This window comes from Panicum hallii, chromosome 2, assembly GCF_002211085.1.
Source record: "Panicum hallii strain FIL2 chromosome 2, PHallii_v3.1, whole genome shotgun sequence".
NCBI classification, from domain to species: domain Eukaryota; kingdom Viridiplantae; phylum Streptophyta; class Magnoliopsida; order Poales; family Poaceae; genus Panicum; species Panicum hallii.
The window spans coordinates 50,491,685-50,558,151 of NC_038043.1; the positions used below are offsets into that span (position 1 = coordinate 50,491,685).

General features: G+C 48.7%; 11 protein-coding genes across 15 annotated transcripts; 6 read left to right on the top strand and 5 right to left on the bottom strand.

Moving 5' to 3' along the window:
• Positions 1 to 2,404: 2,404 nt before the first annotated feature.
• On the top strand, positions 2,405 to 3,790 carry LOC112883362 (probable carboxylesterase 2). The gene has a single exon (XM_025948653.1). The coding sequence runs from the start codon at positions 2,423 to 2,425 to the stop codon at positions 3,689 to 3,691; it is 1,269 nt and encodes a 422-aa protein (XP_025804438.1). The 5' UTR covers positions 2,405 to 2,422; the 3' UTR covers positions 3,692 to 3,790.
• Positions 3,791 to 4,827: 1,037 nt separating this feature from the next.
• LOC112881522 (protein C2-DOMAIN ABA-RELATED 5-like) lies at positions 4,828 to 7,102 on the top strand. Its single transcript, XM_025946255.1, has 3 exons — positions 4,828 to 5,281; positions 6,343 to 6,438; positions 6,567 to 7,102. The coding sequence occupies exons 1-3, from the start codon at positions 5,165 to 5,167 to the stop codon at positions 6,852 to 6,854; spliced, it is 501 nt and encodes a 166-aa protein (XP_025802040.1). The 5' UTR covers positions 4,828 to 5,164; the 3' UTR covers positions 6,855 to 7,102.
• Positions 7,103 to 7,288: 186 nt separating this feature from the next.
• LOC112881521 (receptor-like protein 4) lies at positions 7,289 to 13,321 on the bottom strand. Of its 2 annotated transcripts, none has more exons than XM_025946254.1 (9): positions 12,835 to 13,321; positions 11,032 to 12,090; positions 10,652 to 10,799; positions 9,808 to 9,879; positions 8,996 to 9,067; positions 8,333 to 8,404; positions 8,152 to 8,229; positions 7,771 to 7,974; positions 7,289 to 7,680 (listed from the first exon to the last, which is right to left on the bottom strand). In XM_025946254.1, the coding sequence occupies exons 1-9, from the start codon at positions 12,929 to 12,931 to the stop codon at positions 7,602 to 7,604; spliced, it is 1,881 nt and encodes a 626-aa protein (XP_025802039.1). In that variant the 5' UTR covers positions 12,932 to 13,321; the 3' UTR covers positions 7,289 to 7,601. The 2 variants fall into 2 exon arrangements, with proteins under 2 accessions (XP_025802039.1, XP_025802038.1); XM_025946253.1 differs by having other exon boundaries at positions 7,771 to 7,955; positions 12,835 to 13,317.
• A 1,177-nt stretch (positions 13,322 to 14,498) lies between these two features.
• On the bottom strand, positions 14,499 to 20,574 carry LOC112881940 (transmembrane E3 ubiquitin-protein ligase FLY2-like). Of its 2 annotated transcripts, none has more exons than XR_003226558.1 (15): positions 20,011 to 20,570; positions 19,394 to 19,463; positions 18,201 to 18,328; positions 17,809 to 17,924; positions 17,638 to 17,698; positions 17,374 to 17,437; positions 17,217 to 17,294; positions 16,900 to 17,057; positions 16,751 to 16,810; positions 16,560 to 16,653; positions 16,253 to 16,420; positions 15,427 to 15,755; positions 15,089 to 15,205; positions 14,857 to 15,013; positions 14,499 to 14,776 (listed from the first exon to the last, which is right to left on the bottom strand). XR_003226558.1 is itself a non-coding variant. In XM_025946873.1 (15 exons), the coding sequence occupies exons 1-14, from the start codon at positions 20,182 to 20,184 to the stop codon at positions 14,912 to 14,914; spliced, it is 1,719 nt and encodes a 572-aa protein (XP_025802658.1). In that variant the 5' UTR covers positions 20,185 to 20,574; the 3' UTR covers positions 14,499 to 14,776; positions 14,880 to 14,911. The 2 variants fall into 2 exon arrangements, 1 of the variants encoding a protein (XP_025802658.1); XM_025946873.1 differs by having other exon boundaries at positions 14,880 to 15,013; positions 20,011 to 20,574.
• A 4,065-nt stretch (positions 20,575 to 24,639) lies between these two features.
• LOC112881219 lies at positions 24,640 to 25,965 on the top strand. The gene is made up of 2 exons (XM_025945900.1): positions 24,640 to 24,860; positions 24,930 to 25,965. Exons 1-2 carry the CDS (start codon positions 24,640 to 24,642, stop codon positions 25,963 to 25,965), a joined length of 1,257 nt encoding a protein of 418 aa, XP_025801685.1.
• A 427-nt stretch (positions 25,966 to 26,392) lies between these two features.
• Positions 26,393 to 28,671, bottom strand: LOC112881220. The gene is made up of 3 exons (XM_025945901.1): positions 28,418 to 28,671; positions 27,118 to 27,748; positions 26,393 to 27,016 (listed from the first exon to the last, which is right to left on the bottom strand). Exons 1-3 carry the CDS (start codon positions 28,669 to 28,671, stop codon positions 26,393 to 26,395), a joined length of 1,509 nt encoding a protein of 502 aa, XP_025801686.1.
• Positions 28,672 to 29,396: 725 nt separating this feature from the next.
• Positions 29,397 to 38,110, bottom strand: LOC112882197 (protein DETOXIFICATION 19-like). The gene is made up of 5 exons (XM_025947192.1): positions 37,543 to 38,110; positions 30,478 to 31,022; positions 30,283 to 30,369; positions 30,129 to 30,185; positions 29,397 to 30,029 (listed from the first exon to the last, which is right to left on the bottom strand). The coding sequence occupies exons 1-5, from the start codon at positions 38,080 to 38,082 to the stop codon at positions 29,543 to 29,545; spliced, it is 1,716 nt and encodes a 571-aa protein (XP_025802977.1). The 5' UTR covers positions 38,083 to 38,110; the 3' UTR covers positions 29,397 to 29,542.
• Positions 38,111 to 43,651: 5,541 nt separating this feature from the next.
• On the bottom strand, positions 43,652 to 45,422 carry LOC112883086 (anthocyanidin 3-O-glucosyltransferase 2-like). Its single transcript, XM_025948313.1, has one exon. The coding sequence runs from the start codon at positions 45,322 to 45,324 to the stop codon at positions 43,873 to 43,875; it is 1,452 nt and encodes a 483-aa protein (XP_025804098.1). The 5' UTR covers positions 45,325 to 45,422; the 3' UTR covers positions 43,652 to 43,872.
• Positions 45,423 to 48,377: 2,955 nt separating this feature from the next.
• LOC112883085 (anthocyanidin 3-O-glucosyltransferase 2-like) lies at positions 48,378 to 50,242 on the top strand. Its single transcript, XM_025948312.1, has one exon. It carries the CDS (start codon positions 48,567 to 48,569, stop codon positions 50,019 to 50,021), a length of 1,455 nt encoding a protein of 484 aa, XP_025804097.1. The 5' UTR covers positions 48,378 to 48,566; the 3' UTR covers positions 50,022 to 50,242.
• Positions 50,243 to 51,553: 1,311 nt separating this feature from the next.
• LOC112880514 (UDP-glycosyltransferase 71K1-like) lies at positions 51,554 to 56,678 on the top strand. Of its 3 annotated transcripts, none has more exons than XR_003226350.1 (3): positions 51,554 to 53,164; positions 54,649 to 55,543; positions 56,297 to 56,678. XR_003226350.1 is itself a non-coding variant. In XM_025945159.1 (2 exons), the coding sequence occupies exons 1-2, from the start codon at positions 51,757 to 51,759 to the stop codon at positions 53,431 to 53,433; spliced, it is 1,422 nt and encodes a 473-aa protein (XP_025800944.1). In that variant the 5' UTR covers positions 51,556 to 51,756; the 3' UTR covers positions 53,434 to 53,849. The 3 variants fall into 3 exon arrangements, 1 of the variants encoding a protein (XP_025800944.1); XR_003226349.1 differs by having other exon boundaries at positions 56,340 to 56,678; XM_025945159.1 differs by lacking the exons at positions 54,649 to 55,543; positions 56,297 to 56,678 and adding an exon at positions 53,420 to 53,849 and having other exon boundaries at positions 51,556 to 53,164.
• Positions 56,679 to 57,944: 1,266 nt separating this feature from the next.
• On the top strand, positions 57,945 to 59,872 carry LOC112880515 (UDP-glycosyltransferase 91B1-like). Its single transcript, XM_025945160.1, has 2 exons — positions 57,945 to 58,726; positions 58,857 to 59,872. Exons 1-2 carry the CDS (start codon positions 58,292 to 58,294, stop codon positions 59,733 to 59,735), a joined length of 1,314 nt encoding a protein of 437 aa, XP_025800945.1. The 5' UTR covers positions 57,945 to 58,291; the 3' UTR covers positions 59,736 to 59,872.
• Positions 59,873 to 66,467: the final 6,595 nt, after the last annotated feature.

The window sequence follows — 66,467 nt, forward strand, 5'->3', positions numbered from 1 at the left end:
CGGCGCCGTCCTCGCCGAGATCCCGCGCGGCGCCGCCACCTCCCGTGCAGCCACCCGATGAGGCCGCTCCCCCACCGTGCCCGGACGCCCCTGATGCTGGACCTGACTCTCGGGGTCCTTATCCGCGGCGTCCGTAGCAGCCACCCCTGCGGCGAGAGAGAGGAGGCGACGCAGCGGCGCCGGTGGTGGCCAGCGGAGGTCCGGCACTGCGCGGTCCTCGGTAGCTCCTCATCTCACCTCTACAGCTCCGGCACTGCACGATTCGCTGGTGAGTTTGCCGCCCTGGCTTCTCCCTCTTCTTCCTCCTGCAGCTGCCGCTTCTTGAGCCCGCGCACCTCCGACACTGTCGCGGCGTGGGTCGGGGAGGAGCAGCGGAGGCCGAGCGAGACGAGCTCCGTGGACCGCCGCACCGCCCAAGCGACGCGTCTGATTGGGGAATGAGCAGCGGAGGTGGAGTGATTGCGGCGAGATTGGCGCGTGAGTCGGGGAAGGAGCAGCGATTTCGCGCGAGATGGCGGCGTGGCTCGGGGAGGAGCAGCGGAGGCCGAACTATCACAGCGTGGGTCGGGGAGGAGCAGCGGAGGCCGAGCTCTCCGGGACGGAGCTGGAGTGATAAGGGCAAAAGTGGTAAATGTTTTTTTCCATAAGTCACGACGTCAAATATTTAGACACTTTTTGAAATGAACTACGGCGTCATCCTTTTACGGGATGGAGAGAGTATCATACAAGGCCTGTACAGCTGGATCATTGAAGTTCTTATTATCAAGTTGTGAAATTTTATTATATATAACAAAGACGTACTAATGCATGGATACTTAATCCTCCATTATTGGCCTCCAACGGTGTACGTTTTGCTTGACTTCGCGGTGTAAACATGCAGACCTCACGCGACGCAACATAGTACCATCAAACTTGCACAATTTGCCAGCTAAAATATGCTGCTGTTGTGGCTCTGAAGGTATGATGCTGGTTTTTATGATCAGCTGAAGCTCCCTGGCACACATGTGGCTTGTTTAATTTCTTTTCTGAACTACCGAGAAACCTTGCATGTTCTCTGATGAACTGATGATTATCCATCTGGCCACCCAGTGGTGTAGCTTTGTGCTGTAAACGTGGACACTTAACGCCACGCACAATCCCTAGGCAATTTGCTTATTAAAATATTACTATTTTTTTTCTTGATTTGCTAGTGTATCCTGCCTGCACCCTCCATCCCAAATTTTCAAATTATTAGTCGTTTTAGCTTCTCTAAATGTATAGATTTTGCTATGTATACAGATATACGTCATGTCTACATGCATAGTAAAATTTGTATATCTAGAAAAGTTAAAATGACTAATAATTAGAAGGAAGTACTAATTAGTTGACTCTTCCTTTTTTTTCCCGGACTCTACTGAAGAAATTGTTTGTTCCTCTCCGAGTAGAAGTTTGCATTAGTTGAAACTGATGTCATGTGCAACTGCACACCTAATGAACAAAACCTGCCTACATATCTATATCTATTTTTAAAGCATATAAAATTTTCACCTAAATTTTTGGTTGGTCCGCCCTGTGTCATTGATAGATGAGCTTTAGTCCATCCCGTATACAAGTCGGACCAACCCTCCTCCGTCCACGACTTGATCATGTAGATCACTACGAATTAATGTATGGACAACTATACGTATCCGATATTTACACTAACTCTATCCGTAGTAACGTACGGACATATTAACGTACGGGCATATTTACCTAGTATGACATATGTATAGAGCAAGGATTCGGCACCCTCTAAACACAACCCGAAATGTTTCGTTAAGGCCAAAAACCATCTGACGAAATAGGAAAAGCCATGAGGGACATTTTTTTAATCGAGACAGGAGCCAACACGGAAGATGACATGCCGTGTTAGCTGTTAGGTTTGATACGGTGACGTTTCAGAAGATTATTCCCGTCGACCACACTTTTCTCATGTGTCAATAAACATTAGCATACAACTACATATGTATATATAAGAATAGCTTTTCTACGGTACTTCAAAATGATCTTGGAACTAGGAGGTAATAGTTCACCCATAATTATTATTTTTAAAAAGAAAAGGATAAATTAGCAAGAGATTACCTTTTTTTTTTGGATTTTACTCCAAATCTTTTAAAAAAAATTCTAGCGTGACATGCATAGTTGTTGTATTGCTTTTTCTAAAAAAAATTAGCACGATATTCTTACTAGCGTGACATACTTGTTTGCCTGTTCGTTGTCTTGTTTTTAATTCTCTAGCGTGACATGGTTGGTTGTTGGTAGAGTAATGTTTGAATAAAAAATAAAACGTGACATGCTGTAACATGACACGAACGCATATATAAGAAACTTCTGCAGAGCCAAAATGGTGGAAGTAAACCTAGCTTGAGCAGAGTCAAGTGCTCGAGCACACATACAGCAGCCCATGGCCACGCAAACAATCATCAATAGTGCTCCGGCTACTAGGAATGCTGAGTCTGAGATCGTCGATGACATGCGCCCGTTCCTGCGCACCTACAAATCCGGCCGCGTCGAGCGGCTCATGCCCGACACCTTCGTGCCGGCGTCCGAGGATCCGGGGGACACCGGCGTGGCAACCAGGGACGTCGTCATCGACCCCGCCACCGGCGTGTCGGCGCGCCTCTTCCTCAGCGTCGGCGCGGTCGCGGCGGGCAGGAGGCTCCCGCTCGTCATCTACTTCCATGGCGGCGCCTTCTGCACCGGGAGTGCCTTCTCCGAGCTGTTCCACCGCTACGCCGCCTCCCTCTCGGCGCGCGCGGGAGTGCTCGTCGTCTCCGTGGAGTACCGGCTGGCGCCGGAGCACCCCATCCCCGCGGCCTACGAGGACGCGTGGGTGGCGCTCCGGTGGGCGGCCTCCCGCTCCGACCCTTGGCTCGCCTTCCATGCCGACCCCAACCCCACGCGCATGTTCCTCGCCGGCGAGAGCGCCGGCGCGAACATCGCGCACAGCATGGCGGCGCGTGTGGCCGCCGACGGTGAGGACATCCACATCGAGGGCATGGTCCTCCTGCAGCCCTTCTTCTGGGGCACCGAGCGGCTGCCGGCCGAAACGGACCGCCACGACGGGCCGGTGTTCTCGCCGGAGTTAGTGGACACCCTCTGGCCGTTCCTGACGGCCGGCGCTGCTGGCAACGACGACCCTCGCATCAGCCCGCCGGCCGGGCAGGTCGCGTCGCTGCCGTGCCGGCGCGTGCTGGTCGGCGTCGCCGCGAAGGACGTGGTGCGGGACCGCGGGTGCCGGTACGCGGCGTGGCTGCGTCGCGGCGACAGGTGCCGCGAGGTGACGCTCGTGGAGTCCAAGGGCAAGGACCACGGGTTCCACCTATACCGGCCGGAGTGCGCCAGCGCCGTGGCGCTCATGGACCGCGTCGCCGAGTTCATCAACGGGTGGGCGCCGTCGGTCATCGCCGACGCCGAAACGGAGCGTTTGCATGCGCGGGAGGGCACGAGCAAGACGGGCAGGGCCGCGTCTGGTGACGGACCAGATATGGAAGTCAGCGACAGCCCAGGGCTGAAGGCACGGAATGCTTTGGCAGCTAAACGCCCAACGCCGCCGGCGGCGGCAGCAAGTTTTCAACTAGAGATCGGCCTAGCCAGTTCTAGTGAGATGATCCAAAGGCGCCCATTTGCTCCAGCAGATCTAGGAACCGCTGTGGCTAAGAGTCGCCTGTAGCGCTCATGGCCATCGCATTCTAAACCTTTTAGAGCTTGTGTCATGTTGGTTACGAATTGTTAAACTGTATGTATCAGTTCATTGTATAATTATTGTGAAATAAAACTAGGAATTATTAGTAGTTTGTGTTGATGTCTTAAGTTAAACTGTATGTTTTCTTTTAAAAAAAGGAGCCTTGGTTTATTACTCAGAGGTAAAGTTACATTCCCGAACAATAATAATTTTTCTGATGCGTGCAAACACAAAACCGCCTAATGTCCAGATCGTCTTGCCAGCAGGGCAAGCTCTAGTCATAGGCTGGCACCGCTCTCTCTTCGTATGAACTACTACAATCTCCGGTAGCCTCCGTCGAGCTTCTACAGCTTCGTTAAAATAAGAGTAAAATGCATGGCCGACCCTCGAACTTGTCTTGGAGTGTTATACCGGTTCCTAAACTCCCAAACTGCATATTTAAATTTACAAACTTGCTAATTATTATATAGGAGGTCCAAATCTCCATAGTTTCCATCAAATGTGTCCAAGTGGCAGGCTGATTAGACGACGATGTGGACATGACATGTGGGCCCTCAGCCTCGGTGAGAAGGAGGAGAGGAGATGGAGCTGGGGAGAGAGAAGATGGAGAGAATATAAGTGGACCTGATTATGTGGGCTCCACATATCAGGTCCATTTCAATACCAGTCAGCACTCATGTGATTTAATTTAATACCAAATATCTGTGATTTGGATCTCGTATAATACAATTAGCAAGTTTGGGAATCTGAATGTGTATTTTGGGAGTTTGAGGACCAGCATGATATTCTGAGCCAAGTTCGAGGACCGGAGGTGCATTTTACTATGAAAATAATTTATAACAAAAGAGTATCAATATTTATGACGTACACCTACGAAAATATATTCCATGGTTCTTACGCAAGTCTAATCTTATCTTCTATCAGCACGTGTCAGTCTCCCACAGGATAATTTTCAGCAGCAACGAACTCCATTATTGTTTTTCTTTTTTTTTCTCTGGCGATCAGTTTATCAGCCGGCGGTCAACAACTGGCGATGGCGAGGTGCCGCAGGTCGCGCCTCCTTCAGACGCTGCTACTTCGTAGTTCGTACTTGGCAAGAAAGATTTGCCACAGGAAACGGATGGACCAGGTAGAAGCGGAGTAGAGACGGTCGTTGGGGAGCCCCAGCCCCAGGCCCAGGCCCCAGCATGTACGCATGCGCGGGCACGCGCGCCCAGCCGACCGCTCCCCGCCCTTGCCGTCCAGCCCTGCATCCCGGCCTTTCCTTCCCCAAGCTCGCGCTGGCCAAACCGAGCCTGGTGCCTGGCGGTCGTCTCCGGGTTTAGTTTTATCTCCGGTGTTGCCGCCGCGCCTGTCGTCGTCCTCCGCTAGCTGGCGGTCGGGCTAGCTTCTCCTCCGCCCTTAGCTGCTTGCTCTTGTTGCCGTGACCAGAGAGATCGAGGGAGCTAGGGAGATCGATCGATGGAGTGCCTGCTCGGGCTGCTCAAGGTGCGGGTGGTGCGAGGGGTGCACCTGGCCATCTGCGACCCCCTCACCCACAGCAGCGACCCCTACGTCGTCCTCCGCCTCGGCCAGCAGGTAAACCGCCGCCTCCGATCCTGCTCCGATTCCGACCATGCTGTCCCTCGCCCGATCCCTAGCTTCGTCTCCCTCTCGATCTTGCTATGTATGGCCTACACCAAGCCATCTCGTTGCAGTTGAATTGCCATTTGCCAATTCCACCTCGTAGCATTTGACCACAACAAAAGAAGGAAGCAAGGAAAGGTGAGAGGCTCGTTTAGAATCAGAGTTTGGGGAGTTCATCATCAGGCAGGATGTCTCCCACGAGATGGGCGGCAGAGGGAGCCAGGCCATGCTAAGGCTAGGGTTACGAGCAAGAGGGGAGGAGGCAGCAAGGGCGCGCGGTGCTAACAGCCAGTCGTGGAAAAGGAGATAGTGGGGATACAGTGCCGTAAGCAGCAAGGAGGAACAAGAATGTGTATTGCTCGATTATGCAATCAGGGGCTTTTATTTATGTTGTGACATAATGTTTATCTAGTTTGATTTGATGCCATTTTAGTGATAATAATGCGAAGCCGTCAGTTTCCTCTGTTTGGAATGGATTTTAGATTTTTAGGGGCTTGCCCTTCCTGGTGGACTTTGTCAAAACACGTGGCAAAAGCACACAGGATATAAGAAAACTTTACTTATTTTTGTACCTATATTTTTCCTTCTTAGTATACATGCATAGATCAAACCTGTCCCCTGCGAACTAAAGAAAAACCTTTCCAGGAAAAGCTAGATCTCGTCTGAGTGTTTTTGAGATCCCCAAAATTTGAATTTTGCTCTCTTAAATTGTGCCAAAATTTGTCCTTAGCCAAGGAAAATTCAAGTGTTTTATAGCCTACCAATACCTATTTTTTGTACCTTAGCTACAGTCAGTTTATATGGAAATTAAGGTTAATTACTATGAGCCTGATCGACTGGTTCCACTGATTTCACTGCCCAGCAAAGAATTATTTTTTTCAACTCTTGTTTTTTTTATAACCCGCGAAAGTTTATGTGTACTTCTCTATTCTTAAGGATCTCTTGCATTGCCACCTTTTGCATCTTAGTCCTTTAACATGTTACGTGGGAATTTGTTTCCATATATTGCGCAGAAAGTGAAGTCAAGTATAAAATATCACACAATCAACCCGGAATGGAACGAGGAGCTCACCCTATCCATCACAAACATGATGCACCCGGTCAAGATTGTAAGTTCATCACCATCATCTCCATGAACAAATAAAATGCAGCAGCAGCCTTCAGCTTTTTCCAGGCCGCCACTGTACCCCTGATGAGAGGTCGAACTCCTCGCCTCTGGCGCTTTGGTTGACGTCAGGAACTCTTCGACCATGACACGTTCACCAAGGACGACAGCATGGGCGACGCCGAGTTCTGCATCCTGGACTTCGTGGAGATCGCCAAGCGGGACCTGAGCGACGTCCCCGACGGCACGGTGATGAAGACGATCCACCCGGAGAAGGCCAACTGCTTCGCCGCCGAGAGCCACATCACGTGGAAGGACGGCAAGGTATCCCAGGACATCGTGCTCAGGCTCAGGAACACCGAGACCGGCGAGCTCGTCCTGCACCTGCACTGGGTCAACATCCCGGGCGTCGCGCGGTGAACCCTCCGGTGGGACGGCGACGCCTGCCCAGCTGGTTTTACATATGAAAAAAAAGTAATGTAAATGTTGCTCCGTCTACTACGAGGTACCCAAAATAAGCAAACATCCTGAGGAGATCATGGATGTGTAATTCGTAAGGTACTCGGAAGGATTATGCTACTGGGAGCAATGCTCTGTTTTCAGTTTGGTTCCGCATAATTTCCGCCGTTTCTCGATCCACAGAGATATATGTTGTGAAGGCATGTCAATTTCATACTGCAGTAATGTGCCTTATTGACCATGTTGGCACAATTCCATTTATCAGTAGGTACCATGTACAGCAGCAGCAAAAAATGCTTCAACAAAAACTGAAAATTCAGGTTTGGCCAACCGCAGCGGTCTTGCTCCTGATAAAAAAAAAACAGTTTTTGCAGAACTTCGGATCAATCAATCAGTACAGAACTGACAATAAGCATGATTGAAAAATGGAGGAGAATTCAACGGATGTAGTCGTAACAGCAAATAGGATGAAGTGGGTAATTTCTCTCATCTGATACCTCTCCTGGACTAAGTTTTGGAGTGTAAAAAAATACTAGTATATACAACATTCATGACCTAGCTAGTATGTACAATTGTCTTTCAAACCTGCAAGGGAGCATAAGAACAGAAGAATGGACCCAAACCAAGTCACTGTTGCAGTGTTTCTGTCTGTCACCTAGCTAGGAAAGCAAATGTGGCGAGCTTTCATTGTTGCTGCTTCGAGAGCTTTCAGACGGGCGCTGATGCTTTGTCATTTGCACATCCCGGGTGAACTGGGTCCTTGATTTTGCGTAAGGAGCTTCCCTTGCTGCAATGAATGTCAGTAAAGTCGGTTTATTACAGCCCAAATCTTTGTAGATCATTGCTTTAAGGTCATATCACTGTTCACATTTCTTACCTGCAGCTAATTTTTGGGCGCGGAGAATGTTCTGCCGTCTTTTCCACCAGCACGCTGCAAACACGACTAGAAACAGAATAGCTAAAAGCATCCCGAAAGCCATGCCGATTTTTGCAGCCACGGATAGATGAGGGCCACATTCTCGTAACCCAGGAATTCCACACAGTCCAGCGTTGTCGGTGAAGCTGCAATTTTGTTGCAGAACTATCAAGTTACCTTACCAATCAAGTTAGTATTCAAGTAAATGATAACTCAGGTATGTGTACAAGATGGTACAAATGATGTTATGCATGAGAAAAATTTGGCAGCTTGTACACAATCATGTACAGTGAGAACCTTCAAAGGGGTAGGTATTTTATTTCAAATTGAATGCTTTCTTACTTAAATCTAGCTCTGTGCAGAGGCCTTCCTCCTAAATTGGCTGGAACCCTTCCTGACAGACGATTGCCATTCAGATTCCTGCATATGAGAAATTCTTTTAGAATTTAGATTTAGAGGAAGGAAATCACAATTTTGAAATGCCAATCCAGAACTGAGTAACATGCATAACTAATCCACTCACAATATCTGCAGCGACATCAGCTGGCCAAGGCTCTCTGGAATAGATCCATTAAGCTCATTGTATGACAGATCCCTGTGAAGATAGTTACAAAAGTCAGTTTCATACGAAACCAATTATTTGATCTAAGTGATAAAAAAAATTGTTCCAGCAAATTTGAAAGAAAAGGTATCGGAAATGGCAGCAACATGAGCTGAATTCCAGTTGAACCAGTATTTAGTTTTCTACTTGTAATACGCCACAACTCGCAAGATGCAAAAAAAAGAAATGGCAGTAACATGAGCTGAATTCCGGGCCTGCTGGCAGCTAATAAGCAGCCTGAAAAGTCACAATAAATAAATAATCATGAAGTACAGGGGTCACTGGCAATTCTAATTTGATGATGCAAGATGTATTAACTGCAATCATCTTTTCTGATGTCCTGTATCCTACTGTTACTTTGCATGCGAATATTTCTGCCAACAAAATAAATTTGCCCTACAACCCACCTATTCAAGATCAATTAGCATCATACATCAAACAGCTGGAAACACAATGAATATGGAAATATCATTAACAAATGCTTCATACTCTTCATTTCACCAGAACGGCATATTATGGCTTAGACTGTCCAAGAAAGAACATAAATATCAGACACTGAACTACACAGCAGTAAAGTGCACTTACAGTACTTGCAGAGCAGAGATAGTACCAACAGAGGTTGGAATGTTCCCCTTTATGCTATTGCCGCTCAAGTTTCTGTTGACCAAGATAGGCAGTTACTTCTGTCAGATTAAACAGAAATGCTAGTACATTCTGATGACAGTAAGGAACATGGTAACTCCATTTAGGGTTTAGGTTTGATGGACCATAATCCAACCATTTTTCACATTTTAAAAATTTTAGCCTTCATCTAATGGAAAGAGTTTGCAGGGTTTTTTTACTACCAAAATATGAAACAAGAATCAGTCATATAGTTAAAATTATTGTAAGTATGTTAAATAACTCAACAAAATTAGTTGATTTCCATGCATGTGCATAATAACATCATCTCGGATTTTCTGTATTGCCCTTCAAATCTATTTTCAGATGCCATAGAGGAAATAGAAAACGGCATTACATTGCTTATTGATGCTTCAACACAATTCCAGCGGTCCTCTATGTGGCATGGTTTATTGTAATACACGCATTAACAAACAACTGCAGAGAGTATTCTTAATATGTGACCTTCATCCTACCAGTTGATACAAGAGTAGTTGAGAAAATCACCCCCCCCCCCCCCCCCCCCCACACACACAAAGTGCAACAGCTATGTTTTTCAAAAGCTAAACCAATGATGTTTGGGTCCAATGCCATAGTGTTTCATCCACCAACCAATTTAACAAAAAGTCTGTCGATGGAAGGCAGAAAATATACTTGAAAGATAGCAAAAATTGTTTCTTCAAAGAAGGTTTTCAAGTGGTCATATCTTCATGTCAGTGTTGTACAAAAAGACTCACATGCTTTGCAGATGTTGCAGCTTAGATATGTCACCAGGTATAACCCCTCTTAAACCTTGGTTGTCAAGACCTCTGCATATTCAAGGAGCAGTGTTAAATACTTGCAGCAAAAAGTATATCAGTTACCACTGATGCAAAATGCATATAGAAAATAAAAATGTTCTGGTTAAGCCTCTAAAATATGACAATTCAACAGCTAAGAAAAAATCATGAAAATCCAAATGATTAAACAATCCTATAGAAGAACTTAAATTGTTCAAATCAACTAGTATCTCTGATCAGTCCTGCAGGATGTCACATGGGATGACATTGCAAATAATAAAGGCAGTATTTTGAATGCATAATACAACAAAAAGGTGCCAATATTTGTAATGCCTGGAGTCACTAGAATTCTTACTTCAAGTTCTCTTAAAAAATACCTTAGGACTCAAATATAGGGTGTCTCAGTTGGTGTCAGCTCAAGGAAAAATTGGGCATTCAGTTAAAGATTAGTATGCTCATTTGCTCAAACTTTGCAATCTATTCTTGGTGCTGAGCTTTTTCTGTTTGTTGGGCTTGGCAATCAAGTTCGGGAATCAGTTTAATCTTGCACACACCTCTGTATAATGTGAAGTCACTAGAATGCATCTAACACATATAACTTTTCTGCTTGAACTAAATAAGATGATAGTATCTGTATAACAGCACATCGCTTGACGTTATATGAAAAAAAAAAAGTAGTGAATAGGTTTTCTCAGTTCCCCAAATGATAAAAAAAAAACAGAATCTGTTACGAGATTTCTAACAAACTAGTCATAAAAATATCGATATTTGTGTCATGGACCCGCATGATTTAGAGACGTACAATCCATCAATAATCCAATTCCCTTTGGTGCTGTCAAACTGGCAGTCAACTCCACTCCATGGATGCTGCTGTGGAACACAGGGGTCACCATTCCAGCCAAATCGAAGAGGAAGACCAAGTGAACCCTTCAATGTGCGCAATGCACTCACTGTAGGTCATTGAAAACAAAAAGATTTATACATGATAATCATTATAGCAACATGTTACTTATTAAGTTCAATAAAATCTATGTATATCCAAATGGTCTTTTAACCTTCTCAATTTTCAATGTTAGATGATCCTCTGCAAGATTCCGAATAGAAGACTAGAAACAATCACTATCAAGTTTTGTAGTGCTAGAAACAACAGGCAAGTGAGTTTGGAGGGTATTAAACAACAACCTTCTTGAGGCAAAGTCTTCTTTTCAGCTGGTATTACCTCAAACACCTCAATGGCACTAATAATGGCACGGGTTCCTTTCACAGGTTGTAAGATGATTTTTAGTGTTGTCCCACTGACAGCTACAGTTTTATTCAGAACAAGTGCAGTAAAACGCTCTCCTGTCATCCGGATTATATCAACATCCTTAAATGCAGTGTCTCCATTGATGAGTACATCAAATACTCTTTGCTCTTCTGCAGTCACACCATTATCAATCTCTGCAAAGTGAAGCCATACGGAATAGTTCTTGTTTGGTGTAACATCCATTTCGAAGGACAAGCTCGGTTGCCTATCAGTGCCCACAATAGCTGATTGGTATAGGCTTTGAGGGTAAAAATTCGGAGCAAGCAATGTCTCTGCTATAACATTCTCGGTTGATATAGACTGATCATCAGAACTGGATGATAAAGTTTGTAATCCTAACCAGAATCTGTCCCCACCCCAACGGATACCACGCAGATCTTCATCAAAAGCAGGCTTTCCAGAGCCACATTTCAACCTTTTGGCTGTTCTAAGTACTGTCCCCTTTCCCAATGAAGGGCTGAAGTTATAGGAATTATCATCAATTTGGAGAACTTCAATAGAAAGAATAGATGGATCACCATGACCTGTGCTGTGGAAGCAAACTGATAAGCTAGAATCCTGAACAAAAACCAAAGCTTCTGCAAATGTCTTCTCATCATCGCTGCTCCAGCCCAAAAGCAAAGAACTGAATAGGGTGGCCTCAACAGAAACATCAAAAATTGGCTCGCTGTCAAGACTAGGATTATCCAGTAAGCCAAAGAAAAGCCTGACTTGATAGTGCCCATTGGGAACGTTGTTGATGTCGTAGCAATTCTCAGGGCCATCAGATAGTGGGAAATAACGAAGTGTTTTCAGCGGAGGGATGATAAAGCTCGGGCGAGTGGCATTTGCAAACCTGCCTCCGGTATAACCAAAATCTCTGTACCACAATGTGTTTGTAGGCGACGTTCGGACATCATCAAAACTTCCACAGCTTATACGGATGGTAAATGGTTCTGAAAATAAGCATTCATTTAAAATCCTAAGACAGAGAAATTGAACCAACCAACTGGTGTAAATCGCTGTACCGTGTGAGTTAGATAGACAGAGCAAGTGTTCCTTTGAATTAGGAATGTCTAGTAAACTGAAGGGAAGGGTTTGCAAGTTTGCTTTTCTTCATCCGTACTTAGTTTCACATGCGGACATGCCCCCTTCCTATTTAGTCCTAGCTTGAGCAAGCTTTATCTTAAAGATGGGAAAATTAGCAAATGTATGCAGATGTCAGCAAGAAAGGGCAAAAACTAATATCAAGTTCCTCAAAATGGATAAGACTCAGTTCTTCATCTCGTCAACGGCCCAAAATGCAAGAAAGCGGAGGTGATGCTCAGCACAGAAATGGACCTAGAGCTAAACATAGATGTATATTCTGGGAAAGTTTCAGGGCTGGGACCAAAGAACAACTTATTTGGTCCCGATTGCAACACTAGACCAAAACTCGAACAATTGGGGCGAACTTTTTCCTTTTTTATGCTAGGAATTGGAGGAATCTAGCACTGCCGGATTTCGAGATAAGAAGAAAGAAGAAAGAAAGCAAAATAAACACAAAAATTGACTGGAAAGTTCTAGATTTCGCTACGGATGCAATACATCAGCACGGCCATAAATGCAAGAACTTGGCAGCCACTATGCCGCATTTAGCAAGATTTCAACAGGGGAACAAAAGCTCAATCTAGGTGGAAGCAAGGAGCAAGAAAGTTCACCTTTGCTTGCCGCAAGAACACCAAGAAAAGCCGGCCACACGGAGATGGCCAGCAGCCGCAGCCGCAGCTGCAGCACAGCAGGAGATCTCTGCCGCATTGCGCCTCCGTCCCCCTCCTCCTCTTCTTCTTCTCCTCTCTCTCTCTCACTCACTCTTTCACTAACTCTCAAAGTACGAGCCTTTTCCTTTGCCTTTGGAGCAGATGAGATTTCCCTTCAGAGCACGCTGAAATCTGCACGAACTTCCGGTAGAACTTGTATCCCCGTACAAACCGAGAGAAATTCCGTGCTTCTTTCAGCCGCGCCTTGCTCCTGTTTCTCTCCACCGGTGAAGGCCTAAAGGATCGAAATGGGCTGTGTGGATTTGAGAGCAGAGCAGGAATGAGTAGAGCAATGGCGATTAGACGGAGCTTAGTAATGTTGCTTTTATGACAGGAGTAATGGCGATTGAGGAGAGGAGTTGATGCGGTCACTGGATTTATTTTCCCCCCTTTTATTTGGCTTGGGCACAGCCGCACAGGGGTTCTAGTGGAGCAGCTCACGTTGTCCCTGGATCTTGATGACGACTCACGAGCCACCACCCCGAGGATTTGAAAAGAATTGCACGGATTCTCCTGGGTGTGAGAATGAATGTCTAGCCCAGATTTTCAAAATAGAAAAATAGGCAAGATGCCACGGACAACGGAAGTGCGAGGAACGTGGCTCAGGATTCAAGCTAGACCGGTAGTCCCTGAATAATTTTACCGGAGTTTGACGGGAATTGTAGGCCACCTTCTGCAGAAAGTTTTGTGTTCCAAATAGTAAAAAAAAACTTTTGCATTCTTTACTAAAATAAATGAGTTAAATGGCCGAATCTAGCCGGACGCCGAAGCTGCCAAAGCTGGTTTTGGTGGGTCACGTGCTAACAGAGGACGGCGGGAACAACCTAGCAAGGAGCTGAGGGCTGAGCTGACGGGTCGGCAGCGGCAACGCGGATCACGTCACGTGCGAGGGCGCCGCAGCACAAGCCCGAAGGAGAACGAGAACGAGAACGAGAACGAGCACGGCGGGCGCCGGGCGGAGATGACGAGACGAGCGGCTGAGCTCGGAGGGAAACCGCGTCGTCCCGGCCAGCTCCGCTCCCGGCTCCCGCTCGCGGTTGCGCGGCAAGGGACCACCACCGACCGGCGTCGCTCGAGGTCGCGGGTGGTTGGCTGTGCCGGCCGGCAATGACGCCGGCATGTGCGCGGCGCGGCCCCAACAGCCGGCCGTTGCGGCGCGTTACGCGAGCCCGAATCTGACGCTGGGTAGTGCAGTGTCGTGCGCCTCACGACTTCTCGAAGGACAGGCTGCCGAAATTGTGGTGCGGCGCCAGTTTGGCATTTCAATGATGTCATGAGAGGAAACAAATGCTTACGGATGCGCCAGTGCCTCCTGGAAGCAAAACCATTGCAAACGAGCAAACACAAGGTTTGCAGGATCGTACACGAAACACTCAGCCTCAATTTCCCATTCAACCAACCAACCAGCTGCTGAACTGCTCTTCGCTTCGCATATCTCGAACCTGAAAACGTCACGATCGGACGAACAAGATCTGCCAGGGACAGAAGAATGAGTCCCATGACACCGACTGAAACAGACCTTGCTCATGACGCCGAATGTACCCACCACATCCAGCAAGGCAGCAACAGTGAAGAACGCATCACATCTTGAACCCTTTTCACATTGTTAACACCCTTTGTACAACGCTCAAACCAAAATGCAGGACTGAAATACTGGTAGCAGGCAAGCCATGCCACAGTGAAAACCGCATGGGCGGCAAAGGACGAATTCTTCTTGGGACGCTTGACACAATAGTTTGTACAACACAAGACCGCTTGAAGTCAATAGCATAAAACTTTTCTACAGTTATGCCGATAGCTTTCATGCAGTTCCAGCCTCGCCTTATTGTACCTCAGTTTCCACCTATAAACATAAACATACCCAATCAAAATTGAGGACACGGAAACTAATGTTCTGGGAAAAGGTACAGGATGACATAATACCTTGTATAAGCTGAGCTACCTACTTCTTGTTAACTATATGGTACAAAGCCCTCATCTAAGCTGGCGGTAGGGAGCGCCTGCAAGTTGGGCACTCCATCTTGATGTCCATCCATCGTTGTAAACAGCCTGAGTGGAATATATGCTCACAAGGTGCCACCTACAGGAGGGAGGACAGTGAGTGCCCTGTAATAGCTGTCTGCAAAGTCAAATGCCAGAAATATTGCACAGTTACCATGTATTCACTTGTTCTTTGCGTAAGATCGATTGTAGTCATGCAAATAACACAATCAATGGGCTGATTCGTGCTATCCTCGACCTTCCTGTGGTAGCAGTATTTCTCAGGCAGGATCTGAAATAGAGTAGAAAGTGGACACATCAGATTAATCACTAAAAACTGATACTAATAAAGCATGCCGAGTATCTTATAAGGGACAGCTTAACAGTGAAACATAAAGAGTGGCAACTAAAACATCTTCTGAAGGAAGGAAATTAGCTAAAGAATGACAACTCAAATACATTTAGGATGAAACAGAATAGAATACATGTGTCATGGTAACATGACATATTTACCTGGCGAGGAATAAAGCAGCGAGAACCAAGATAGTGCTGAAGCAAAAGCACTGCTGCTTGGATACCCATGAATGCCGTAACAGCTATGCACCATTTCTTGTCGGGCTCAATGCGCATGAAGTTACTAGGGCAACCAAATATATACAGTGGAATAGCAAGGCGGGTAACTGTCATGCCTAAAATATATTGTGGGTGCAGAGGTTTTCTTGTATCCTTGATGACATTTGTAACAATTTGGGGTACCCAAAAGGAGTACATCAGGAGAAGAAGTGGGCGCAAGAAATTGTGCAACTCATACATTAGGAGGATTCCTCCCAAAAGAATACCATCTGCAGAACACAAACCAAATTAAAGAATAGCTTATAGTTGGTGAAAAAATAAATACTTGAAGTATGCAGAAAATGCAAACTAGGTTGGCATATACAGAATAATGACATAATATATGTTGTTTCAAGTTGACAAATGAAATGATCACTTCAATGGCTCTGACAGAATATCCAGGCTTTAACTGATAGCAAACATCAGGTACTTCGCCTTCCGACTTACACATGGGTAGCATCTCACTTGCCATTTTCATGCAGCAGGTAAATGGGACAGCAAAGATATGTTGTAGACAAGAACCAGTTAGAAGGGTCAGTATTGTCCAAGTATTTTTTTATGTTATACTTCTCGAACCCCGGATTGATTGCACATGTAAGTTCTAGCAAGAAATATATGGAAAGAAGCATTCTAATGCACTTATGCAAACTAAGTTGATTCGAATTTATTGACCTACTGCCATGATTCATTGTGTGAAACAAATCCAATGGGTGCAGTTGGTACTTACAAAAGCGGCTGTAAAGAACAGACAGCTCTCGCCTCATTATCTCCCAACCTTCTCCGCTGTTTAAAGGCCTACTTGCTTTCCATATGGCAAGAAGGTACCTCATTTCAAAAATAGAAAATACAACAAATTTGAAGAATGCAGCCGTTGCGAAGGCGTTAAACAGCGACTCTGTAGAAAGTTACATGTAAGAAGACTGTAAGCTAAAATAAAATTTTAAAAACCCACAGGATAAAATGGTAATATAAGTCAACTATAACCTCATGCAGAAGTGGCAAAACAAATAAATTATTCAAGTCATAAGACTCACCAACCAATATCCCAGCAGTCAGGTGGAGCAGACAGAGATATGCATCCATGATAGCTTGTTGGCCAATCATTAAAATAGAAACCTTAGCAGCTCCCTGTAGGCAATACATAAGCAACTCAAGCAACTCAGCTTGGAAGTCATGTACTGTAAGCGGTTTTGTTTGTTATATGCTTCGGAAAAAGAATGCTTACGGACTGAGTGTTGCTATGCTCCATTTGTCTAATCAACAGCAAAACTTGAAGGAAAGATATCTATCGTACCCTAGTTAAGGAATTCAGAGACTGGGAAAATACAATAAAGATAAAATCAACAAAAAAGGAAAGAAACAGCCAGAGGATACAAAAGTGACCATCAGTGTGTAGTTGACTGCTTTGTTGTAATAGACTTCAACATTCAAAGAAGTCGCATTTAGTAAGATAGGTGAGAAGCACTCTCCATCATCATCGACGGCTGGACTCTCCATCAAACCCTCCAATCGGTACTTCTCATGCTCGCCATCTAGTTAAACAAAAAGTTTTTGCAAAAGCAGTCACTATTTTAGCTTCAACTGGAAGTGAAGAAATACCAACTGAAAGCTTAGTATTGCCACATGTGAATTATGATGAAGCGATGAATTAACAGTGGAAGAATGAATTTAATAATAAAGAAATTATGTACCATTTGGGTTAGATGACACGCGAACCACCTTAGCAGCTATTTCTGTGTTACAGTGTTTCTCCATGTCATATGTGAGAGCTGATAAGGAAGAAATAACACATATAAAAAAAATGCAGCAGAATGATATATAGTACTGAGTATGCAATTTGAAACTTACAATTCTTCCTTCGGTTCTTCTCTTCAGAAGATTCTTGGAATACTTGAGAGGAGAAAATCCGCAGCTGTTACAAACCAACCAGATAAAAGTATATTCTATACGCATGTTCATTAATTGTAAGAGATCTTCTGGGTACAAGGACATATGCACATTAAGAAGCTTGTGAAACCTCAGGAAGCAAAATATAGTTTTGTATGATACATGATGAAATAATACCCATGTAATAATAATGAACAACAAAATAAGTCAAATTCATGAGCGTACCAAATGGTATGGATTTGACAAAAAGTAATCCTCTTCTTGAAGTGGCTCACCATCTGCACCACTGAAAAAGGACAAATACAGTTACATTAGGTCATATGGCAACAAGAAACTTTCCATGGGAGGGAAAAAATGCAAAAAGCCCTTCAGTTCAGAGAGAAAATAGACAGGTACCTGTTTGCTACTATCCGAAGTTGTCTAAAAGGCCATATGTACACTCCTTCCAACCTTATTTGAGCCAGTCCATGATCGTGGGCATTGTCAATGACATCATGGAATGTAATTGATCCCTGCCAGCCCCATGGTAAGGAAAGTATCAGTAAAGCATGCAGAGCAAAAGGATCAAGCTCACATAACATCCATGATTATAATTAACTCAAGGCTGGTCACTAAAAAAATGCCATTTTATTTACTCCACCTAAACAGGAGTAACTTCTGCATTCAAAGACCAGGTTTGCAGTAGCATTCTTGGTTATAGTTAACTCAGGTTGGAAATGAAACAAACGCCTAATTTATTTCCTGTGGGCTTAACTAGAACGACAAAAAAATGTAAGGAGCTCGATTACCTGAACATAGTGTACCCCGCTTATCTTTGTTGGAGTGCTCAACAATTCCAGAACTGAATCACCTTTAGATTTCACAAACTCAAGAAACCTAGATGAACCATTTGTGGCACCAGCAAAGGCCCAGCTCCCTAATCCATAAAATGGAGATGTTATTACACAAATTGAAGTAATACTGACAAGCAAAAAGTAGTAATCAACCTATAGCTAAGCAAGAACAGGCTAAATTCAAGGGTGGAACAGTGGCACGCATTTTATTAAGTTATTTGATTATTTCGAAACTATGCTAAACAAGACAGTGCGCTTAACACTGGATCACATAATATATATATATATATATATATATATGATTCATAAAAGTCATAAGACTACTTTTGATAGGAGTGACAAGCATGTGGCAATGGCTTCATTTGGTTTTCAGATGGCTTTTTCAAATATCAGTCCTTTCTATATTTAAAATTTAAATTCCTTAAAAAACATCTATTTCTTAAGTCGTTACATCATGATCATGAACAAAATGGTAAAGATTCCTACGAGTAACTAGAATCCAAAATGCAGTAGAGCACAGCACAGTAGAAACAAATGGACCCTAAGAACAAGACTGCTATAGCCTCTTAGAAGACTACATGCAAACTTGAGAAACACATTAGACACAACAAAGTCTATTAAACAGCTAGGGGAGAAAAAGAGTAGCAGTAGAAGAATAAGGAGATGCCACAGTTTTGAAAATGCACGGTAATGCTACTAAAATAGTATTTAACACCACTTGATTGCATCGAATAGCCTAAAAAATAAATGCATTTTGGTTTCTTAAAAAAATCTGTAATGTACAGAGTAAAATACATCACAGGTCCTAAAATTTGGAAGACTGCAATGTCACCAACTCGAGGAATCAAGGGATATGCTCCTATGCCTTCTATACTATTTGCCTACCAGTCAATTCTTTTGGTGACCCTTGTTAGGTTTCATCTCTATCCTACTTACATAGGATTAAAAGGCATTCTTTTTGTTGTTGCTGTTGAAATTGTGTACCAGGCAACATAACATATCTAATTTCTGGAAGTAATCATCCTAATTTATGCAGTGGAAATAAAACATTATTCATATAAGTAGTGACAAAATTTTAAGAGAAAGGGGAACACAGAAACACAAGTATTGCATAACCATCACAAAAATATGAACAGAACAGAAGTTACCTTTATACGTTCCCGTAATATTCCATGAATAGGGGCCTATATCATTATCATCCCTTTTGAAGAAGGCGTGCTGCACAAACACATGTATCACAAGAAACAAGCTAAGTCGCACGCATACCGGTAGTAACAGATGCTACTAGAAACCTAAGGCCTACAATCAGCTAATTTCCCACCCACAACATATAGAAGAAAACCAATCAAAGCTGGCATTCAACTAACTCCTACTCATCATTCAAGAAAAGAAATGCCTCGCACACTTTGGTACTCCCAACTCCCTAGACTCTAACAAGTGCTTGGATCAAATCTTACAGTCGATTCTGAACACACAGGATATCCAGTTCAAATGACTATTTAAATTAGATAACCCTAAGATGATTCCCAGCCAATTCCTATTGGTAACCATCCAGCCGAAGGCCAAGGGAATAGTAAAGTGTAAGTCGACGAAATGGCACCAGCCACCACCAAATTAAGTTAAAACTAAACATCGTTCCCGTCTCGTCCGCTCCGATTGAACAACCCTAAGCTGCCAATTCACCAAACCCCCGCCCCTCGCATAAAAGAATGGGGGGAAATAGCTTCCAACACTACCAATCCAAGTACGGCAGCATCAAACTCACCTCATCGCCCCACAAACCGGCGGAGGAGGCGGCTCCGGCGGACGCGACGCGCTCCCGGAGCGGCCGCAGCGCCGCGGCCAGCGGCGGGCCCAGGGCGACGCCGACCAGCACGAGCCCCACAACAGCGGTCCTCATCACGGCGCCGCTGCGGCCGGCAGCGGCGGAGGGCCTCATCTATCTATCTCTCTATCTCCCCGATACACACCACGACCGCGCGCAGCCCTCACGCCGTCGCGGGGGCCATCATGCGGGGGCCCGCGGCGTGCGGCCAGGCAACTGCTCTCCGGACGGCGCGGGAGGGGGGGGGCGTGCGGTTGGGTTCTGGGGAGCGCTAAACCTAGGACGGGGCGGCTGGCGGAGGAGGAGCAGGCGGGGGAGGGGAACGGAAGGGGAAAGCAAGCGGGGGAGGGGGTCAAACGGGCGGGTGGAGAGGTGGAGGGGAGGTGACGGCGGAGGGGAATGGGGAGGGAAGGGAAGGGAGGACGGCGACTTTGGTTTCGGCGGACGGACGCCAAGCGAAGGCAACGCCTGCGCGTGGGGGATTTCCGCCTTCCGTGTGGTGGGGGGTAGTTGGCGCTCGGGGCGGCGGGGCTGTCTGGAGACGGCCTGGAGTGGGAGCAGCTCAGGCCCGCATGTCCGCGAGGGTGTGTAGCTCTAGGCTGTGTGAGGCTGGGCGCCAGGCTCGTGCGCATTTCTTTATGGCATCATGGACATCCGAAAGTTCTCGCACCGGAGAGTGATGAACTTTAGGCGCGTTTGCTGGACTGTGAGCCTGGGGAACTTCTATTCCCCGCGTATGCGAGCGGAATGGATCCACTGGCCCACGCCGATGCCCCCGTCTTCCTCCGCCTCCCCAGCTCCGGCGGCGTTTCCGCCGTCTCCACCGCTGCCCTCCACCGCCACCGCCGCTAACCACTCTCACGCCGCGCCGTCCGTCCACCGCCACCGTCTTCTCCTCACCCCGCCGCCGACCACATACCACCAGAGGTCCTGCCCTACCCGGCCGGCGGCGCTCCCGCACCGCCTCACCCTCCGCCAGCCGAACCGTCGTCGCCACCTATCCTCAGCCGCTCTCGGCCCCCTCCTCTTCTATAGGCAGAGGCCATTGAAGCCTCCTGGACCCCGGTAACTCCGAACTCTAAAGGTCTGCCACCTCGTCCACGGTCCACCACCCCGACCGCCGGCGACTTTACCCCCACCTTCCACCCCTCGACAGCCCCACCCCACTCCCTGCCCCCTCCCCTTGCTCGCCGGCTGCCGCTCCCCCCTCCCCTGGCTCGGGAAAGAAGATGAACAGGGACGGGGGACTCTTCTACGATAGAATCGCTTCTATTCGCATATGTGAGGAATAGATTTTCCGGTGAGCCTGTGCCCCATGGCAATTCTAACCCTATCTATATCGTCATATCACCAAGAAACCATTTTTAGAAACTATATTCTATTATATTTACCATCTTTTCTCCAATTATCATATTTATTCTCCATTTATTATGAAGAAGACATCACCTCACTCCCAATACATAACTTGTAGTGTCTAGCGTATTGGTTTACATGTTGACACTAGGTCTTGTATGAGATCCAGTTTCTTACTCTCTCCACTCTCTCTTATTTATTATGGTGTCACATAAGCTAGGAGTTCCATCTGACGGTATGTATAATTAATGCTATGAAAACCATTCTACATGGATGGTTGGAGATGGCCTAGAACCCCTTTGAAAAGAAGAGCTCCGAGAGATTTAGGAAAAAAGAAGTTGAAGACTTGAGCTCGGTTGAGTAAGTTCTACTACGAAAAATCTAACCAATTAAGCTATGTACATTTCGCTCTTAAACATAATCCCTGAAATATCAAATAGTCCACCTAAATTCTTCAACTTTTCACATTGAATCAAAATAATCCTTGGGCTGATGTGGCATACCATATATCCATACCATGTCATGCCATATATTCATACCATGTCAATTTTAGTTGTCTTTGGATGAGTCAATATGTTATGATGTCTTATTTAACCCTTGTTTCATTCAATTATAAATAATAATTTACGTGGATTTGATAGTATATAAGAAACCTATGTTAATGAGTTACCACAAAATCTTATGTCCAATAATAAATAATACTTAGTACACAACCAGTATGGTGAATCAAAGAGCGAAAATCTACCATTTTATCATGATGACTTATTTAAATAATGTCCTTGTTGGTATGGTAAGAACACATGGTATGCCAAGTTAGCTTAGGTACTATTTTTATCCAAAATAGAAATTTGAGGGACTTAAGTGGCCTATTTGGTAGTTTAGGATCATAATAACCCTTGGAGCAAAGTTTAGGAATGTAATTAGCAATTATGCCATTTAGAAAATAAATAATCGTAACCTCTTACCTTATTTGTTGTTTTGTGGTCCATTGGTGAATTCCGAGTATATCTACATCGATCATGGACTCATGGCTGGTTTCCTTGCCAGATTTCTTGTTAGGCGCTTGGATCTCGGATTAAAATTTAGCTCCATCACATTAGATGTTTGGACATCAACAAGAAGTATTAAATATAGAATAATTACAAAACTAATTGTATAAATAGAGACTAATTCGCGAGATGAGTCCATTAAGACTAATTAGTGCATGATTTGACAATGTTGTGCTACAGTAAACATGTGCTAATGATAGATTAATTAGCTTAATAGATTCGTCTCGTGAATTAGTCCCAATTAATTTTATAGTCAGATTATATTTAATCTAAAATCCCATATGATCCGGGATTTAAAACTAGTTGCCGAATCAAACAGCCTCCTGCCTTGGTGCTTAGAAAAGTTTTTAAAAAAACGACTAAGACTGATTGACAAGTCTCTCGTCAAAATCATGCGAGCTTTGGAAGCTGTGATAGTCTCTCGTCAAAATCATGCGAGCTTTGGAAGCTGTGAGCCGGTAAAATCTAGAACTTTGGAGCTGGAAATTGCTACATTGTTTTTGCTACTTGTGCTAGGAAAATGACGTGGTACACGACTGAGGGTGTGTTCGTTTCCTGGGGTCTAAATTTTAGAGAGGTCCCATCAAAGAGAATCTTGTCATTTAGAAGTATTAAATAAAGTCTAATTACAAAACTAATTGCAGAACCCCATTGCTAATTCGCGAGACGAATCTAATGAGGTATATTAGTCCATGATTAGTGGATGATTACTGTAGCATCACTGTGGCAGATTATGGATTAATTAGGCTCATTAAATTTGTCTCGCGAATTAGTACCCAGCTGTGCAAAAAGTTTTATAAACATATTTTATTTAATACTTCTAAATAGCAAGATTCTCTTTGATGTGATGGGTCTAAAGTTTAGAGGGTAGAAAACGAACAGGGCCTGAGAAAGACATCCCAGCAATGGATGGGCCGTCAGTTTTGGTGTTTCCTAAATCCATCGATGAGACATCTCTGGACAGACTTGCATTTGCTATGGGCCTATGGCTCCTCGTGTGGATCAAAATCATACTCCTGCCTGTACTGCCGGTTAAAGTTAACAGCACGATAACTGCGTGGAATAAACAACGTCTAGATCGTTTCGTGGAGCAACGCGATGGATTGGTACTGTTGAAAGACGAGTTTTGTGGTTCTGCTAATCCGACATGCATGTGGTGTCATTCTTCTGGACTCCTGATACGCTACTAGACATCGAAAATTCCTCAGGATGCTCGGAGTGAAGACGCACTGGCTGCCGAGCCGGGACCGGACAAATGACCAGATACTCGGATTTGGTTGCTCGCTAATTAGACGCGATGTACTTTAATCATACTAAATTGTAGGTTGTTTTAGCAAATTTAGATACGTAGATTTTGCTATACATATAGATAAATGTTATATCTAAATACGTAGCAAAAATTATATATTTAAAATTTGGTAAAACGATCTATAATTCGGAATGGAAGAAGTAGTTGCGGGCGGTCAATCGGCCATCTGGGCCCTGCCTGTTACGGTATGATCAACCACTGATCACCGAACAGCTACGCTGCTCTGCTAGTCTAGAGCCCACGTCGTTTGGGGAAAAAATTCCCCTGCGGTGCTGCACTGGAATTTACAGTGGTTGGCATGTGGGCCATAGTCAGGAGCGGTCTTAGACTATCCGCACTCCTGTTCCTCCAATTTTTTCCTCTAAAAGGAATATTCTAGCCTGATCAGCAAGATTCTTTACTCTACTCCAACTTTTCTCGCACTCCTATTCCTCTAAATGTTTCCTCCATATCCAACTACCAATTATTCTATTCATTTCCTATCAACTACCTTCATCCACTTAAAAAACAATATATGTACCCAGCATGCATGGAATCTGCATGCAGTTCGCCCGTGGGTGTGCAAAGGCTGTTGCATGGCTTCATCGTTTGGATGTCTCGTACTCCAGCATTTCGCCCGTGCCCAAAGGCCTGCATATCGGCTTGCATATCCTGTCACTTTTGGCACGTCGGCGGGAATATATTCTCTACGTGCTGCTCGTGCAATCGTGCTCCAGTACGAAGCGAATATATTCTCTGCAGGCTACTCGCGAAGTATATATTGTGCGCCAACCTCTCTTGCATGTATGCTTGTTCATAACCACAATATATCCAATGGCTGCGTACCCTGGCTCAAGCTCGTTGGCAAAGTATTGGAGGATGGAGGAGGAAGAGGAGGACGACTTCACCGCCATGGTTGATGATGACGACGAGCTTGTGCTTGAGTTGGTCTCCATAGAGGAGGCCGAAGGATCTCGTCGTAGGAATAACAGGCCCCCCAAAGAAATCCGGCCACGAGACCATGGTTCCGGGGATACGAGGATCCGCCTGGACTACTTCTGCGAGAAGCCTGTGTACAATGATTTTCAGTTTCGTAGAAGGTATGGACAAAATACCAAACTTATCATTCTATATGATTCGTGAACATATGAAGACATTTTGATTTGCAGGTTCCGGATGCGACGACATGTGGTGGAGCGCCTAGTCGAAGCCGTCACGGCCGTCGACCCATACTTCATGTACAAATACGACGCACTACATCAGACACCCTTGACGGGTCTTCAGAAGGTCGTTGCATCCCTACGAATTCTTGCTTATGGCTTGCCGTCTGACGCAGTAGATGAGTATGTGCGTATTGGTGAGTCCACAGCTCGTCAAGCTCTACAGCACTTCTGTGCGGCTGTCGTCAAAGTATTTGGGGATTACTACGTACGTGCCCCAAATACAAATGATGTTGCTAGGCTACTGCAGATTGGCGAGGACCGTGGGTTTCCAGGGATGTTAGGTAGCATCGATTGCATGCATTGGGAGTGGAAGAACTGCCCAATTGGATGGAGAGGGATGTTTACTGGTCGCAGTAAACATCCAACCATGATCCTAGAGGCAGTTGCTTCTAAGGATCTTCACATCTGGCATGCTTACTTTGGTATGCCAGGTAGTTGCAACGATATTAATATGCTTCATAGGTCTCCTGTGTTCTCATCGTACGTCCAAGGCCAGGCGACTCCAGTTTCATTTGCTGTTAACGGGAACACATATAATATGGGGTACTACCTTGCCGATGGGATTTACCCAGAATGGCCAACTTTTGTTAAGACCGTTCGCCACCCTATGGAGACAAAGACCAAGCACTTTGCTAAGTGCCAAGAAGGAGCCCGAAAGGACATTGAACGGGTGTTTGATGTCCTCCAAACAAGGTGGGGTGTGTTGCGTGGGCCAACGTACGGTTGGGATCGTGCTAATCTTAGTGCCATCATGCAGGCATGTATAATAATGCACAACATGATTGTCGAAGATGAAGGGCCAGGTGCACGAAACACAAGCTTCGATCGAGTAGGACAGCTTGCCGTCCCATACCGCAACACTCAAGAAAGGAACGAGTTCATTCAGGCACACCACAGGCTCCGGAACTGGACTGCACACCACCAAGTGCAGTACGATCTCATTGAGCACCAGTGGGTAAGGTTGGGAGTCAATGCAGAGTAGCATGCGTATGCTTATTTGTATGTGTAATGAATAATTGTATTATAAGGATGTGTACTCTCTAGCGATCATTATATGCTCGTATGTCAAGTTTGTAAGGGTCAGTTTGTATGTCCAGTTTGTAAGGTCAGTTTGTATGTCCAGCTTGTAAGGTCAGCTTGTATGGCAATTAAATAAAAATGTGTATTATCTTGTATTGCACTCACAAGAGGGCACACCAGATAAATCTCACTGTTCAAATCTAAAATAAACTGATCAAGACTTACAACAAATAAATAGTTCAAAACTTACAACAAATAAATAGTTCAAGACTTACAACACACAAATAAATAAATGATAGTTCAAGACTTACAACAAATAAATAGTTCAAGACTTACAACACATAAATAAATAAATGATAGTTCAAGACTTACAACAAATAAATGATAGTTCACACTTGGCGGCTCCTCTGCCTTCTTGCTGACACCTTGTGCAGTATCTCCTCACGAAGCGCCTCGTAATACAAGCGAAGCTCAGGTGCGCAAGAATCAAGGTCCACCTTAAGAATCCTCTCATCTTCTTGCTTCTCTCTTTCAAGTCTCTCCCTCTCCTTCTCTTGCATCTGCATATTGAGTTTGTCGCGCATGATCTTTATCTTCTCCTCCTCAAGCTGTAGGATGGACTTGTTGTGTTCACGCATCTCATCGAACCTCTTTTCTTCAATACTTGCAAGATGGTCAAAGCGGTTTACTTTCTTTGAATTTTCTTCTTGCCACATTGTCATCTTTTGCAATGAGAGGTCTTGCAGATTGGAAGCGTATTCCGAAGATGATGTCGATCCAGATGGACACTTCTTCTTGCAAGCTTTTGCTGCATCCCTGCCAATTGGCCTCTTGCCGGTGCCTGCTGGTGATGCCTCATCCCCATCCAAGTCAATAGTGTTAGAACCAACTGTTTTCGAACTTCTCTGCTTTACGTCTTGCCATTTGGGCTCATCTTTCATAAGGTCCCAGCAATGCATGAACTGAAAATTGTATCCCTCAATAGCAGCAAAGTCGGATGCTGCTAAGGTTGTCTGCAAGTGGACATAGGAGTCACAGAACATTAACAATAAATAGAACTGAAATTACATCAACAATCGAGCACCGATCGCAGCAATCACAAACAATGGCGTACCTTATCAGCGTCCGATGTCCCACTAGCGTCATCCCGAATAGCCTTTGCCACGTACCCAGTGAACTTTGTTGCTTCTTGTTTGATCTTATCCCAACGAGACTGGACAGACCTCAACGTCCTTTTTGGGAATGAACCCCGCCTCCCATTGTATTGTTTCATAACATGATCCCAGAAGTTGTCTCTCTTCTGGCCAGTGTTCACAATTGGGTCACAACTTATCTCTAGCCATGACCTCACAATGTTGACATCTTTCTCTACTGCAAAGTTGGCCAATTTGGTATTACTGCCCCCTCTTTTCCTACCTCCATTTGATGGACCACCAACAATTGCTACCTCCTCTACCTCGTCATCCGTTGGATTGTGCATTTCATCTACATTTGCTGAAGGCTGCAATTGTGGTGACATGTGTGGATGCATACCTCCAGCATTGGGTGGAGGCATACCTGCTGTAGTCATGGGAAACATACCTGCTGCAGTCATGGGAGGCATTCCCGGATGCATGACCTGATTGGGGTTCCAAGCACTTGGGCCGGTCTGGTACATAAACACGTACGGGTTCAAGCCGCCTTGGTACGGAGGATTGCCACCATGCCTATTTCCATCAGGCTGCTGGAATTGGGTTGGGTCCATCCTGAAAATGTGGGAACAAATCCAACTTCAAGCCTATTCAAAGAAACGTACAATCGTCCATTCATTTTCTACAGATTCGTATAGCAAATACACTACTTTTATTCTTTTAATATGAGCAAACAACTTCGACATGCTTGTTTGAAATTGGCATAACTAACAAGATGTTCATCTATCCAAGCGTCGGTTCCTACACACGATTCAAGCAGATCAGATACAGTTCCCCACTGGCACTTTGCAGCTCTGCTCCCGCCGTCCCGCACTCCCGCGCCCGACGCCCCGCAGCCGCAGGCCCCGCGCGCTGCCGCCCGCGCGCCGCCGCCGCAGGCCCTCCGCGATGACGGCTCCTACCCGCAGAACTGCAACCCCGACGCCGCCTTCAACTCATCCAAGTTACCATGCCGCCCTTCCTCCTCAGTTCCTCCTCCCCATTCGTGTTCTTCTTCCCGGTTGCCATGCCCCCGCCCCAGGTCGCCGCCCCACCCCCCACCCCCCCCCCCCCCGCCGGCCCACCCCGAGCGCGCGGCGCCCCCGCAGCCCGCCCCTGCCCCGCCGCCGGCGCGCCGCCACTCGCCACACCTCATTTTTTGGCCGTCCTCCGCCACTGGTTCCATGTCCTACCAGATCGGCATGCAACCAAATACAACGAACACACAGAGAAGGAAAAACGCACCTGCGGCTTTGTCTCCCCCGCTCTGAATGGCCGGTGGAGCTCTCGTCCGACGAGGTACGGGATCCGCCTGGATCTGGCCGCCGCCGCTTCCCAGCCTGCACGGACGGCACCGGCAACTTCTTCTCAGGCGAGCTCTCCTCTCTCGCCTTCCCTTCGTAGGCCGGGACAGCCCTGCTCCCTCCTCCGCCACCGCACTCCTCAGATCTACGAAGAGGACATGGCTCCTCCAGGCTTGCAGCGCCTCCCGCTGCCATCGCCTTGCACGCCGTCTTCCTCTGCAGGGCGCCCAACCGGAGAGTCGCCAAGATTGGACCTCCTCGCCGGCGCTCCGCCTTCGCCTTCGCCCTTCTAGCCGAGCGCGCGAGATACTTGGCTGGGGGAGAGAGACGACGTCGCAACAGGGGATGGAGCGATGGAGGAACGAAAGGATTCCGCTGTATTTGCCGGAACCGGAAGTCTACTCCACCGTAGCGGAGACCGTGGCGGAACCGGCTGCGGACTTTTTTTCGCTAAATCGTTCCGCCAAAGGATACCAAAACGAGATACAGGGATGGGCTGCAGATGGTCTTAGGATCTGAGATTTGGATATTCAAATTTTTTTAAAAAAATGATAGTATAAAGTATAGATTTATAGTACTTAAGAAATAAATATTAAAATAAAATTGAGAAGTGAGTTATTTGAGCTCAAGAGGCAATATATAATTGGGAGGCTTGTTTTGTGATGTTATTTTATATTTTTGATATATATATAAATTTTTTTCCCAAAAATTTTAGATATTCAACCGAATACCCATGCATCAATACTGGACCTGCCCCTGACCATACTGCAGAGGATACGAGTCCACGGTCATGTTCCAAGCGACTGATTTGTACAGGCCAACCTCCGGTTTGGTCGGTTTGTTGCATGCATAGGTTCGTGTCAAATCCTGATGATAATCTCCACTCTCCCATAACCTCCTATAAACCCCCTACAGTACATGCCGTCGCCACCAAAAAAAAAAAAACTCGCGCGTGTGCTTTCGATGCACAACTTCTCGTCCAACTTCATCATTAGTTGTACAGTAGTACTGTAGTAGTAACTAGTAAGCCGTGAGCAAGTAATAAGTGGAGTATACGGGTGTCTTGCTAGGCGACGTAGTTGGCCTTCTCCTCCCGCATGGCGTCGGCGAGGTCGGACCACCTGGTGCGCGCGGTGATGACGAGCAGGGCGGCGGCCTGGCACGCGAGCCCGCAGATGAGCCCCGCCCAGAGGCCCCTGGCGCCGAGGTCCAGCTTGAAGGCGAGGAGCACGGCCAGCGGCATGCCCACGAAGTAGAACGCCACCAGGTTGGTGACCGCCGCCAGGTGCTGCCAGCCGCAGCCCCTGGCCACCCCGGACAGTACCCCCTGCGCCGAGTCCAGCACGATGGACACCGCCATCAGCGGCGCGATGGCCGCGAACTCCGACACGATGGCGGCGCTCCCGCTGAAGAGCCGTGCCCACTGGGTGTGCCCCAACGCCAGCAGCGCCACGAAGGAGACGGCCAGGAACACGGACAGCTTCAGCGTCACCGACACCGCGTTCTTCGCGCGATCCACGTTCCCGGCGCCGATCTCGTTCGACACCCGCGTGCTGCGAAATCGTTCGAGAAGCAAGACCATGATCGAATCGCACTGCACGGCCGGCGTTTGTCAGAAGAAACTGGACAGCTTGAGTAGGTAACTAACGCACCTCACGGCGGCGCTGAACCCGAACGTGATCATGTACGCGATCGCCTCCGTGCTAGTGCTGCGCACACACACAATTCGTCGATCAGGTGGTCAGTTCGTTGAGAGATGAACCGCGGCACGCACTCATCTGAATCTGATCGAGACGAGAGACATACCACATGGCGATCAGCGACGTGCTCACCGTCGAATTGGGGAGCAGGCCGGCGATCAGGACCAGGAGCTCGAACGCCCAGTACTCCAAGCTGCAGCCAGAAAGAGAAGCAGCGCGCGTTACATACACAGACACAGGCACATCGGCCGAACAAGGAGAAGAAAAACAGAAAGCGACTGACTGGCTGACTGTCACTCACCAGACCATGACGGCGGACGGCGTGGCGAGCTTCACCGTCGGCAGCACGTACTTGAAGGCCTCGACGGAGAACCCCGTCCACGTCTCGCCGAAGGCCTGGGACCGCGTCACGTAGGCGAGCAGCATGAGGCAGGAGACCCAGAACGTGGCGGACACGGCGGCGGATGCCCCCGCGACGCCGAGCCCGAGCACGTTCACCAGGAGGTGCGCCAGCGCGACGTGGAGCGCGAAGGGCGCCACGGAGCAGGCCACGAGCGGCGCCACGACGGACTGCGTCTGCAGGTAGCGGAGCAGGCACTGCAGGAAGGAGAAGGCGAAGAGGCCCGGGATCTGGCACCGGACGAAGGAGGCGGCGGCGCGGGACACCTCGGGGTCCTGGCGGAGGAACAGCAGCACGGGCTCCGTGAAGCACCACAGCGCGGAGACGAGCACGGAGACGGCGGCCGACATGATGAGCGACGACTGCAGGTACAGGCCCAGCATCCGGTACAGCCGCGCGCCGTACGCCTGCCCGCACAGCGTCTCCAGGGCGCCGCTCAGGCCCGTCTGCAGAAAATAGAGCAGCCATGCATGGTTACCAGCTTCCATGGAAAAGGAAAACAATGCGGCATCGTTTGATTTGAAAACAGGTTCCTAAAATGGATAGGTTTTGATTCAGTTTGTGCCCGATCACAAATACCAACACGAAATGGCGGTTGTAAACATTCACCTTATGGCCCTGTTTGGCACAGCTGAAACTTATTCAGAAACCAGCTGGTGGCTAGCTGGCCAGAGAAGCAACTGGTTAATGAAGCAGCTGGTCACGGACCCTGTTTGGCACAGCTGAAGCTTGTTCACAGGCCCTCACTCTCTCTCCTTCCACCTCACACTCTCCTCACCTTCTCTCTCTACCACCTTTTCCCCATCCACCGCTCTCTCTCTCTCTCTGAATCGAGCCAAGAGCACCGTCATCTCTCTCCTCCGACGCGTCCCCGGAGCGCGCCGCAGAGATCAACCTCTCCCTCCCGGGGGACGCCTTCGACGCCGTGGACCGCGCCAAGGCGGCGCTCGAGGCGGGGGGCCGGAGGCCGGTGCGGGGGGCGGGGGGCCGGCGCGGGGCGCGGGGGGCGGAGGCTGATAAGCTGCAGAAGATGGTCCGCTCCCGCTGCCCATACGACGCGCGTTTTGTGAAGGAGGTGCATAAGCGCTGGCGGGGGAAGCGGTCCAGAAGCCTACCGTTTGGCCAGCCCGCGGCTTAAAATTGATCAGAAGATGGTTCACAAGCTGTGCCAAACAGGGCCAATAAATTGGGTGGAAATTACGTCCTGATATTCTCCTCAACAAATAGGAGAAAGTGAAGTGGCTAAAGGATACGTACTTCATCTGCAATAAATACAGCTCATATACTACATGTACAACCGTTAAAACTAGCTATGTGATTTGAGCCGTTTTATTCATAGGTGAGGAAACACCCAGAAATGATTAGATTCCGGTTTTAAAGGAGCTGTGTATTAGGCCAATCTCAGTGGAGGTTTTGTAAAGAGTTTTATGTGTATTACATATTATGTCATATCAGCAAAATTGTTGTCATAGCACGATAATTATAAGAAAAGAGGAGAGAGAGTTTCATGAATGAGAGAAGAGTTTCATCACATGACACTTCTCTGGCTTGGTTACAAGTTCTCAGTATTGGTAACTGTATCATGAAACCATGTATTGAGACTAGTCTTAGGGTAGTCCCAACCCTCCAACTCAGTTGGTGTCTATAGAATTAAATATAGTGCCAACTAAGCAAAAATCTGATGTGACATGGAAATTAATGAGGTGAGAGAATGAAAAACGAGAAAACCGAAGAAATCTATATATCGCGCGCACGGGTGGTAGGTGAGGCGTCGCAAAAGGGGAGCGGTCGCCGGCGAGCTAGGGGATGAGGCAGGGAAGTGGATGGAGCGGCCGCCGGCGAGGGGTTGGAGGTGGGCGGAGTGGCCGCTGGCGAGGTCGTCGGCGGCCGGGATGGTGGATGAGGCGGCGGAGTTTAGGATTTCGGGGTTGCCGGGGGTGGGGGGCGGCTCCACGGTCACTGGCCTTAGAGAAGGAGGTTGGCGGCGGCGGCCCAATGGTGATGGTGGTTTGGCTGGCGACGGAGGTGTTGCGGCGTTTGAGCGCCGCCGGCCAGGCGGGGTCGGACAACCGGTGGCCGGTGAGGGACAATGAGAAGATAGGGAAGAGGGAGGTGGAAGATAGCGGTGGGTGATGGGCGGGTGGCGCTGCGGCGAGAGCCGCCCGCCGCCGGCCGGGACGGAGGACGAGGGGGGGGTTTGGCGGAGGATGGAGGAAGAAGATGGGCGGGGAGCGCCGCTGCGATTGGATGAGTTCCAATCACAGCTGCAACGAATAGACGCCCTTAGGAAATCGGGTCGCATGCACGAAACCGAAACGACGCGTGGACCAAGACGCTGCAAACTAGCAAAATCAGCGTTAGGCTATCTCCAACCGTAGTTCTCTATATCCTTCTTTATATCCGTCATTTATAGACTTCTCTACAAGATTCTCTCCTCTATATCTCATTTCTCTCCAACACGTTCTCTAAATCTCGTTCTCTATACATTAAACCCTATATGAGAAACGTATTTTGTTCCAAATTTTTATACATACGTATTTATCATATCTCAAATGCTATGGATATATTTTATTTTTATTTAATCCAGTGTTTAAAACGTAAAGAAAAAATAGAGAAGAGGAGAGAGAATCTCTATGTACAGAGAAAATCTGCAGCGTTCTCTATTTTAAAGAACCATTTAGATAATGCTGCTGGAGCATGTACATAACACAATCTTTAGCATAGAGAACAGTTCGAGACAGCGTTGGAGCAGCTCTTCGTTTCTTCATCCCCGATTTTCCACTTCCTCCCGATCCGCTGCGTCGCCGCCATACCCACCGCGCGCACCAGCTTCTCCGTGCGTTGATGGAGCCGGTGATGGAGCAGGCCTTGATGCCTGCCGGCCGCCGCTACCCTGCCATGGCCGGCGCTAGCCGCGCTGCCGCCCGCGTTCGCATGCCAAGCTGCAGCCCGCCACCATGCTCGAGCTTCCCGCCGCGAGCCCCGCAGCCACTGCCCGCCCACGAGCCTCGTCGTTGTGTCGGCCGGTTTGCCGCCAGTGGAGCACCTGGCCCGATTGGGAAGAGGGGGTGCCTCCAGGTTGAGTACCTGCAGCGCGGCTCTGCTAGGGAGTTGTACAGGGGAAATGTTGCTTGCATCCCGAGCAGATAGGAGCGCTTGCCCTCCATCGATTGCTTGCTCAGTGAATTGTATTTGGAGAAAATAAGAGTTGTTGCTGCAGAGGTAGATTTAAAGCTTCGATTTGACAGAGATGGAAATCTGATTTTATGGATTTGGCTGCTTGCTTGCTGGAAAAGAGGGAGAGATCCATGAAAGACGGGGAAGAGAGAAAGACGAAGAAGAGAGAAGGAACCAGAAAAGGACAGAGGAGAGAGAGGTAGAGGACGACAGCTACGGAGAGAGAAAGAGTATAAAATTTATTTTGGATGTATGTAAAGAAACTCTGCATTGGATATTGTAGTTTATAGTACAAGTGTCTTATTGACGTGGCTATGTAGCCATCATTTATGGACACCGTGGGTTTTACGTGCGTGCGTGCTGAATCGACCAGAGAACAGTTCAACCCTCGATTTGCTCATTGTCTTTGGAATCATCAGCGGGCGTTAGCGTATAGGAATGAGTACGACCACGTAAACTAGTAACATACTCCGTACGAAGCCGCCGTCACCAGAAACGTGACCACGACCCCCCAAGCAGCAACGTCTGAAAAATCGTCCATATTCCAAACCCGGATCGGAAAACATGCACGTTTGACTGCTTCTGGGCTTCAGGAACCGTATGAATAAAAGGGACGCCTCTTTTGTTTATGCAAGAGATTTCGAGGCGACGTGTCAGTGTCACGATTCGTGTTTTATTTTATTCTGTTTGGCATCTCAAAGAAGAAGACGAAGAAAAGGTTCAATTCATGCATGCTGTATTGCTGTAGCTTCAAGCTTTTGTACCGTGCAATACTAATGCAGTCGGGGACGACGTGGACTGTCGAGTCTGAATCGATCAACCGGTTGCGGTTTTTCCTTCCTCCACCGCGATTTTCTAGGAACGTAAGGCCACTTGCCTTCCAAAGGTCCACGCACGCGCGGATGTTTGAAGGAGCTGGCACAGCGGGTACTGTCGAGATCCGACGATAGGGGCGCTCGCACGTGCTAGCTGCCTGCCTACTACTGGTTTGGGATGACTCCAGCTTCTCTAATTTTTAAAAAAGTTTATTTTAAGAAGGAAAAAAAAGAAGAAAAAATAGATTCTGATACCCTACCTTTAGTAAGATCATATCTCGTTTGATGTTTGATGCGGCTATTTCAAGCTTCAGACTTGCTTACTGTAGTGTTACTGTAGCATGCAGAAACAGGAGATAGAGAAGTCATAATTTCTAGCTCTACTAGCTTCTCCTCTTTTCTAGTTTATTTTGGGGTGCAGAGAGAAAAGAAACTTCTTGCTGCTACATGAAGCCGCACCAAACATGCTCTAAATAAAGCTTTAGCAAAATATTGTGATAACGCTGACCAAGAAGCCCTGCCGAAGAAAGCCTGATATACTCGCATGCCAGCTTCCGGTAATCATCAAACCATCATGCCGTCGTCGGAAGACCCCGCGCCACCGTGGATTCGCCGTTCGCGCCAGCTAGCTATTTATTAACTGATCATTTGCTGCCCGATGGGTGCAGGCACTACTACGAAGTAACTACGGTTCTACTATACTGCTAGGCGCCAAGGACCGGTGACACTGGTGGTTGGTCTTCCCGAGGAGTGGTCAAGTCCATGATACGTACAGTATCGACACTACCTTTTTAGGAGTGGATAAAAACCATACGTTTATGGTGGATGTGGTATCCATCTCGATCTGATGCTATTTTTAGAAGTAAGATAATGGTCCGTGTCTGAAAATAATTTCTAGAAGCGGAGCACGGCGTGATGCGCTCCTAGAAAGTTAATTTCTAGAAGCGCATTATACCATGACACACCCTTATAAATCTATTTCTAGAAAATTAAAAAAAATCAAAAATATATTGCAGCCAATCAGTCATCACCACAAGCCCATGTTATATTACTCGGGGTTCGAACCGCATACCTCAAACCTCGCACGTACCTTCCTCTCCACCACAGTACACAGTCACTCGTGACTTTACAAGGTATGTTATTCTTTTATATTAACTCTGAAATTGATTTGTAGGTCCGGGTGACGCCATCATCCGTTCCTATAAATCCATTTCTAGAGACCAGTGATGCTGCCACCCGCCCACTCCTAAAAATATTTTTCTACTTTATTCTGAAAATTCATTTAAATCTTTACATGTAGAAAAAACTGTAGATAAAAAATATGCCAAGTATATTTCAGTGTATATAAAGGTTAAGATTGTAGAAACCTTGAAGCATGACTTAAGTTGTATGAGATACTATATAGTTATAGTTATTAGACAACTTATAATAATTTTTAACTATTAAATGATCATAAATGAAAAAGTTATCAACTACAAAATTGTAAGTTTTGTCAATCTCTACAATTTTAGTATAAAGTTTGACTTCATCCGAAATCATATGTAACTTATGAATCTTTTTTGCGTGGGACTATTTGTAGCACCCACCTCTAAAAATACATTTCTAGGGATGGATTAATTGCTATAGTAATTCCGCTCTATATTTGTAGGAACGAGTTAAGTTTTGAAAAAAATAGGGCGTTACTGTGTATCGGTTTTTATTAGTGCGAGCTGATAGCGACATGTACCCTCCCGGCTCTCGACGGCGTGCTACGCATGTTGGACTCTTGCCGTGTGCGTGTGCGAGTCCTGAGTGAGGCAGGTGAGAGCCCTGACCGATTCGAGCGAGCACCGTGGCCAGAGATCAGTTTTCCACACTCACACAAGTCCGAGCTTCTGGGCTCTCTGACCTGGCCGGGTTCACAGCTCACTACAGACGAGTTTTACCCACCCGACCCGAGCATATAATGGTTCTCCGAGATGTGACGCGTGCATGTCCGAACGGCGACCTCCGAGCTATCGATCGACGACCACGATCGCTCCGCCGACCTAATTCTTCTTCCGTTGCGGCCACGGAAACCGGCCGACCAATCGAAGCGGCGTGCGACGGCGGCGCACGCACCTCGATCGGGTCGTTTTCTCTAGCTGGCAAGCGACCGCGACCGGCGGCCGCAGCCCGCAGGGCGGATCCAATCGTTGGCTCAACTAGCGGCTGAGAAAAGAAGCAGGCAAGGGATGGCTAGCTATAGCGTGGCGCGCGGCGAGGCGCGAGCACGGGCGACCGCGAACCGGCCCGGCCGGCGCCCGGAGGCGGAGCTTGCTCGGCCTGGCATGCGTCATCCGGTTCTCGTGGATGGGATGGAACGGCCACCAATAAATCGATGGCGTGACGCACCGCGCGCGCGGCCTCTGCCTTCATTCCCCAACCGCTTTGCTGTCCTCTCCCTGAACAGTGAGCATTACGATATACAACCTCCATCTATTCGCTGCACGTTATCGTAACTGTGCTGTACTCTCTTTGAATATTGGTGCTAAATCTATAGAAAACCTACCTAGATGACACTTGCTACCGTTGGAATGTCCGAGCTGGTATCCGGCCTCCATTTTCAAATTAAAAGAACAGTGAATAATAATGGCCGCATCCCCCAAACGTCAACGAGGCACCGGGCACGGGCGCTGAATACAATGGCGGTACTCGCATACATATTCGCATCGCGCGCGCCGGTCATGACGCCGCTGCCGTGGACTAAGATCGATATCGATGGATCGCTTACGCCGTGGGCCTACGCTGGAGATGGATCTGTGCGCGTCATCACCATCATGGCGTGTCGTGTAAGAATGTGCAAGTCCGCAAGGGGGCGGTGGCGGCGCTGTGTGCGTGCGCGCGCGCTCGCCGGCGACTACCGGATCGGAGCATCTAGCGGCGGCGGCGGCGACAGGTGAAAACGGATCGGGAGTAACATGCATGCTAGCTGGGGGACGCGGCGAGCACGTACCACGAAGGCGTAGCCGGTGACGGTGGCCCAGGAGTTGCCGAGCGTGGCGCCGGCGAGCTGGACGTCGCCGAGGTGGCCCGAGAACATCACCGACACCAGCGGGATGCCGTAGTACGCCATGCTGGTCAGCACCATCGGCACCGCGAACCGGAGCTGCGCGCGCGCCTCCTCCGTGTCCACCACGCGCCCCAGCCACGACGGCGCCGCCGGACGCGCGGCGGCGGGCTCGCCGCCGTCGCCGGCGAGCAGCGGGGCCAAAGGCATGCTGCCGTCGTCGGACGGCCCGCCGGAGGAACCGGCCGGAAGCGGAGCACCGCTGGAGCCCGCGGCGAGCAAGGGATGGCCAGCGGCTCGCCTCCTCCTCCCCGCTGCTGCTGCTGCTGGCCGGCGCGCGATCAGCGAGCGTGCCGCGGTGGTGCTTATAACGCGCGCACGGCCTCGGCCTCGGCCGCGGTGTGAAGCAGCCGCGCCCGCGCTCCCTCTCTGCCTGAGGCGCCCGCGGGGGGCACTGTGGAAATGGGACTGAGTTGTTACGAGCATGGTGTGGACTAGCCGACTAGGAGGAGGAAATTGACTGATCTATGGGGGGCAATATCTTATTCCTAGTACTCTACTTACAGGACCATACATTTATTACTGTAATAAAGATATTAAAGTCAGGAATTCAGGATCAACACCGGGCTCTTGCTGGCATCGTCCGCGCCTCCCATGTGCCGCAGCTGCCGGTGCGGCGGCGCCTCGCCCCGGCGGCTAGGCAGGCATATGCCTCCTCTCGTCCAGTGGCAGGCTGGCAGCTGGCAGATCCACAAAGGATTCGAGGTTGGGTCAGCAATAGGTTTGGAGCCCCGAGGCATTTTTTGCACTGTACTTGGTACTTCCAGATTGCTGCACGTCTTGTTCAAGTTTCATCTTACCCTCCAGGGAAAGAACACGCTTCATGTCCTCCTTTAGAGGTAGTGACTGATGCGTTTTGGCTTGCGATGAGGAAATTTTCTACGTATCTATGATACTGATCGATCAATGCAACGCTAACAACGTGAATTTGGATTGACAGTTGCAAGTGTAGGGCGCTCTTTGGTAGGGTTCCAACACCGCCTTGTGCTGCAGCTTCCAGTGGAGCCCTACCAAACGGTAACATTGAAAACAGCTCCGCACGCGAAGCATCGGAAGAGCCGAAGCTAATTTTGTACTAGCGGGGCGGAGTCAAGAACGGTGGCTTCTCCATCTATTCATGGTACATATGACTAGTCGTTTCAGGAGGAGTTGGAGCTCTGCCAAACGGATTCTGATTGTGTAAGTCCATATTAGTTGATAAGCTGAGTTAGTGGCCACACTTTAAATTTGGAGGATTTAGTGGCGACTTACTCAAAAGTATTTTACTGTTTTCATCTTCAGTAAACAGTTTATTTGGAAAAAGCGTGGCTGTTTTTTTTAACTCTCTCGAACTAAGTAGCGGCTGTTTTTTTTAACTCTCTCGAACTAAGTACTAAGAAATTTACTGATACATCTGACGGAGATGTTCATTTCATCTTGTTTATAATTGAACCAAATTCCAAAAGTTCTAGCTCATATTACAAATAATCATCGTTCACACAAAAAATCATCTTGAAGACCAAATGTAATGCAAGGGCGGCGTAGGTGGGTAGGGTGTGGTTAGGATGCTGCGGCACGTTGATCGAGCACGTGAGCTGGACAGCTCCTGCTGCTGCTTTACCCGTGCGTGAAGATGCGCGGTGGATTATGTTTAGGAGATCTGTGCTACTCCTCCTTGTTTACTGGATCAGTTTAGCACGTCTATGTTCGTACCCATGCGCATTAATACGTTGTGCGCGATCGAGGCGTGATGCACGTGGGCTGGGTGCGACCCTCGCGATCTAGCATGACTCCTGCGCGGTGCACATGCGCGCGGCCAGATGGTACCCGCAGCAATTTTTAGGAGCTGGGGCGCGCGCCCGGTGTCCGGGCTTTACCACGAGGGCGTAGCTGGCGATGGACGGTGGCCCAGGAGTTTCCGAGCGGCGCGCTGGCGAGGCGGACGTCGGTCGCCGAGGTGGCCCACGAACGGGCCGTGCCGTGGGCTGGGCACGAGACATACCTAAACAGTTGGGCTTCATCGGCTGGACCGGGCTGATTCTGGGCGGCGGCGTGTTCATGATAGCCGAGGCGGAGGCAAAGGCGCCCGAGCGAGCGGCGCAGCAAGCCAAGGGCCAAGGAGGAGCGCTTGGCCTTGATCCATGATCTGAATGCCTGTATTTGTTGTTATAAAAAAATACCTGTATTTGCTCCAAGGGTCAACGGTGCAGATGAAGATAAAATGACTGTTGGTGGCACTATGCTTGTGAAGGTTGCTTGGTCAGTAATGGATGATTAATGAACCCCTGATGATCTGGATTGGCTCGTTGTTAAGCTTCATCGGTAGGGATCCAAATGCTTTGGTGTAGCCACATTTGATTCGGTGTTGCTAACTTGCTAACTCGTCGAAGACATACCAGGTGTTGCTGTGAAGGAAGCCCAACAGGTATAAACCCTTGGTCCTTGAAGCTGGGCCTGCTGCCCTGCGGTCTCGCACAATCATGTGTGTACATTGAAGGGCTTTGCTGTACTTCCGAAGTAACTGTGGACCGTTGATCTAATATCGTATTAATTTCTAGGAGGTAATATTTTTAAGATTTATTTTATATATTTTAAATTAGAAAAGAGAGAATATCTTTCTATTAGGGTTAGGTTTGGTTGGTTTATTATAAACCCTATCACATTGGATGTTTGGATGCTAACTAAGAGTATTAAATATAGATTAATGACAAAATAAATTTCATAACCTCTAGGTTTTTTAGACGAATCTATTAAGCCTAATTAGTCTATGATTAGCCCATATGATACTACAATAAATATTTGCTAATTATGAATTAAGTAGGTTTAGTATATTCGTCTCGCGAATAAGTCCTAAGCTTATGCGGCTAGTTTTATAATTAATTTATATTTAGTCTTTATCGAAATATTCGATGTGACATAGCTTATTATAAACATCTGAAATCCAAACCACCGCTAGAGCTAACTTCCATGCACGATTAGATGAGACCTAATATTTCTGATTTTTTCCTCGTTAGGTGGCCGGTCATTCCCATGACCAGATTGAGAGATGTAACGTTTTTTTATCTCCCTCCAATCACTTCACACACATGTAACACGCACATCACACACTGCCAATCGTGTCTCACGCTCATGACCAGATTGAGAGATGTAACGTTTTTTTATCTCCCTCCAATCACTTCACACACGCATCGCCAGATTGAGACATGTAACACGCACATCACACACTGCCAATCGTGTCTCACGCTCATGCATGTAACATTTGTTTTTTTACCTCTCATCCAATGAACATTATCAATCATATCTCATATCTCATAACATGGATTTGTTAGAAAAAATGACATGGTGAGTGATTTAATATGGTCTTATAATAGATGTGAGATAGGTGGGTTGTAACATTTTTTTCCTAACATGAGTTGAAAGACATACATGATTCATTTCATTTTAAATTTTGTATGGAGAATTTGGATCAATCACGAGATGACAACTTTTTGAAAGACAATACACGATTGATAAACATGGGTGGCCGCGCATATAGAGTCAATAAAATCGGGAAAAAATAATAATCAACAGTTTGTTGCCGCACTAACCAACTGTCGGAGGATTTCTCCAGTCGGGTGGCGGAGTGCACCCGCCTAATTTTAGTTTAGGATGAGTTTGGTGAAGTCACCGAATGCTAGATCAAGAGGCATATGAACACGGAAAGCACACAAGGGTTTAGAATGGTTCAGACCGCCGGAGCGTAAAACCCTGCGTCCACTGTACGTTGTATTGCTTGTGAGTCTGTGAAACTTGTGTGTTGGTAGACTTGAGAAAGATTGGGTTCTAACATGCGCTTTCTCCCTTTTATAGGCTCAAGGGGAGCGCGTACATTGAGCGGGGTCCCGACAGGTGGACCCAGCGACATATTAAATAACGTACACATTGGAGCCTTAAATGCCACGGATTCGGAAATTTTCCCCTTCAGCTCCCGTACGTATCATCTACCAGGGTATGGTCATGTGCTGTCTCTTAGCCTGGGCATAAAACCCGAGCCTGAAGCTCGAAGCCCGAAAAACCCGAGCCCGAACCCGTTCTACCCGAAGCCCGATACCCGATGGGCTTCCTCAGGTAGTAAAACGTAAAGCCCGAACTAATTTCGGGCCTGTTCGGGTAGTGGGGCCCGGTACCCGAACTACCCAAACAGGCCCGAAGCCTATCACAAGGCGGCCCAGCAAGGAGCCCACTAGCCCAGGCCCCAGGAGTGCCCTCACTCCCTCGCTGTTTCTCTTTCTCACTCCCTGCCGCAAGGCCGCAATGGCGCCCTGCTCTGACTCTGAGCCTCTAACCCTAGCCGCCGCCGTCCGCTCGTCCCCATCCATGGTCGCTCCCACCGGCGGCGGCGCGGCGCGGCTGCCCCCTGCCCGTGCGGCGCGGCGCGGCGCGGCGGCCCCCTGCTCGGCTGCCCGTGCGGCGTGCGCGGCGGCCCCCGCGGCGTGCGCGGCGGCCCCCTGCCCGTGCGGCGTGCGCCAAATCGGGCCAAATCGAGCTACCCGAACCCGAACCCGAAATATTCGGGTACCCGAAATTTCGGGCTTAGCTTTTGAAAACCCGATTTCGGGTAGCATTTCCGAATACCCGAATTCCCCAAAAGCCCGAAAAACCCGACCCGAAAAATTCGGGTAGCCCGAATGCCCAGACTAAGCTATCTCGCTGGCACAGGGTCTGCTGTCAGTGACATACGTAGTGGGAGACGTGTTGTCACTGTAAGGTCAGTTCCTGCTAACAGGCGAAGGGGCTATATTGACCTACCGTGCTGTAGCCTCCGCGCACTATAGATAACCCTTCGCTCACGCGCGCGGCGCTGTGATGTGACTACACGCCGCTCGCCCGCGCACGCGGTGCGGTGATGCGACGCGCCGCCTCGGTAACTGGCGGGCGTACCGTGGTGTCAGTATACCTGCCCAACGTGTCAGTGGGCAGCCTATGCCCTGTCTCGGGCACGCGCACCCCAACCACCCGCATTTAATGCGGTAGTTGGGCTGGCTTCCCGTAGAAGGCTAGCTGCCACCGGACACGTGGCGGCGCCGGTTTTAGCGGCCGCTTCCTTAGGAGCACGTGGCGGGGAGGGAGGTCCCCACCTGGGAGGGAGTCCGGACCGTCCTAGCTGGCACAGGCGCACAGGTCCGCTGTGGGTCCGGCTTCCACACTTAGGGGCCCAAGACCACCCCGCGGTGGTCCGAGCCCGCAGTAGCCGTTCCTGAGGACCTTGTCCTCGTGGGCACGTGGAGGCGCCGGACCTGTTAGAGCGCGGGGTGAGGCCCGGAGACCGCGACCCCAGCTGTTAGGTCTGGACCGTACGCCCCATCACCTAAAGGCTTAGTGCGAGGTTACCAATAACTCCGCGCCCCTCGGGTTGGACACGTAGCAGGAGGTACCGATGTACCGACACCAACGCTGGTTACTCCATCGGATTCTACTGCATGGCCGCATGCGTGTAACCGAAATAAGTGGAGCACCAGGACCTGCATGGCCGCATGCAGGTAATTTATTTTTTACCTTTAATTAATTTGTTTTACCTTTCTAAATTCAAGGGTTCAGATTTATTTAGCCACTTACCTCCTAGAAGGTAGTAATAAAGTGTACTGTAGCAAGGCCCGCATAGAAAGCCTTGAAGCCTAGCAAAAAATTTCCCATTCAAGAGGAACATATCACAAGTTATCCGGACGGAAGTTTGATGCCGTCCGAGATCGATCCGACCGTGCCTCACGTCCGGAGCTAGAACTGGATGCCAATGTGCGAGCCAGGATCATGCTGACACCCCTGACTCTTCGTACCGCCGCGCGCGTGGCCGTCTGCAGGGATAACCTGGCCCGCCTCCGCCGGCATAGTTTCCTATTCTGGAATCTGGATGCCACGCACCTCGCTGGCTCGTCGTTCGCAGCAGATCTCTCCTCCATCTCCATATGCGTCCTACTCCCGGTGAGGAAATGTAGAGGCTCAGTGCAGGAGTTACTTGAGCAAGGATGCCGTGGAGACGGAGCAGAAAAGAAGAATCACTACTGGACGAGGATGCCACCGAGCAGAAAATCCATGATCGCCACTCTAGTATCCGATCAGACACCGCAACACACCCAAGAGGCCAAGACCCTAGTAGGACCATAAGCTGCAGCTGCACCCCGTGAGTCTCGCTGCCCACAAGCCCAGACAGCGGACGTCCCCGAAGGACGTACGTGCCAGCGTCCGGAACAAACGATGAGCCTATGCGGTCGTCGCTGTCCCCGCCCGCGCACCCTCGCGGATCGCCTCCCGCAGCCTCTCCAGCGCGGCGTGCGACGAACCGCCCTCCGCCACGGCCTTCCGGCACGCGGCCTTCATCTCCGCGGCCTTCTCCCGCGCCCTCCGCGCCTCCTCCGACCCGCCGCCCAACAGGCTCCGCACCGTGCGCTCCAGCTCCGCGGCCTCCACGAAGTTGTCCCGCTTCCTGTCCACCTGCAGCGGCACGGCTACGCCCATGTCGGCCACGAGCTCGAACGCGTTCAGGTGCTGCTCCGCGTACAGCGGCCACGGCGCCAGCGGCACGCCGTGCCACAGGCTCTCGAGCGTCGAGTTCCACCCGCAGTGCGTCACGAAGCCGCCCACGGCCGGGTGGGCGAGAACCGCCTTCTGCGGCGCCCACCGGGGCCACACGAGGCCCCTGCCCTCGGTCCGCTCCAGGAACCCCTTCGGGAGGAGCGCGTCCAGGTCGGCGTCCGATGGGTGCCGCGACCCGGCCGCGGGAGGCCCGCGCAGCGCCCACAGGAACCGGTGCCCGCTCCGTTCCAGCCCCGCGGCGACCTCGCGCGCCTTCGCGGCGTCGAACCACCCCAGGCTCCCGAAGCACAGGAACACCACGGAGGCCCGCGGCTGCGCGTCGAGCCACCGGACGCACGCCTCGTCGGACGCGCCGTCTCTCGCACCGAGGTCCAGCACCGGGCCGATCGGGTACAGTGGCGGCGCCGGCCGTCGTCCCGGCGCGCACCGGCCCTCGGCTATCGCGGCGAGGAGCCCCGGCTCGAGCTCGGCCACCGTGTTGACGATGATGCCGTCGGCGTCCATGAACCGCCTGCCGTGGTACACGAACCACGTGAAGTTGGGGCTGCTCTTGCGGCCCATGAACCCGGGGGTGGAGCCCGCGGGCACGGGCGGCAGGCCCGGGACGTCCACCGTGCCCTCGTAGGCCTCGAAGTCGACGTCGACCTCCCGCTCCAGGGCCGGCAGCCGCAGCATGAGCGCGAGCAGCCCGGCCGTGGAGGTGAAGTAGATGTACGCCGGCACGGCGAGCTCCCGCGCCACGTCGAGCACGGTGGTGGCGAAGAAGTCGATCACGAGCGCCGAGGCGCGGAGCTCCCGCGCCGCGGCCCTGACGTGCGGCTTGTACAGCTCCAGGTACCGCGACTTGAACTCCTGCAGGTTGCCGCCGCAATCCGTCGGGGGCTCCTCGGCCGGGAGGTGGTGGAACCGGACGCCAATGCCGGACGCCTCGACGCGCCGGACGTGCGCGTCCACCTCCGACGTGGTTTCCGGCGTCGGCGGGCGCACGACGAGGACGGTCACCGTGAACTCCTGGGCGTGACGACCGCCGTGGCCCAGCAGGCGCTTCCCGGCTTCGATGAGCGACATGAGGTGGCCGGAGCCGGGCTCAGGGAGGAGCAGCACGTTGAGGCTCGCCATTTCACCTTCCTGCGCTAGCTAGCTAGCTATCCGAGCTTTCGACCCCAACAAGCGCGCGTAGGAGGCATCCAATCTGAGGTGCGCAGCCGAATTGCAAACCTCCTTTATGTCATCTCCGGAGTGGTCTGAACGGCGGCGACTACAGAATAATAACACGAGGAATGACTCCTTGCCGGTAGGGGCCGGAATAAGAACAGAGCTGCCGTTGTCGCTCGCTCACCCGTTGCTTTCGCTTCCAAGCTGGCATGGATAGCAGCGCCACCGTCCTGCATGCAGTTCGCCGGCCCCCCAGAGCGTCAGTCTGGTCACATCACGGCTTCCGTCCCTCAGCGCGACGAGCCGACGACGACACATATGGTCGCCAGGGGCCAGATTCCGGGCTCAGGGAGGACGACGACGTTAACGTACGTTAGTACGTAACGTTCGCCATTGCCCCTGCTGCTATCGCGCCGTCATGAGCACCAGGGCTACACGAGCTACACGGATGGCACTGTTGTTATGAGTGGCCCTGTGTGCTGACTGTTTGTGTCCTACGACGTGTATAGGGTTACAGGATTCTACCGGCGAGCCGGGTTGGCAGAACACGGACGGACGGACGGCCACAGGGAAAAAGCCTCTTTCGTAGTGGGCTAGGGGCAGTGCACTGCAGGGCAGGCAGTAGGGGGGGGGGGGGGGGCGTACCTAGCAAGTCCGATCATTTGTTCCTATCCGACGACGATGTAACCGGGTGGAATTTCAGCCGGCCGGCCGGCGCCCAGTTCTTCAGCGTTTAGTTTCCGATTCTATCCGGTGGCGTGATACGATGCAGCTTCGGCAGCAGCGCGATTCCACGACCTCGACGCGCCGAGCGTTGGGGACCGTACCGGCTGAAACGGAGAAAATGGTGGGAGATAAGATGGCGACCGGCTACGTTAACTGTTTGTGCGCCTTAGGCCCTGTTCGTTTCCTGCCCTCTAAATTTTAGACCCATCACATCAAAGAGAATCTTATCATTTAAAAGTATTAAATAAAGTCTAATTATAAAACTTTTTGCACAGATGGGTGCTAATTCGCGAGACAAATTTAATGAGCCTAATTAATCCATAATTTGCCACAGTGATGCTACAGTAATCATCCGCTAATCATGGACTAATATACCTCATTAGATTCGTCTCGCGAATTAGCCCTAGGGTTCTGCAATTAGTTTTATAATTAAACTTTATTTAATACTTCTAAATGATAAGATTCTCTTTGATGTGACTCCTCTAAACTTTATACCCCAGGAAACGAACACACCCTTAGATTGGGACTTGGGAGGGAGGCAGGCACGCATGGTGTCTAGCTGAATTCCCCCTGGTCACCTGGCTTGTCATGGTGGGAGCGAGGACTGAGCGCGAGCTAGGGCAGCAGCTGCCGGTGCCGTGGCTAGCAACCCCACGCCCCCACTAGTCCATGTACGCGCTGCCTCTAACTTCTGAGAATAGCTAGGCTGCCAAATCTGAGCCCGGAACACATGAACCAAGCACCGTCTTCGTGTATTCCTGTCTCTGCCCTGCATGCATGCTACTGTGACGAGAGACAAGTAAGTTGTATGTTGATACTTGTACTCCTGCATATTAGACTCTGTTTAGTTGCTAGGCCGTAAACGCAAAAAAGCCGTAAACGTAAAATTTTCGAAGAAATCTTGCTAATTTAAAGTACTAAATGAAGTCTATTTACAAAACTTTTTGCATGGATGGGCTGTAAATCGCGAGACGAATTTAATGAACCTACTTAATCCATATTTTGCAACGGTGATGCTACAGTAACCATCCGCTAATTATTGCTTAATCATGGATTAATTAGCATCATTAGATTCGTCTCACGATTTACAACCCATCTGTGCAAAAATTTTTATAAATAAACTTCATTTAGTACTTCAAATTGGTAAGATTCCTTTGCAAAAAGTTTTTTTCGTTTACACGCAACGAACTAAACAGGCCCTTAGTTGGCATTCTAGCTTGGTCTCAAAGTCAAACCTTTGTAATTTTGATGACCACCGATTTCTAGTAATTTGTACCGTTGAGCATCATAAGATTTATATTTCTAGACTCGTATTATGGTTATAAGTGATTAATATTGCAGGTTATTAGATGTGTTTCATGGCTCACACCTAATGGGTCCGGTAGTACTATTAGATAATGCAACTATAAGTGGTTCATTTTTAACTAGAACTCAAAATTGCGTCATTTCAAAAGCAAAGAATGGAAAGTATCAAGTTTGGTACTGCCATGTGTGTTCTGTGAATATAGCATACGTGTTTAATATTTTTTTAATACGTGTGTGCCCCCACGTACATTTTACGATCATGGTTAAAGGTTGAGATGTTTTGACTTCCTAATAAAGCTGAAAAAAAGAGAGAGAAACGACCCGACCCGTTAAAGTTTCTCATGCTCTGGGCGCCTGGGCCTAAGGTCATTAATACCAGGCCTACCTTGCAGATGGCCCAAACAGAAACAGTTCGTGCCGCTTGTGCGGGCCGGTTGTTGTTGCGAGCGACTCGAGTGGCACTGGGCTGCACGTCGATGCTGCTGGACCTTGCCCCTGGGCCGGAAATCCACTGTCCCCTGGTTCGGGGAACTCAGGGTCGGGCCGGCCCGGTATTTTGCCGGCGTCCGTCCCCGGAATTCCACGCCGGCCGGCGAGTCAGACGGATAGCCTTCGACCTTTGTCCGTTCGTCGGGGTGGAAACATTTGACAGAGACACTGACCCGATGACCGAATCACTCCGGCTTAAAGCACGGACGGCGACGGCCCAACCTGGGGAGTGGCAGCGTGGCTTCAGCGGCACTGCGACAGAGACACCTTTGAATCCCCGGAGCCTCGTGCGTACTAGTAATCAGGATCAGTCCAAGCGAGTGCAGAAAATTGCTGCGCTGGGGATCAGTATTCGGATTTTGGCCGATTGTTTACGACGACCGACCGCCGAATCCGCCGAATAAAGTACTCTTTCCACGTTTCGTCCTCGCGCTCGCCATCATGTTAATCTTGGGGAATCGACCGACCGACCGGGACCCTCCGTCACCTTCCCACTGCAAAATCAGTGGCGGTCACCATCGACTGGCTGTTTACCAAATCACCAGTCCGGCGAACTTCCAGGAGCTCGGCAGGCAATCGTATTCGTTTCGTCCTAGATATATAGCTCCGGGGAGCTCGCCTCTAGCGCGGTAGTGGCGCGGGGTCAGGGCCAAATCAGCAGCGCGATTACACCTAAAGGTGCGGCGATGGCGGCGCCGGCGCTGGTGCTCCTGCCGGAGTGGGGCTCCGGCCACCTCATGTCCATGCTCGAGTCCTGCAAGCGCGTGCTCCTCAGCGGCGGCGGCAGGGCCTTCTCCATCACGCTGCTCGTCATGCGCCCGCCCACGGCCGAGGCCACCTCCGAGGTGGAGGCGCACGCGCGCCGCGAGGCCGCGTCGGGGCTCGACATCCGCTTCCACCGCCTCCCCGCCGTGGAGCCCCCCGCGGACGCCATCGGGGTCGAGGAGTTCATCGCGCGGTACATCGGCCTCCACGCGCCGCACGTCCGGGACGCCCTCGCCGGCATGGCGCGCCCCGTCGCGGCGCTGGTCCTGGACATGTTCGCCGCGCCGCTGGTCGACGTGGCGCGGGACCTCGGGGTGCCCTCCTACGTGTTCATGTCGTCCACGGGCGCCATGCTCGCGTTCATGCTGCACCTGCCCGTGCTCCACGAGGCGGGGGCCGCGGAGTTCGACGAGGTGGAGGGGCCCGTGGAGGTGCCGGGCCTGCCGCCGGTGCCGCCGGCGTCCGTGCCGTGCCCCGTGGTGGACAAGAAGAGCCCCAACTACACGTGGTTCGTGCGCCTCGGCGACCGCTTCATGGACGCCACGGGCATCATCGCCAACACCGCGGAGGGGCTCGAGCCGGGGCCCCTCGCGGCCGTCGCCGGGGGCCGGAGCGTGCCGGGGCGCGCCGCGCCGCCGGTGTACCCAATCGGCCCCGTGCTGTCGCTCGGCGACCGCTCGCCGTCGCACGAGTGCGTCGCGTGGTTGGACGCGCAGCCGCCGGCGTCGGTGGTGTTCCTCTGCTTCGGGAGCATGGGCTGGTTCGAGCCGGCGCAGGTGGTGGAGATCACCGCCGCGCTGGAGCGGTGCGGCCACCGATTCCTGTGGGTCCTGCGGGGGCCACCGTCGTCCGCGACGGGCGCCGGCGCCCCGGACGGGTCGGAGCACCCGACGGACGCGAACCTCGACGAGCTCCTCCCGGAGGGGTTCCTGGAGAGGACCAAGGGCAGGGGCCTGGTGTGGCCGACGTGGGCGCCGCAGAAGGACATCCTCGCGCACCCCGCCGTGGGCGGGTTCGTGACGCACGGTGGCTGGAACTCGGTGCTCGAGAGCCTGTGGCACGGCGTGCCGATGGCGCCGTGGCCGCTGTACGCGGAGCAGCACCTGAACGCGTTCGAGCTGGTGGCCGACATGGGCGTGGCCGTGCCGCTGCGGGTGGACAGGAAGCAGGACAACTTCGTGGAGGCGGCCGAGCTGGAGCGCGCGGTGCGGTCCCTGATGGGCAGCGAGGGAGAGGAGGGGAGGAAGGCGAGGGAGAAGGCCGCGGAGATGAAGGCCGTGTGCCGGGACGCCGTGGCGGGGGGCGGGTCATCGCACGCCGCGCTGCAGAGGCTCGCCGAGGCGCTCCACGACGGCGCGGCGATCCCAAAGAAGTGAAGCCCAGCTGCGCGCGTAGCTGATGCATGCGTTCGTTAGGTAGTTCGATCATGTCGCGTCGATGGATCACAGAAATTCGTGATTCTGTTCAGGATTTCATCAGTTGGTCGCGAAGTTAGATGCCATGCCAGAGCTGCTGCTGAAATCTGGTGTTTTGGGTTCAAAGTAGCTCAAATTCCATCAGTCGGAAATAAAAGCTGGTTGTTCTTTTTTTGCGTGTTTGTGCGTTGTCCGCATCGATGTGTTATGTGGACTTTGCATCAACTACAGAAGCAGGTATAATGATTCCACAGATCGGTTTAAACAGACAATTTGAGTCCTGGTATGATGTCCATCTGGAAGGGTACAACAGCCCTGATGAATGCTGTAATAAACTGATGATCTTCACACAGGAAACTGTCAAGAACAAATGTTGGTAAATCCCTGCCGCGGGCGTGAGCATGCTCTGGTGGAAAGGTGGGGAAGAAAGCAGGGATTTCTAGTACTTGCAAGTTCCGACTTTTTTAATCCCTTGTGCCAAGGAAAAAAGTAGCAGAAATGAAATGGGATTTGAGTTGCAGAACAGAGCACCAGACCCCATGTTCAGGTCGCCTAGCAATTCAGTTAGGTCATGGGCAGGAATCAGTTTCATGTGCACCCAGAGACTCTCACGGATGCAGAGGGCATCCAATTTCCGGCGTCGAAATATTGCACCACATGCTCAAGCGCTTATTAGCTGCCAGGAATGCAATATTTTTATGAGAGCCAACGAACAACATAAGAAAAAACGTTTGCAGCTGTGGCAAATATGCAGGGAGTTCTGAGTATAGGTGTATCCTCCAGCTTCCAGGATTCTGAGAATCCAAAATCTTTAGCATCAAAATCCACTATAGAATCTGCTCCGTTTGGAAGCTGAAGCAGATTCTACATTATGGATTCTGAAAATCCATGTGCTTCCAAACGGGGCCTTAGGGTGTGTTGGTTTATTAGGATCTAAAGTTTAGACCCGTCGCATCAAAGAGAATCTTATCATTTAGAAGTATTAAATAAAGTCTAATTATAAAACTAATTGCAGAACCCCAGAGCTAATTCGCGAGACGAATCTAATGAGGTATATTAGTCCATGATTAGCGGATGATTACTGTAGCATCACTGTGGCAAATTATAGATTAATTAAGCTTATTAAATTTATCTCGTGAATTAGCACCCATCTGTGAAAAAAAATTTATAATTAGACATTATTTAATACTTTTAAATAACAAAATTCTCTTTAATATAATGGGTCTAAACTTTAGGTCTTAAAAAACGAACACTATTAGTCCTCCCAACTCTCAAACATTTTCAATCCACATCAAACCCCTAATTCAAGCCGAACAAGATTTTAATGCAGCGAAATGTCATGTCACAAGTTTCATTTCACAACGTCACGCAACACTTGGTGCTACTCCATGATTGATCTATGATCTGTCAAACCGCGAAGTTTTATTTCATCACTCCACGTCTCGTCTGCTCATTAATGAAATGGAACTTGCGGCTCTCATCATCACGCATCTGCAGTTTTCCGACCTCCCATCTCGATTTGTTTGGCTCTCATGTCAGGGAGCAGTGGACGATAGTGGATGCCTCGTCCTCTGATCCAGCAAACTTATTTTAAAGGGAAAAGCAGCATCTCGTTTGCCACCTACCGTTCGGTGCGCTTTCTTGCGTTTGTGCCCCGAGAATTCGCGACGCCGGAGGACCGGATCCTTATCCACCCATGGCGACCCCGACCGTCGTCTTGCTGCCCCTGTGGAGCGCCGGCCACCTCATGTCCCTGCTCGAGGCCGGCAAGCGTCTGCTCGACCGCGCCGGCGGCAGGCTCTCGCTCACCGTGCTCGTCATCCCCCCGCCCACGGAGCAGCTCGCGGCCGAGGTCGAGGGCCACATCCGCCGGGAGGAGGCCTCCGGCCTTGACGTCCGCTTCGTCCGCCTCCCCGCCGTGGAGCCCCCGACGGATTTCCGCGGCATCGAGGAGTTCCTCTCCCGGCTCGTGCAGATGCACGCGCCCGACGTCAGGGCGGCGGTCGCCGCCCTCCCGTGCCCCGTGGCCGCGCTCGTTCTCGACTTCTTCTGCACCACGCTGATTGACGTGGCCCGCGACCTCGCCGTGCCGGCCTACGTCTACTTCACCACCAACGCCGCGATGCTGGCGCTCATGCTGCGCCTCCCGGCGCTCCACGAGGAGGTGACGGTCGAGTTCGAGGAGGTGGAGGGCGACGTGGACGTGCCCGGGCTGCCGCCGGTGCCGCCGTCCTCGTTCCCGATGCCGGTGATGGACAAGAAGAACCCGAACTACACGTGGTTCGTGTACCACGGCAGGCGCTTCGCGGAGGCCGACGGCATCATCGTCAACACGGCCGCCGAGCTTGAGCGGAGCGCGCTTGCTGCCATCGCCGACGGACGGTGCACGCCCGGAGTCCGTCCCCCGACGGTGTATCCGATCGGCCCGGTGATCTCGTTCGCGCCGCCCTCCGAGCAGCCGCAAGAGTGCGTGCGGTGGCTCGACGCACAGCCCAAGGCCTCCGTGGTGCTCCTCTGCTTCGGGAGCGGAGGATTCTTCACCGCGCCGCGGGCGCACGAGATTGCCCACGGCCTGGAGCGCAGCGGTCACCGCTTCCTCTGGGTGCTGCGCGGCCCACCGGAACCAGGCGCGCGGCACCCAACGGACGCGAACCTCGCCGAGCTTCTCCCAGATGGCTTCCTCGAGAGTACGAAGGGCAGGGGCCTGGTGTGGCCGACGTGGGCGCCGCAGAAGGAGATCCTGGGCCACGCCGCCGTTGGGGGTTTCGTGACGCACGGCGGCTGGAACTCGGTGCTGGAGAGCCTGTGGCACGGCGTGCCGTTGGCGCCGTGGCCGCTGTACGCCGAGCAGCACACGAACGCGTTCACACTGGTGGCCGCCATGGGCGTCGCCGTGGCGATGAAGGTGGACAGGAAGCGGGACAACTTCGTGGAGGCCGCGGAGCTGGAGCGAGCGGTGAAGGAGCTGATGGGCGGCGGCGAGGAGGGGAGGAAGGCGAGGGAGAAGGCCATGGAGATGAAGGCCGCGTGCAGGAACGCCGTGCAGGAGGGCGGCTCGTCCGACGCGGCGCTGCGCAGGCTAGCCGAGCAGCTGGTCAGCACGAGTAAGTGACGACGAGACGAGAGAGGCAGCTCCCCCTATGTCGCATGTCATGTGTTCTTCGATGCCTGGATTTCGGAGGCATCGCTACCATTTTCAAATAAAAGACATTGCCTCTCAAACTTGCATATTACAAATCATTGATAAATCTTAAAAAATCATATGTTTGCTAATATCAATAATAGGACCAATATTATTTTTTTGGAATAAAGGATATTTTATCATAAACACGTTGCTGAGGTGGGTGTGCACTTGACAGATGGTGAGCTATGAGCAAGAGCTCCACAGGGTAAAGAGAGAAGGTGAAGATGTAAGAGCCTGCCTAGGCTGTTGGGCTAACTTGTCAGCTACGGAGTTTGTTGCTCTAGCAATCTTGCGTGTGGAATGATGAATGCTTCATTTTGTGCTGCAAATTCAGATAGCATTGGTGTACTTGCCAATGCCCTGGTTGTTGCAGCGGGGACCTTGGAGCAATTAAGCGCCTTTGGTAGCATTGGTAGGACATTGTAAGCCAAGCTTTTTTTGTTGGCTTACTGAGCTGCCAGCAGTAGGACTTCTGCTTCCGCCTGGAATACGTCAGTGTGACGCTAGTGATTTGGGCCAGAACACCAATAGCATAATCGTAGTGCTGTCGATGTGTTGAGACCGAAGTTGCCAATAATCAAGTAGGGTCTTGCCATTGTTTGCCTTTTTTTGGCGCCAAAAACATCCATCCTTAGCATCTTTCTCAGCCTCAGCCTTTTCCTTTTTGCTTAAAATATTATACTCCTTCCATTTCACAATGATTGTTGTTCTAACTTTGTTCTTGGTCAAACAATTCTATCTTTAACTATCGATTTTTAAATGTTCGCATAGTTTTAGAACATAGTATGTATTATTAAAGTATTTCTTATGGTGAAAAACATAAATCTTATAATGTTAAGCTATACATTTTTTTGTACTCCTAAATAGGAAGGGTGGGTGTCGTTGGTTACTAATTCTAGGCCTGGGCTGCTTGCTCTGGCGGGGCCTCTTGCTAAGGTCTCATCTTGGGTTAAGGGCCGAGCTTGAAGCCAATTTCTTCACTTTGTCTCTTGGACTTTGCTTGGGCCGAGCTTGGTGCTTGGTCTTGGGATTATAAAGAGGGTCATGTCCGCCTACAGTTCCCAGGCTGTAAATGTAAAAGATCGTAAACGTAAAATTTTTAAAGGAATCTTGCTAATTTGAAGTACTAAATGAAGTCTATTTATAAAACTTTTGCATGGATGGGCTGTAAATCGCGAGACGAATCTAATGAGCCTACTTAATCCATATTTTGCAACAGTGATGCTACAGTAACCATCCGCTAATTATTGCTTAATCATGGATTAATTAGCATCATTAGATTCGTCTCGCGATTTACAACCATCTGTGCAAAAAGTTTTATAAATAAATTTTATTTAGTACATCAAATTAGCAATATTCTTTTGCAAAATTATTTTTGCGTTCACAGTTACGGGAACTAAACAGGCCCTAAACCGTCGCGTGCCGTCCCCGCCCCGCCGCCGTCCCGCCATCCCGCCGCCGTGAGGTGCCCCTGTTTGCCGGCGCGAGGGGTCCACGTCCGCCCGCGCGAGGAGGCGGGGCCCTTGTGGTGACGACGGCGAGCAGGAGGACGGGCATGCCTCACGCCCCCACCCCCCTCCTCCGCTGCGACACCAGGGCGCTCCTCCGCCGCGACGCCGGGGCGCGATCAGCGGGAGGGACTCCTGCGCCGCCACCGCCACCACGACGGTGCCCACTCCTCGCCGCTGCACCTCCTCCACGCCGCCGTGGACCTCGCGCCGCCGCTCCTCCACGCCGCCGTTGCACCCCCGCCCTCCTCCGCTGCTCCGCCCCTCCTCCCCTTCCTCGCTCGATCTGGCTCCTGGGACGGTAGCATCCACCGCGAGAAGCTCCAGTCGCCGGCGAGAATGCGAGGGTTGGCCGTCCGCTGCCGCCCTCCGCTGCGAGGTGCCCTTGTCCGCCCGCACGAGGAGGCGAGTCGCCCGGTGCTCAGTTCCCCTCCTCCTCGCCACGCTTCGCCCTCGCCCTCCGCGCCAGCCTTCACCGAGGGCATCAAGCAGCCGCGGTCGGGCCCGGATGCGTCGCCGCTCGAGATCAACGAGCGCGATGTGGTGTGGACGGCAAGCGGCTGCCAGGAGCCGTCCGCCGATGCTCGAGATGCTGCCGCCGTGCAAGAGACGCCGGCACACCATGCTGCAGAGCTTCGGGCTGTCGTCCCTCCTCGCCGAGGGCGGCGGCGAACAGCGTGCAGGGTGAGGCCATGCCGATGAGGGCAGTGGCGCCAGGAGCAGGCATCCTGTCCTCTCTTCCTCCACTCAGAACAAATATCAGGAGGTCAAGAACCCTCTGCAAAATTCAGGTGCTTCTCTCCCTCCCTATTGCGTTCTTTCCCTCCCTGCCCCTTCAGATTCTTGATCTCAGTATCCAGTACTCAGTACCAAATATTCTGATTGTAGATGTATTCACGAAACACAATAATAATTTCCCCTTATCCACTGCAACATATTCATTTTATGATGAGTTAGCCTTTTGTTGCGAGACTAATGATCTATTGTATTTTGGTTATGCAAAATTCGTTTTTGATTTATTAGTTTGTGGGCATTTTAGTTAGTTTAACCATGCATCCACTTATTTTATTCTGGTAGCAGGGAGCATTCAGTTAGAAGCTCTGTTAATGGAGAATTGAAGTGCAAACTGATAGCTCCAATCTTGAGGTCCTCAAAAAAAGAAGATTTGAATATTATTATGTGGTAACCTGAAATCTGATTGAAAATTTGCATCATGAAATGCAATCTTTTAATAAGTTGATTCTTTCTTCATTGCATCTGCTTAATTACGGTCGTTTAAGTGTTGAAACGGCAACCTAGCTATAAAGGCTATTGCAGTGAAATGTTAATTTGGATCTACTCATGCCTTTTTCTAAGTTGTATTGGTTCTTATATGAACGTTAGTAGGGGATTTTTAAGGAAGAACATGGTAAAATATTGTTTAATGATACTGTTGTTTTCTGTTCTTTCTCTGAACTAGATTAGTTAGCTTTTTTTCAGTTGAGTGGTAACCTGACTTCTATTTTCTGCGTATAGACTCATTTATTTGCTTTTCTGTGTCTTAGTTCAATGGTCATATTCTGTACTGGGCTTGCTTATTAATGCCAGGCATCGAGCACCTTTGGCTTGTCCTGCAAAGGTTGCAGATCCGAAGCTGAAGGTAGAAGAGGGACATGTGCTTCTCCAAAAGCTGAAGAGGGACAGGTGCTGAATACAAATGTGCCCCGGACAGTGGAAGCAAAGTGGTGCTGTTCATCAACAGCATGTTTGGTGAGGAATAAACCAAAAGTCCAATGGTACCAGCCTAGCATATCAATATGGTATTAATTGAAATGCACTGTAATAAAAGAGTTAGCAGATTTGTAGGTCTAGAAATGCATTTTCGGAGTCGATGGACCTAAATGACACACTCTTACAGGTTTGTGCATTAAGAAATGTATTTTAGGAGTTGATGGGCCTAAGTGACACACCCTCACAGGTTTAAAGACCGCCAGTGCATTTTACTCTTAGAAAAAAGAAGAGCGGAAAGAGTTCCACTGTTCCAGCATCTGCATTATCATACAAATTGTTTTTGTTTTTACACCATTATTTCAGCTTATCAACTAAGCAGATAAAAAGGGAACTAACATGAACAAGCGTGAATAATAGAAACCATAAGCAAAGCCTCTGGTTATTCATGGCAATGACCTCCAATCTCAAGTTTGCCGAACCAATGGTCTCCCGTGCTTACTTATGGTAGAGCAGCTATCCCCGTGAAAATGACCTGTATAAAAAAAGACCCATTTTTTTTAAAAAATTATGGGATCAATGGAGAGATGACGTCCACAGTTAGAACCATGCCGGAAGTAGGTAGGATCTGTGGCACTCTTCAAAGGTCTCATGGAGCTAGCACCTCCAGGTCTGGGAGGACAGGGATCACCAGGAAAATTCTATGCGCGCGCAGCTCTCAGGATGGTCCCAAGTCAGGACCAAGGCACCATTCAATATTGCTCATGTGAGTTTGTGACTGGTCTGTGTGTTTCGGTCGGCTGTGCTATATATCGGTCTACTAGAAGGCCCTTTCTCTGAAACGTTGGTATAATGTGGATACAGGGCCTCCCTCATACGCCCTTCATCTTTTCCTCTCCTGGGCAGCTAAGTTTTGCATCGCATAACTACTTCGAGTGGATTGTCCAATGTCTTTTAACTTCCAATTCTGGACTAAAAACACCTTTCCTAACCACACACACCCTCTGTTCCAAAAATTTAACCATTTCTAATTTCACTGTAAGTCAAACCATTTTCAGTTTTTGGCTTCAGCCTTCACGCTAGTCTCTTCAGCTAGCTTTTCGATAACGTAACATGAACGATATCTGCACTATTCTCTTTTATCAAACGGTTCAAAAGAGTATGAAAACCAAACTATTTAGTTTCAACTGCGTTGATAGGAGTTCTGGACAGACTCCCTAATCCGAATGCGACATTAGAACAACAATGATCATTACCGTGGTCCCGTTTCTGAAATTGGATCCTCACCATAGACTGCACCAAACGAGTAGTAATTCGGAGCTTTCATATCTGAATCCTATTTTTACATTTGGACGTGCATCCAACTCTGTCCAATAAGGATATATCAGCTGATTTAGGGAGTCCAATGATCCCAAATAGAAGCGTGCAAAGTGCATCGAAACAGTATAAACTCCCTGTCCACGCAATCTACTTTAGACAGCTGAAAAATCCGAAGGCCATTGTACTGCACTGAATCATCTTGGTGCGGTGGCTCCGCGCTCTGTTCATGCGGTCCAGGCCGGAGACGACAAGGCGACCGCTCGCAGGTCACGGATCACCTCTCGGCGCCGCACAGTGCCGGCGATCTTGATGCCCCGTACGAGCGCCGGAGTTCTATATCTGCTGCTATTATATTCAAGCGCCGCGGTAGCTGCAACGCGCGGTCCGCGGCGCTCCTCGGTGACCTATAAAAGGCAGCGCCGCGGGAAGCCGCTCCCTCATCGACGCTGATTAGCTCCTCCTTCCAGCAGGAAAAGGAAGCACCGAGCTAGCCTCAGACCAACAGAGTGCCGATGACCGGCCCCGCCGACGAGTCCTCCGGCCAGCAGCAGCAGCAGCTGCACGTCGCCATCTTCCCGTGGCTCGCCTTCGGGCACCTGCTCCCCTGCCACGAGCTCGCCGAGCGCCTGGCCTCGCGCGGCCAGCGCGTGTCCTTCGTCTCCACGCCGCGCATCCTCGCCCGGCTCCGCCCGGTCGCCCCCGCGGCGGCCTCGCTCCTCGACTTCGTGGCGCTCCCGTTCCCGCGCGTCGACGGCCTCCCCGAGGGCGTCGAGGCCACCTCCGACGTCCCGGCCGGAATGGCCGAGCTCCACCGAGAGGCCCTGGACCGGCTCGCGCCGGCCTTCTCTGCCTTCCTCGACGCCGCCGACGCCAGCGGCAACAAGGTGGACTGGGTGCTCCTCGACAGCTTCCACGCGTCCATCGCTGATGTCGCCCATGAGCACAAGGTTACAAACTTTTTCATTAAAAAATCTCATCAGGGAATACATGAGACACAATGGAAGAGTTTCAGGAACCAAACGGACTCAATTTTTTTGCTAAATTTTTAACCCTAAAAAGTTTTTTTCCTTTCTTAAGGTCCCCTGCATATTGAACATGCCTTACTCCGCGGCGTCGTCAATAGATTACGGAGTTCCCGACCCCAAGGATCTGGACAATCCCTTGACTCCAGCAGTAATCCGACGATTCGTCCAGACGTTCGAGAAATGCAAGCTCATCGCTTACCGCAGCAGCTTCGAGGTCGAGCCAGAGTCCATGCCTCTCCTGGCAAAGATCTTCGGCAAGCCGGTCATCCCCGTCGGCGTCCTCCCACCGCTCGCCGCCGCCGACGCAGCGCACGACGGCGACGCCTCCCTGTCGTGGCTCGACGAGCAGCCGTCCAAGTCCGTGGTCTTCGTCGGCTTCGGGAGCGAGTACCCGATGACCCTCAGGCAGCTCCACGAGATCGCCGCCGGGCTGGAGCTCGCCGGGACGCGCTTCCTCTGGGCGCTCAAGAGGCCCGGCGGCGTCGCCCCGGAGGAAGACCTCTTGCCCCCGGGGTTCGAGGAGCGCACGCGCGGCCGCGGCTCCGTCGTCACGGGCTGGGTTCCCCAGACCAGCATCCTGGGGCACGCCGCCGTGGGCGCGTTCATGATGCACTCCGGCTGGGGCTCCACCATCGAGGGGCTCCAGTACGGCCAGCCCATGGTGATGATGCCCGTCCTGGGGGATCACCTGTCCACCTCGCGGGTGATGCACGAGCGGAAGATCGGGGTGAGGGTGCACAAGGAGAAGGGAGACGAGGCTTTTCTTGGCGACAACATCGCGAGAGCCATACGGGCCGTCATGGTGGATGAAGAGAGCAAGGGGATCTACGCCGCCAATGCTAAGAAGATGCAGGAGATTGTGGAAGACGAGAAGTGCCACCACAGGTACATCGATGACTTCATTCAGTGCCTGAGGGCCCACAAGAACTGAAAAGGGTAAGACGGCTTGGCTTTTCGTGTGACTGAAAATGGCAACTCCCGATATATGCTAGCTTGAAATTGGTGCTGGCTGTATATATATCCACGTCTATCCAATGATTATCGTACATTTACATGTCTGGTTCAAAATTCTATTGCTTCATCCGATCCGGGCAAATTGCCAAAGCATTTGACGGTTGACACATTGCAATATAAAGGACTAGTAAAAAAAATTCTAGATAGGAAGTGGGTCGGTCTCAAAGTAAATGAGTTGTTAGTTGTATCCACGTGCGATTTTTCTGGACCAAGGTCGGTTTAAAGGCCATTAGGCAAGTCTCAATATACAATTTTATTATACAGTTTAAGAATTGAGATTTGGTACCGGTACCGGCTGGGTTTATAAGATCAAACTTCTCTCTTATCTCTCCTTATATAATACTACCAAATCAGTAAAATTGCTAATGTGACATGTTATTTAATCTTATGAAACTTCTGATAAAACTCCCGTATTGATGAAACTCTCATAAAATTAACTTTAGCGAAAATGTCAAATCCACTAAGGGGCGGAGAGGCGGACCCAAGACTTCGATCCTGAGAGAGGAGGACATAGGACTTATGTTTCTCTCTTCTTTCTTACTCCTCTCATTTTCTTCTTCTTCCTTCTCCTCCTTTTCTTCTTTTTTTTTCATTTATGACTGAAAATTGTTGGGGGCAATGGGAGTGTAGCAGAACCGCTCGAATTAATCTTGCTTAAATGCGTAACCATCACCATGGCAATTCGGGCTAACACGCACTTAAAATGGAGTAAAACGACAGTCTGTCGGGTATCATCCCGACGCAATCACTGGAATTTCGATCGAAACAATGCATAGATACAACCCATACGAAGGTGAGTCCAGACAGAGACGGAACCGGGGACAAATTTAAGGGGGGGCGGATAAATTCGTCCCAACTTTTCATTATCCATTCAAGAATACACTAGCTAGCAAAGTATAGTAATAAACTACGCAATGGCAATACACAAAAGCAAATAATTTGTAAAAGTAATCAATATATCTTGTTCATTTAAATTTTACGGCGCGATTCTTCACCGTATGGAAGGCATCGATAATCGAATATGTCGTGACCTTCATTTCAATCTCTCTTTCAATATAGAGTACCAAGCAATTTCTTAAAAATTCATCTTCCATCTTGTTTCGTCGTCTAGTCTTATTAATTTTCATTGCTGAAAATGCGCGTTCTATAGTTGCAGTTTAAACGGGTAAAGTAAGAACAAGGCGAATCAACCTGCACATGAAAAAAGAAATATTACTAATTGATGTTATAATTTTCTAGTTAAGTAACTAAGTATCAATAATATAAAATAAGAGCATACCTATGAATCAAATGATAATTATCGATGATAAATATCAGCTACACTTGTTAAATTTTGAAACTTTGGATTGGTAGGCACATCAAGCTCATAATGACGTAGTTGACATCTCAAGTTGGCTCTCTCTCGTTCTAAAAAATCAGCAGGATAGAACTTTGAAGCTAGAGAGCACACTTTATCAATGTTGAATGAACTGAATGAATCACTTGGATCCAAAGATGTACACAAAATGAGAAACTCTGTTGCTTGTTCACTGAATCTGCAATTCAACTCTTGTGCTTGTTGCTCTATGGCAACAGTGAAGATATCATATCTATAGTGATGCTCAACTGTAATCTCATTGGGTGCCTGAGATCTAATGAAATCTGCATATAAGTCTTTCATATTTGGACAAACAATCGCTTGTTTCAAACAAAAAGATGTCACATCACTAATAAGCTAGCTCCAACCTTGGTCTCTTAACTCCTGAATCAATCTTTTTGTGGTGGCTACATCATCCATAGCATTCACAATATCTTGTGACTTGTACTGTAACTTTTTGCAAAGCATGTCTGTTATGCCCATAATTTCTTTCATAACATGCAAAATGAATACAAAATCAAATGTCATCATCAATGTAACAGCAGCACCATCAGCCTTCCAACTAACTGAAGCCTTAGTCCCTGGACCTTCTATATTAGCAATATCCTTGAGCACTAAGTATGTAAGTTTGTACATCCTTAAAAAACTGCAAATAGAGTCATAATGAGAGCTCCACCTAGTCTCACCTGCCCGCTTTAAAGTTCTAATTTGGTTAACTCCACTTCCAGTTTTCAGCTCCCCAAGATCAATAAGATTTTCCATTTTAGCTATTTGATAGGCACGCATGTCATCATTTCTCTTACTAGAAGACAAAACAGTGTTGACAACAAAACTAAGATGATCAAAAAAATTAGAAACCTCTGGCACTTCCTTAGATGTAGCAACAAGAGCTAATTGTAATTGATGAGCAAAACAATGGATATAATATGCATAAGGACAATCTGCAAGAAATTTTGCTTGTAGCCATTCCATTCTCCATGCATGTTACTAGCACCATCATACCCTTGTCCTCGAATATTTTGAACATCCAATTTATGGCTAGCTAACAAAGAGCATATCTCTTTCTTAAGTGTTGCAGATATATCATGAACATGAGCAATATCAAGAAAGCGTTCTCGAATGAAGCTCTCTTTATCAACAAAACGAACAACAAATGCTATTTGTTCTCTAGTAGATTTATCTCTAGATCATCAAAAATCAAGCAAAATTTTGCATCACCAATCTAATCATGAATTAACTTTTGGGTTTTAGAAGCCATAATATCAAGGATTTATTTCTGAATCAGCGGTCAGGTGTACTTTGCATTACCTGGAGCATTACCTAGAACAACTGCCTTGACCTTGTCATCATATTCAGCTAGAAGTTTTACCATCTCAAGAAAGTTGCCTTGGTTCTTTAAATCCGTAGATTCATCATGTCCATAGAAAGCTCAAATTTGGAATGCTAACCACCGGACAGTGTCAATTGTTACTCTTGTTACTCTTAGTCGAAGCCTATTCCGCTTGACATCTTGAGTTGATCGCTTTACCACCATCCTTTTAAGCTGCCCACTTGGTTGATTCTTTAAATTATTGTAGCATGTAATATTATAACTATGAGCAGAGTTACTATCTTTTCCCATGTGAGATATGAATGCACAATTCTTTCTTTTCACCTTTTTTTTAAGAATTGAAACCCTTCACTGTAAACACATCTGATCGTGCCTTTCCATATAGTTTCTTAGAAAATAAATAGCAAGGAAAGCAAAATGCCGCATCTTTTGTAGGAGAGTATTCTAACCAAGGAAACACTTTGAACCAATATGACTGAAAACAACATCGATGAGACTTGAGACTAGAATATGGATACTTATCCTTCATAAATTGGAACGGACCATACATGATGTATATTCTGCGAGCTTGATCTTGTTCATCAAGAGGATAGTCCCAAATTTGACAACGTAAATCAGGATCACGTTCTACAATTAGAACACTAGCATCTGAATTTAATCTCTGAACTTTGGAGGAGCTAGAGCTAGATCATCTTCTAATTCATTTTCTTCTAATTGAGGATTTTGATCAATCATATCATTATCATTTTGCTCTTCTACATGTGTCTTCTTGTAGAAAGAAAAAGGTGTAACCATTCTTTTAGGCCTTGCATTGGTTTCCTAAAGAGGTTTGGCATAATTTCATCAAAAGATTCTATGCTATTTTGAGACAAGATAGTTTAGGGCACATGGATTAGGAAAATAGAATTTTCTTACATTGGTTTGAGTTGGAGGAGGAACGTGCTGCTCACTGGCCGACGTGGTATCTGCGAGTGCAACTGCGACCTGCTCCTGCTCCTGCTCACCCTCGCCGTCCATCGGTTGGCGCGGCTGGCCAGCTCACCGGCTGCCTGCGCTTAGCACAGGCGCACCACGCACACACGACGTCGCTCTCCAGTCTGGCGTGCGGTGTCACGTCGGGACTCGGGAGGCGGCGAGCGAGGCAGAAGCAAATAGCAGATTGATTTGGAAAATTGGAAACGAAATGTCGGGCAGGGCTGGGAGATCCGATTGAACTTCAGGGAAAAAAGTAGCTGGGCTATTGGGCGTCTGGGCCTTCATGGGCTGGGGTATTAAAAAAATTGTTGGGGGTACGGTCCCTCCTAGCTCCCCCCAGTTCCGCCACTGAGTCCAGATATTACAATAATCCATAAATTTTACATCACAGAATTCAACAGGAATTATTATTACAAACCAAGTTCGAGTTTATAAAACAAGGTACTTTCAGAGTTTGATAGTGCAGCGGAAAATAAATGATAGTTCTAACGACGATACAAGATATATGATGAAGTCCGTACATAACATCACTCAGCGTTATCATCGTTGGCCGGAAACGTATCCCATTCCACCGACCAACCAGGAGGAAGAGTACACGACCAAATCAAACTAGCAACCATGTCTTCAAAGGTCTCACCTGAAAATAAAGCCACAAGCAAGACTAATTATACTAATACTCAGCAAGGTTGATTATACTAATACTCAGCAAGGCTTATCCGACTAGTGGTATATAGTTAGCTGACTTCTAGACATGCAAGACTTTTGGCTGAAAGTTATTTTTGCCAAAAAAGCATCTAAGAGTGAGTCCTTACTTTATAGTTTTAGCATCAAGTTCTAATTGATTAACCATTCTAGGTAAGCAATTATCCAAATCATGCATGGTGGAAAATAATTAATTGAGCATCCAACCAAATTAATTATCATCATTGTTCATCTTTTTACTCTATGTGATAAAAGGGTTAAGCAGTCTCAATGACGCGAGAAACAGACGATTCGAATCGAGTTTCTTAACCTTGCAAGGGAAACCTAAATACACGTCGTGTGGTTACTCACAGTGTCACATGTGCAAATTTTTCCCATTTCTTTCTGGATTGTGGATCTGGGCCAGCCCTCTCAACTACAGAGGTCCACGAAAAACGGAACGAAACCGAGCCGTGGCTGTTCTTGTAGTCACCATGTGCCTATGTGAACAAAGTCAAGAGGGTGAGAATAAAGTCCACTCGCCGTTCCAATCAGGTACTTAAGCTTACCGATTATGATATTCTTCGCACGTGGTTAGTTCGTTCAAAAATTTAACCACCACCGCCACACACCGCGACCTTAGCATTTTCGCTAAACAGACAGGGTCTCAATCATCAATAGAAATATCATAACATAGCCCCATCCGTCGACCTTATGATTCCAACATAAGTAAAATAAGCGACTCATATATCTCGCGAGTGATAGAAAATCACTTGATTTTTAGCGGAGTCCTATTAGCATGGCAATCTAGCGACCGACACAGACCAATGTTCATATCATAGGTACCTAGGATCATGCATCAAGGGTTTCAATTTACTCCGACAAACTTAATGCACAATACCATGTATAAGTAAAAGTTGCGTAAGTTCAAAAATAGGGGCTATACTCCGGGGCTTGCCTTCCTAAGCAAAGCTAGTTTTGGGCTCTTTCGAACTTTGGTTCGGGTCTTTAATGACTTCAGTTAGATTGGTCCGAGCTTCGCGTTGCTTACTCTCAGGCTCCATCACCAGCTCGTAGGTTCTGTCAGCAAGAGTCGTCGATTCTATATGAATGTATATATATGAGTTGTTTTAATGATACAAGATAAATAACTATTTCACTATAAAGTTACAATTCAACAAAACTCAAGTTAAGATGTAAATCACTTAATTTTCTTTTCCTTGGACAGTCATTTATCGAGTAGTATCTAGATTAACTATTAGTGAGGGGTTTTGTTATTTTATAAACAGCCAGTTTTCAAGAGTAAGCATGGATTAAAAATAAAATAACTATTAGAGATAGTTTCTATTGTTGAGATTTTTATGCAGAGCACATTACTTAAGTACAAGCTCACTGTAAAATTTCTAACCATTTTTATTTAGCAGATTAATCATAAAAAATACATTAAACAACTACTGTTAGAATCAAAATCCATTTATATAGAACATTTTACTGCAAAACCGGTGCTCAACATTTTACTGAGTAATTCTAAACTTATGGTGAGTCTACTGTAAAACTTTTACGTTTTAGTGTGAAAGATATAGAGCATTTACCGAGTAATCCTAAACTTATGATGAGTTTGCTGTAAATTTTTCAGATTTTAATGTGGAAGATACAGAGCATAGAAAATAAGTTAAATTTTTAATTAATTAAAATTTATTTCTATAAGCAGTTCCACAAAAAATTGGTGTCTCAAATTTTTTCAATATGATAATCTACTAAAATGTAGTCTCTGTTTAAAATTTCTTATTTTTCTAAACACCAGAACTAGTTACTTTGATGTAGTTTTTCTTAACTAAAAATATATGAGCAAGTTAGACAGAAGTAAAAAGTTCCAAGCTTTATCCATAGCATTTGTGCATCAAGGTTACTCTAGGTAAAAATTTCAACCCTAACATATCAGTAGAATAATATGAACAAATAACTTTAGCAAAATAGTATATCAAACAAGATCCAACAAAAACTACTTGTAGAGACTTGTTCTGGCCTTGATATTTTCACACAAGTCTTAATAAGAAGAGGCTAGATTACAGTTCAAAAATCAACCACAATACTGAAGAGATACATTTATGGGCTATTTAAAATAAGATTAATTTTAGATCAAATTATAATTTGTAATTGGTCATTCTTCAGTCCAAAAGTTGTTGGATTCACCAAGAGGTTCACAATAAATTTTAGTTTGTATTTTTTGAAGTTTTCTATAATTTTAGATTGATTTTACAATCAACATCCTCTTGAAAATAGAAGTTAACTCGTCCTTAGATCTA

Excerpts from the sequence above, each read along its gene's own strand:
- LOC112881522 (XM_025946255.1), top strand. The coding sequence starts at position 5,165 with ATGGAGTGCCTGCTCGGGCTGCTCAAGGTGCGGGTGGTGCGAGGGGTG. Across the intron at positions 5,282-6,342 it reads TCCTCCGCCTCGGCCAGCAG|AAAGTGAAGTCAAGTATAAA; the intron begins GTAAACCGCCGC and ends TATATTGCGCAG. Across the intron at positions 6,439-6,566 it reads TGATGCACCCGGTCAAGATT|GAACTCTTCGACCATGACAC; the intron begins GTAAGTTCATCA and ends GGTTGACGTCAG.
- LOC112880514 (XM_025945159.1), top strand. The coding sequence starts at position 51,757 with ATGGCGACCCCGACCGTCGTCTTGCTGCCCCTGTGGAGCGCCGGCCAC.
- LOC112883362 (XM_025948653.1), top strand. The coding sequence starts at position 2,423 with ATGGCCACGCAAACAATCATCAATAGTGCTCCGGCTACTAGGAATGCT.
- LOC112881521 (XM_025946253.1), bottom strand. The coding sequence starts at position 12,931 with ATGCGGCAGAGATCTCCTGCTGTGCTGCAGCTGCGGCTGCGGCTGCTG. Across the intron at positions 8,405-8,995 it reads ATCTCTGCTCTGCAAGTACT|GGATCTGTCATACAATGAGC; the intron begins GTAAGTGCACTT and ends CTATCTTCACAG. Across the intron at positions 7,956-8,151 it reads CTGCACAGAGCTAGATTTAA|CTTCACCGACAACGCTGGAC; the intron begins GTAAGAAAGCAT and ends ACAAAATTGCAG.
- LOC112883085 (XM_025948312.1), top strand. The coding sequence starts at position 48,567 with ATGGCGGCGCCGGCGCTGGTGCTCCTGCCGGAGTGGGGCTCCGGCCAC.
- LOC112881940 (XM_025946873.1), bottom strand. The coding sequence starts at position 20,184 with ATGAGGCCCTCCGCCGCTGCCGGCCGCAGCGGCGCCGTGATGAGGACC. Across the intron at positions 17,058-17,216 it reads CGTGTCATCTAACCCAAATG|ATGGCGAGCATGAGAAGTAC; the intron begins GTACATAATTTC and ends TTGTTTAACTAG. Across the intron at positions 15,756-16,252 it reads TGTTCTTTACAGCCGCTTTT|ATGGTATTCTTTTGGGAGGA; the intron begins GTAAGTACCAAC and ends TGTGTTCTGCAG.
- LOC112881220 (XM_025945901.1), bottom strand. The coding sequence starts at position 28,671 with ATGGCAGCGGGAGGCGCTGCAAGCCTGGAGGAGCCATGTCCTCTTCGT. Across the intron at positions 27,749-28,417 it reads CGGGGGAGACAAAGCCGCAG|GATGGACCCAACCCAATTCC; the intron begins GTGCGTTTTTCC and ends CCACATTTTCAG. Across the intron at positions 27,017-27,117 it reads GGACATCGGACGCTGATAAG|ACAACCTTAGCAGCATCCGA; the intron begins GTACGCCATTGT and ends GTCCACTTGCAG.
- LOC112883086 (XM_025948313.1), bottom strand. The coding sequence starts at position 45,324 with ATGGCGAGCCTCAACGTGCTGCTCCTCCCTGAGCCCGGCTCCGGCCAC.
- LOC112882197 (XM_025947192.1), bottom strand. The coding sequence starts at position 38,082 with ATGCTCGTAACAACTCAGTCCCATTTCCACAGTGCCCCCCGCGGGCGC. Across the intron at positions 31,023-37,542 it reads TCACCGGCTACGCCTTCGTG|ACGGGCCTGAGCGGCGCCCT; the intron begins GTACGTGCTCGC and ends TATTTTCTGCAG. Across the intron at positions 30,370-30,477 it reads CCGTCCGCCGTCATGGTCTG|CTTGGAGTACTGGGCGTTCG; the intron begins GTGAGTGACAGT and ends TTCTGGCTGCAG.
- LOC112881219 (XM_025945900.1), top strand. The coding sequence starts at position 24,640 with ATGGAGGAGGAAGAGGAGGACGACTTCACCGCCATGGTTGATGATGAC. Across the intron at positions 24,861-24,929 it reads GATTTTCAGTTTCGTAGAAG|GTTCCGGATGCGACGACATG; the intron begins GTATGGACAAAA and ends TTTGATTTGCAG.
- LOC112880515 (XM_025945160.1), top strand. The coding sequence starts at position 58,292 with ATGACCGGCCCCGCCGACGAGTCCTCCGGCCAGCAGCAGCAGCAGCTG. Across the intron at positions 58,727-58,856 it reads ATGTCGCCCATGAGCACAAG|GTCCCCTGCATATTGAACAT; the intron begins GTTACAAACTTT and ends TCCTTTCTTAAG.